A 60,948-nucleotide genomic window follows, 5' to 3' on the forward strand; every position below is an offset into this window, starting at 1 on the left:
AAATGAGTGGACTGTGAGGAATTGCAGGAATAGGAAAAAAGACAATTTTTCCTTAGGAACTTGGCAGTGAAAGGGAAGAGAAATATAGGACAATAGGAGATAAATTTAAGCAAAGGCATTTTTAAGGTGGGAGTAGAGACCTGAGCATGTCTCTAGGCAGCAGAGAAGAAGCCATTAAAAAAGAAAAAGTAAAGATAGGAGAAAGAGAGAGAATGATCACTCAGGTAAATGGGATCAAAGAGGAGATGGGATCAAGGTCATAAGTAGAAGAGGTAGCTTTGATGAGCTTTCAGAGAATGCAGGAGTTACATGTACTTTATAGAGAACACATGATAACTTTGACTTTCAATAAAATAGGAGGTAGGGTCATCTACTAAGTGGGATACGGGGAGATATAGGGTATATGAGGATAGAGGATATGGTTTGTAACAGACAATGAAAAGAGTATGACAGAATCAATGGTAGGGGAGGAGGTAGAGAGGAGAATTGCCATGCAGCAGTGAAAACCCAGTTGAGATTAGATATCATGAATGTAGTGGATTTAGCTGGCATAGTTGCATATATTCAGCAGTAGGGATATTATACAAATAACCCAGGCATGAGGATTGGCAGGTCATGAATGGTGTCAGGGCAATGGTCAGAACATTTAAAGATAGAGGGAAGTATATAATAAACATTTTTAATTGTCTTGGCCCTGGCAACCTCTCAGTGCTGCAGAAAGTGTTTCACACAATTCAACAAACATTTATTAGGCATCTACTGAGTGCAAGGCACTGGTAATGATGCACAAATGGATCTGTGATCACATTCCCTTAAGAATTCCCCCCAAGATCTAAATACAAGATGGTAGGATAACAGACACACCCAGGCAATATCCCATTTGTGGAGTAAGCACTTGGCATTCAATCTTTTGAGTTCTTAGGAGCACCAACCATTCTCACACCCTTAGTTTCCTGAAGCTTAGGATCTCTAATGCATTTGAATGTCTTTTAGCACCAACCCTCTCCTACCTCTGTGACTAAGCACTGATCTAAGTGAACAAATCAATGGGGAGACCTGGCTTCTTCTTCCTTTGTGTTGTGAATGTATGTATCCTTATTTCGTCCTTGATTCTATCATAGAAGAAATGATTTATGTCATCTGTGACTCAGGTGAATGACGGTTCTCTGCAGGGAGGGGTGTTCAAAAGGGAATGTGGGTCTCTGTGGAACTATGGATCTGGAAACAGTTCCTGAGTAGATCAAGTTATGGGAAGGCTAGAGGTAAGAAAGATGGAAATGGGATAGTAAAATGGGCCCAGGCTAGTCTATAAGTAGGATTTGACATAAATTTCATGGTTCTGAGAGAGAAAACGAGGCAGAGGAAGAGGGAATAGCTGGCTGTGGTGGAGAGGGTGAGGAATCTCCCCCATATATATATTTATTCATAAAATTACATGATCAAATTTGGAAGAAACCTCATAGGGCTAGTCTAATTCATATCAAACTGAGAATCCCCTCTATCACATTCCCTAGAAGTGGCTATCCAATCTCTGATTGAAGATCTTCACTAAAGAGAAACCATAGCAAAATATCTCTCTAATTGTCTTGAAAACCTTCTCAGGCAACCCATGCAAGTTTTAGATGACTGTCACTGTTAGGATGTCTTTCCTTACAAAGAACCTAAATTTGTCTGTCTGTAGCTTCTATGCATCATTCCTAGTTCTATCTTTGAGAGCCAAGAGGAACAAATCTCTTTTCCACATGACATACCTTTGAATCCTTGAAGACAAATTTATCTTTGCCTTCAATCCTTTCTTCTTCAAACTAAATATTTCAAGTTCCTTCACCGAACTCTTTTATAACATGGTCTTAAGATCTTCATTATCTTAGTTGCCCTTCTCCAGGTGCTATTCAACTTTCCAACATCTTTTTGAAAAAGAATTGAACTCCTGGTGGGGTCTGACCAGGGCAAGTAATAGCATGGCTATAAATTTCTTATTTTAGACAATTTATTGTTGTTGTTATTCAGTCCTGTACAACTCTTTGTGACCCCATTTTGGGTTTTCTTGGCAAAGATATTGGAGTGGTTTGTCACTTCCTTCTCCAGCTCATTTTACAGATGAGGAAACTGAGGCAAATAGGATTAAGTGACTTGCCCAGGGCCACACAGCTAGTAAGTATCTGAGGGTGGCTTTGAACTCAGAAAGACACACACTTCTCAGAGGACATCGACCTTGACAGCTGTCTATGAAGGTATTAAAAGATAGGTAGGACATGGAGAAGTATAGAGTAAGTATAACAGCATAAGTTAAGATTTGGAGATGGTGATGAGCAATGCCATGTTTGAAGAACAGTCAGGAGCCTGGATTAGATGGAATAAAGGATTTTGTTACAGCATGGTGAGAGGTAAAGTTGGAAATAGATGTTGGAAGGCCTTGGGTGCCTGGGTAAAGAGTTTGGGCTTGGTGGGGGGGGAGCCAAGATGGTGGCTGGAAAGCAGGGACTTGCTTAAGCTCTCCCCCAGGTCCCTCTAAACACCTGTAAAAAATGGCTCTGAACAAATTCTAGCGTTTCAGAACCCACGAAATAGCAGAGGAAGCAGGGCTTCAGCCCAGGAAAGCTTGGATGGTCACTGGGAAGGGTCTATCACACAGAGCTGGGAGCAGAGTACAGCCCTGCCTGGGCCACACCAGGACAGACCAGACTGGGAGTCCACCTGGAGCAGGCCTTAAGGCCATGAATCATTGAGCTGTGGCAGTTACCAGACTTCTCAACCCACAAACGCCAAAGACAACAGAGCAGGTAGTGGAAAACTTCTGGAACAGAAGGAGTGAAAGGAGTGCATGGTTGGCCACAGCCCCAGGGGCAGGGGAAGTGGTGCAGCTCTGGGGCTGCTTCCAGAGCTTCAGCTATGGTTGCTTCCAGCCCCAGGCCCAGCCAGTGAGAGGAATGAAGTAGCAGAGCAGAGCAGGAGTGCAGAGCCTGCCTGCATCTGGGTTGTGGTTCTGGTTGGTGGTTCTTGGGGGAGGAGGAGCACTGGTGTGGCAGAGCTTGCTCTGTAGAAGTACTTCTGAAAACAGCAGTGCTTGGACCCTAAAGCTTGGGACAAAGTACTCTCTACTCTACAAGCAGTCATACCCTGACAAAAAGCTCAAGGATCAAGTAGTTGGCTGGGAACATGAACAGGCAATGAAAATGGACTCAGATTCAGACTCAGACTTTAGAATCTTTTTTGGTGACAAAGAAGATCAAAACATACAGCCAGAAGTCAACAATGTCAAAGACCCTACATCAAAAGCCTCCAAGAAAAATATGAATTGGTCTCAGGCCATGGAAGAGCTCAAAAAGGATTTGGAAAAGCAAGTAAGAGAAGTAAAGGAAAAATGGGGAAGAGAAATGAGAATGATGCAAGAAAACCATGAAAAACAAGTGAATGACTTGCTAAAGGAGACCCAAAAATACTGAAGAAAATTACACCTTAAAAATAGACTAACTCAAATGGCAAAAGAGCTCCAAAAAGCCAATGAGAAGAAGAATGCCTTGAAAGGCAGAATTAGCCAAATAGAAAAGGAGGTTCAAAAGACCACTGAAGAAAATACCACCTTAGAAATTAGATTGGAGCAAGTGGAAGCTAGTGACTTTATGAGAAATCAAGATATTATAAAACAGAACCAAAGGAATGAAAAAATGGAAGACAATGTCAAATATCTCATTGGAAAAACCACTGACCTGGAGAATAGATCCAGGAGAGATAATTTAAAAATTATTGGACTACCTGAAAGCCATGATCAAATAAGAACCTAGACATCATCTTTCAAGAAATTATCAAGGAAAACTGCCCTGATATTCTAGAGCCAAAGGGTAAAATAGAAATTGAAAGAATCCACCGATCACCTCTCGAAAAAGATCTCAAAAAGAAAACTCCTAGGAATATTGTTGCCAAATTCCAGAGTTTCTAGGTCAAGGAGAAAATACTGCAAGCAGCCAGAAGGAAACAATTTGAGTATTGTGGAAACACAATCAGGATAACACAATATCTAGCAGCTTCTATATTAAGGGATCAAAGGGCTTGGAATATGATATTCTAGAGGTCAAAGGAGTTAGTTAACCAAGAATCACTTACCCAGCAAAACTGATTATAATGCTCCAAGGCAAAATATGGATTTTCAATAAAATAGAGGATTTTCAAACTTTCTCAGTGAAAAGACCAGAGCTGAATAGAAAATTTGACTTTCAAACACAAAAATCAAGAGAAGCATGAGAAGGTGAACAAGAAAGAGAGAGCATAAGGGACTTACTAAAGTGGAACTGTTTTGTTTACATTCCTACATGGAAAGATGATGTGTGTAACTCATGAGACCTCAGTATTAGGGTAGCTGAAGGGAATATACATACATATAGATATAGATATAGATATATGTAGACAGAGGTCACAGGGTGAGTTGAATATGAAGGGATGATATCTAAAAATATAAAATTAATGGATGAGAGAGGAACACATTGAGAGAGAGAGAAAGGGAGAGATAGAATGGGGTAAATTATCTCACATAAAAGTGGCAAGAAAGAGCAGTTCTGTTGGAAGGGAAGAGGGGGCAGGTGAGGGGGAATGAGTGAATCTTGTTCTCATCAGATTTGACTTGAGGAGGGAATAACATACATAATCAATTGGGTATCTTACTCCACATGAAAGGAAGGGGAAGGGGATAACAAAGGGGAGATGATAGAAGGGAGGGCAGATGAGGGAAGAAGTAATCAAAAGCAAACATTTTTGAAAAGGGACAGGGTCAAGGGAGAAAATTGAATAAAGGGGGACAGGATAGAATGGAAGGAAATATGGTTAGTCTTTCACAACATGACTATTTATGGGAGTGTTTTGCTTGATGATATGTGTGTGGCCTATGTTGAACTGCTTGCCTTCTTAGGGAGAGTGGGTGGGGAGGGAAGAGGGGAGAGAATTTGGAACTCAAAGTTTAAAAAGCAGATGCTCAAAAAAAATTGTTTTTGCATGCAACTGAGAAATAAGATATACAGGCAATGAGGCATAGAAATCTATCTTGCCCTACAAGAAAGTAAGGGCAAAAGGGATTGGGAGGAGTGGGGTGACAGAAGGGAGGGCTGACGGGGAATGGGGCAAACAGAATATATGCCATCTTGGAGTGGGGGAAGGGTAGAAATGGGGAGAAAATTTGTAACTCAAAATCTTGTGGAAATCAATACTTAAAACTAAAAAATATTAAATAATAAAGTATAGAATTCAAGAAAAAAAGAAAAAAAGAGTTTGGGTTATATCCTATAGGCAATTGTTTTGAGCAAGAGTGTGACATAGTGGAAATGGGATCTCAGGATGATTAATTTGTACCAGGTATGCAAGAAGTTGAGCCTGGAGACAGTCAAATATACCAGAAAATTTCTGCGATAATTGAGGCTGCTCCTCTTCCCTGATCCAAAACTGCCACTTGTCTGGGTCTGATTGAAATTATTCATAAAACACAGTGTATTAGAAATTTTTCTGTGGTCAGTGACAGAAGGTACCAAAGGCTGAAAGAAAATGTTTATTATTATCCCAGCCATTCTTCCCTCCCTCCCTATCCTTCTAGGATAGACTTCTCCCTCTACAGAGGACACTAATCTTATTTTAAGGTCAATGAAAGATGTGCTGGGGGAACACAAAATGTTTACCTCCTTTCTTTCTGTATAAGCAGAATCTAACCTTCCCTCTTCTGGAGACTGAAGGAATAATTCTGCTACATGGTACCCTACCTCTCAGGGTTGTTGTAAAGATCAAATGAGATAATATTTGTATAGTACTCATACAGTGCCTGCTATAGTAGGTCTTAATAGATCTTTCCTTCCTTCCTTCCTTCCTTCCTTCCTTCCTTCCTTCCTTCCTTCCTTCCTTCCTTCCTTTTCCCACTGTTGTTTGATCCTTTAACCAAAACTAGGGTGAGGGACAAACCTGGCTGGAAATAGGTAGATCCACCTTCAAACATCATTTCCTAGAAGCAAACAAATAACACCAATAATGATAAGAACTCAGCAGCAAATTTTCTTCACTGGATCCCTGGCCATATCTCTCTATTGGCTTTCAACACCCTGGATGTAAGATAATTAGAAAGGAGATATATATTTAAGGAGTACCCTGGAAGGCCCAAGAAATCTTATAAGGCAACTACTCCTCAAGACTCTGTGATTTCCAAAAAGATCTTTGATTTACATACACACATATACATATATGTATGTGTATGTATAAATGTATGTATTTATGTATGGTTGCATGTGTCTGTATACATACAGATACAGAGATAAGTAGAAGAGATTGGGAAGGCTCCCAATTCTCAGAGTTCAGTATAAACAAGAAGGGGCTTGTATTATCAGATGCCCTCAACTGCATTCGAGCCACATGGCTTGGTGTTCCCACTTCATCCACTCCTGTCTTTGGATCTGGAGCTTTGGGGAATGGCTCCAGGGAACTCCGATTTTGGACTGGAGCTCACACGGCCATTAGAAAAGGCGGCTCCCAGAGGCTCAACCCCCCCGGCCAGGTGGAGATGCTGATCCCAAAGACCAGCGAGCCACATCCTGCGGTAGATATGATGATTGTTAAGAAAGACTGCAAATCTTCCACCTTATCCAAGGGGAATGGGTCTCTTCTTTGTTCACTGGGCGTTCCCCCCACCTCTCCTTCTCCTTCTCCTTCTAAGGAGCTGTCAGTGGACAGATTGCGAACCAACTGGGCCCTTTCCTGACTATTTCTACCAAAGGATTGTCAAAGGTTTGCTACATCTGTACTAGAAAAGACAGAGGTTAACTGCAGGGACAGCGCTGGACCTGGAATATTTGTTGAAAATGTAACAGATAAATCACCCTCCCCCACCCTTGTTCCACCCCCACCCTATCCAAATGCCTTCAATCCCCCTTCTTTAGAAAACGAGTTAACCCCTTCTTTCCCCCCCAGCTGCAAACCAAAGATCCGACAGTATTCCTACCCCCGCCTCCAACACACACACCCTAATTTAATAGTAGGGGAGAATCAAAAGTTTCCTCTCTGCTGTTTTTTGCAGGCTGGGCAGGCCCCAGCGGTTTTCCTAGAGGTCAGCCAGACCATCCCCCTGCCTTTCAACAGGACTGTCAATTCTCCAGCCCAACTGTGGCGTCAGGGACCGAGTAGGGAGTGTCTTCAGGGAAGGATATTTCTAGCCAGGATTCCCCAAATTCTGTTCTAGTGCCTTGAGGATCTCGAGTCTGAAAAGCCAAGCTATACTCGGAAACTCTCCCAATCCCACAGGAAGAAGAGAGAGAAACTTTCTCCCGCCGCCAGCCTGCAAAGCTAGGCTCACTACTCTACCCTCCTGCTTCCCCTGCGGCCGTCTCTCTCCCCCTTCTCCGTTCCCTCCCCCGCAGCTCCCCCCTCCTCTCCTGCAGGAGGAGGGCAGGTCCAGGCGGATTAAACACACAGAGTCACAGTCCCGGCCACCTCTCTTCCGCCCAGCCTTGGTGGGCCATTCCCTCTTCCTCAGTCCCGCTGTCAGCCTCTGCCTGCCTGCTTCTTTCCCTTCCCTCCCTCCTCCTAAGCTGCTGCCACTCGACGGGAGCCAGCCAGCCCCTGGAAGAGGCGGCTGGCCGGCGGGACTGACAGCTGGCTCCTGGCGGAGCTTTGCAGGGCGGAGGGGAGTTTGGCTGGGTGTTCGGTGACTGCCCCGCGGAGGGCGCCCTGGGATCGCGCCAAAGGGGCATGAAGTTGTTCGCAGGGGAGATCCAGACAGCGGGAGGTGCGGGGGAGCCCAGAGACGCCCAGGTCTAGAGGCTCCTCAGCTCCGTGCGCCATGCGGCTCCAGGGGCCCCGAGAGTCGGCGCTGCTGCTGCTGCTGCTGCTGAGGGGACTGATGCTCCTGGGAGTTCTTCTACTGCCCGGTAAGTTTCGGGGCCCTTAGATGTGTCCCCATCCCAAGACAAGCTCCTGACCCTAAGAAATAGCCGATGGGGTCTAGACTCTGAGAGGAAAGCGAGATCACTGCGGTCCTGCAGTCTCATGTTCCATCCTACCTCGCCTAGTCTTCGAAAAATAAGAGAGGGAACCTTGGCACCCCTCCTCCCTCCACCATCAGTTTCTGGGTGGGGGAGAGAAGGAAATGCTGTTCGACCTTTGGTTTTGCACCTAGAGGAGGGAGAGGAAAAGGGGTTAATTCGCTTGCTAAAGTAGGGGGATTGAAAGCATTTGGAAGAGATTGGAGGGGGGGAGGTGGATGGAGACAGTGGGAGAGGGAGGGAGGGAGGGAGGAGGAAAATGTTTTTTCATACCAGCTCTGGCTTTGTTGGATATTGACATAAGCTCCTCCCAAGCCTCCTACGCCTGATCCCCAATCTGTTGCCCCACTGTGGAGTCCCTTTTCTCAATACTCTCCCCATTCTGCTCAGAAAGAAGGAATGACTGGCAATGACTCCTCAGACCCTTCTCTCCCTTTTCCACATCCTCTGCCACCATCTCGCCCTTGCTGTCACGGAGTTCCCCTCAGTTCCCCTCCTTTCTGTCTCCCTTCCCCGCCCCCCTCCAGTTTCCTTAGGCAGTGCCTGGAGTGTGGACTTTCTTCATTGCCCCAGGTCGACAACTCCCTTCCACCTATCCGTACTTTCTAGTTTCTGGTGCCTCCTTTCTTCCCTCTACCCATGTCTTGTATAGGCTCTGAACTCTAAGGAGAGGGGATCATTCAGCACTGCCAGGAGTATCTTTTTTTCTCATGTCCTATGAAATATGAATGGAATGTAGAGACTCTCCCATCTTCCTTCAAAGTGGAGGGGCTCTGTAAGTGCTAGATGGTGGTGGTGGTGATATAGTGGGGAAGATCAGCGCTGACGTGGATATGAAGGACTTGGAGGTTCTAGTCATAGCTCTATTACTGCTTTGGTGACCTTGAGCTAGGCACTTAATGTCTCTGTGAAATGGGAATAACAATATATGGTCTGGTTGGGGAGGGGTATTATGAAGAGAAAATGAAGTAAGCTATATGAAAGTACTTTACATAGACAAGGGATGGTGATGATGTTGGAAGCTAAGCAGGTTTCTTTTCCAATTTACACCTTTTGTCTTATCAGGGATCCTGAGCTTCCTCCTCTAGCTCTCATTGCCTTCCCCAGCTAGCCTAGAATGACCAAAACAAATCTCTCCGGATGCTTCTCTCTTCTAGGGGCAGAGGCCCTGAGGCTTCAATTAATTTCAATGAAATATACCTTCACTTTACTCCCACTAGCCATTCCTGTGCAATGGTGAGCCCACCAATTCATGTATACTCCTGTGTTCAGAAGATAGTCACTGGGCATTTGAGGGGCTAATAGTCTAGTTGAACTCACACACACACACACACACACACACACACACCCCACCTCTAGAGGGAAAAAAAGAACATAAAATAGAACACATGTTTAGTATTTCATAATTTACAAACACCACATAAAATAGGTTGTGCTAATATGGTCATCACTATTTTACATCATTAAAGTGACTTGCTCTTGATCACACAGCTTGTAAGGAAGTACTTGGCCCTTCTACCCATAGCAGAATAATTGTCTTTACCTGAAGTTCTCTTCCTTGGTGCCTGTTCACCCCACATTTGCTCTGTTTTACCTGTCTCTGCAGCATCTGGCCATGTGGAGACTCGAGCCCATGCTGAGGAAAGACTGCTGAAGAAACTCTTCTCTGGCTACAACAAGTGGTCCCGGCCTGTGGCCAACATCTCTGATGTGGTCATTGTCCGGTTTGGACTGTCTATTGCTCAGCTCATTGATGTGGTAGGTTCTGCTGCTTCTGAGAAAGATTGGGACCTGGACAGCAAGCATTTAGCAGTGTTGGGCTTATGGAACTGAAAAATCCTTTAATGGCTTTTCATGCTATAGGGCCATTTCACCCCTCACAGACAATTATCAGAATTAGAAGCTCTTCAAAATGCGGCCCCATTCACTGGAACTTTGTATTAGGAAAACACAGTGGAAATGTTTACTGAACTGTGATTTTAAATGTGAGGTTCTGTTCAGTTTTGTAGTGACTCAGCCCTAGAACTGGTCACTCACCATCTTTTCTCAGGATAGGAGTAGATGAAACCAGGGAACTATAATAGGTAATATCTATGAAGCTCTTGAGACATACACTCTCTCATTTGATCATCACAACAGCCCCATGGAATCCGTGCTGCAGGAAACTCTGATTTTTAAGTCATAGAAAAGGTGGTCCACCTGCCTTAGGAAATGCCTCATCTAGAAGCTATCCATGGTGCTGAAACCACAGGCCTCAGTCCCTACCCTTTAAGTAGGAGGAAATCCATCATCATATAGCTACTAAGTATCATGGGTAACATTCAAACCCAGATTTTGCATGACCCCAAGTGTAGTGCAGTTTGCACTGTACTATACTTCTCACAATGCGGGAGAAGGTTAATCTAAAAGTACCACTATTTGTAGTGACAGTTTAAAGCAATGACACACTGATGCCACCTATATCACCGTAAGTTCAATGCCTGCCTGGGCCAATTAGGTTTTTTTTTTTAAATCAGCCACAGACTGACCACTAACTCCCATCCATCTCAATAATCCATGCCATTGGTCACAGGGGGCATTGGGGAGAGCATGGTGCAACCCATCCCTACTCTTCTGTGGGGGTGGGGGAAGAGGAGGGACAAGATTCCAGAATATTTCCTTCTGATACTATGACTAGAAGCCTAGGTCTGTCATAAATGAGTGTAAGTCTGTGACAAGAATGTGTAACTGGCTTGTAGGCTGTTACTTTCAAGGCTTGCAGAGACTACATTTTGCTCAGCCATTGCTTTGAGAACACACAACCCTCAGCAAATTCTCTGCCAAACTGTGACTGAGTGGTGACCTAAGAGCTATAGATACTGTTGTTGGTTCTCAATTATCCATGCTAATGGAATGGACCAGAGACAAAGGAAAACTATTTGCAGGTCATGGAGAGATGACTAAGAGTTGTTACTGTCATGGGCAGCAGCTGTGTTCCTCACAGAACACCAAAGGGGTGAAATTGCAATGGCCAGATCACAGACACTAAGACGTTCCTATTCCTCTGTGTAGGTTTAATCAGCTCCCACTGTGAACCCACTTTTAGGGTTAGCAATCTGAGGGGATGGTGCATGTGTATGGCCTACAACATGGAAATCTCTGTACTGAGATTTCTGAAATGCATTGTGCCACTAGCACCTGCTTCCACCACTGGGCTGGGAGTCAGGGGACCTGGGTTCTGGCTTTGGCTCTCCTCACTGCCTGTAACGCTGAGCACACAACACCTAGAATAGTGCTTAACATGTTTATTGAATAGAAACCTTTGGGCCTCAGTTTTTTTAAATCTGTAAAGCTAGGGGGTTGTACCAGATGATCCCTAAAATCCTTTTCAATCCTATGGCCTTTATGACTAGACTATATCTAAACTTTTTTCTAGCTTTGACAGTCTAGGTTCTAAGGCCTCTTTCAGCTCCAACAGTTTATGTCTTAAGGCCCCTTTCAGCCCTGACTTTCTCTGAGTCCACAATCATATAAATTGGGGCCAGGCTCCTTGGCCTACCTGTAGCTAGCTTTCAAATTAGTGTCCATTGTGGTGAATCTGAATAATTCAGAATGTTGTCCCTAAGGGCAGCCCTGCTATTAAAGTTTAGTCTATTAGCAGTATGGAAAGATCAATATTAGTGTTTTGATGGATTTTGCTTTTCCAAAAAGATCCTCTTCTTGTGGAGGCTAGAGCTTTGCATTTCAGCCCAGCTCAGGCTAGGGTGGAACCTAGAAAAGGGATCTTGAAGGAAGCCTTTGAAAGGATGTCATTCATATCATGGGCTTATCATGGGGTTGAGGAGCAGTCTCAGATATTAGTCTCTGAGCCATAGGTTGTTAGGAGGTATTGCTACTCCCTTTTAGGCACCAATCAGTCACTGAGTATTTGCAGATGAAGAAGGTAGATCATGTTGGGGCAGTCTCCAGGGGCAGAGGTCACACTGCACTGTCTTTGAGAAATGAGAAAACAGATACTTTCAGGGCTTTCCTTGATTGTGTTTTGCTACAGCAGATAGGCATCTGTTTCCCCAACTGTTTCATCTGACAAAAGGATATAGCCTTGTTTTTCCTCCTTGACATCTAGAGGACAGCAATTAAGTTGAGTTAGTATTTATTGAGCACTTCCTGCATGTTGGGCTTTATAGGGGATTTAGGAAGAGAAGACATGACCTCTGCCCTCAAGGAATTTAATGTCTAGTTAAGAAGACACAATTTATACCCTGCCTAGAGAATAGATGGTAAGTCTTAGATAAATGGTAGAGACTCTTGAGTGGGATAAGAGCTAATTGGGGAGAGAGAGAGAGAGAGAGAGAGAGAGAGAGAGAGAGAGAGAGAGAGAGAGAAAGCACACTGTACGGACTGAAGTATAGTATTATAGGAATTAGAAATAGAAAATACCTTAGAGGTACTGACTTCTTAGTGTACAGATGAGGAAACTGAGGCATAAAGGAGGTGAAATGACTTACCCAAGGTCACACAGGTAGTACATGAACAAAGTAATGGAGGCAGGATTGAGGCTGGTGTGTGAATGTGTGTGCAAGTACATGAATGTGTGTGTGTGTGTGTGAGAGAGAGAGAGAGAGAGAGAGAGAGAGAGAGAAACCAGGCAGGCTTAAGCAGAAGGTATGTGATGTGCTCTCTCATTTTCTAGAGAAAAGTGCTACTGAGACATGTGACAGAAAAATGAATTCCTGCTCAGTGTCAGCATCACTCCCCTCCATTAGGCCAAGGTCGCTTAGCCCCTCTCTGTGCTGTCCTCCCAGGGGATGATCAGAGAAGCAGGATCATGCAGAATCTCTAGGCCAGCTAGCTGCCTCTAGTGGCCTGGCCAGCTTTGCATGAAGTCTTTGACTTTTCCAGTACCACTCTGCAAAACAGAGGATAGCACACTCCAGGGAGACTGGGCTGGTTGTTAGCAGTATTCTCCTTATCACATGTTATCTCAGGTTTCTACAGCCACTTCCTTTCTTTCTTGTTTACCTTCCCCTTTCTTCTCTCTCCCTTTCTTATCCCTTATCCTAGTCCATCCATCTCTTTCTCTTGTCCTTATCTCTGTTTCTTCTTCTTCTCCATCTCTTCCCATTCTCCTACCCACTGTGGTTGTCTGACCTCTCCTCTGGAATTTGTCATTGGAAGATGAACCCCCTCCCTCACCCCCTTCACTGTCTCCCCCTTCCCATTTCTCCATCTCAGATGACTTAAGAACATGGGAGCCAGATTCTTTAGTTTCCTCATCTGTAAAAACAAAAGGGTTGAACTAGATGATCTCTAAGATTCCTTCATAAAATTCTGTGTCAAGTATTTACGATGACAAGAGTGTTGTTTTAAATGGGCAAAATTGTCTATTTAATATTCAGGCAGCACAGATAGTGGCAATCCCTCTTGCCACAGCTTCCCATGTTTGTCAGTGTCTGCCAAAGTGGTCCAGCACTGGAAGCTGGGACAACTCAGGTTTAGCCTGTTAAAACAAATGGTGCACTATTGGTCTTTGGTGGAAAATGTGCAGCCAGGCTCCCTTTCCTTCCTGCTAAACCCTATTGCCCTTAGAAGATCCTTAGGGAAAGCAGTGGTGGGGGACCTGCTTTCTTATCTTTGCTTTCCTCCTACCCATGTACCTTTTGGCAAATCACTTCATTTCTCTAGGTCTCAGCTATTTTTCTCAAGTGGAAATATTACTATCTGCCCCGCCTACATCACTGGGCCATTTTATTGTTGGGGGAGGGGAAGTATGAGGGAAGTCAGACTTGAGATTTCATTGGTGTCAGAAACTCAGGGTACAGAGACTCACTTGACTAATCCGGATAGCAGCCTAGGGCCATTAAGGGGTTAAGTAAATTGCTTAGAAAGATCACATTGCTGGTACCCATCAGAGGTGGGTCTTTCTGTCTCAGTCCAGCTCTTTATTCCTTATACTATTAGACTGTCTTCCCCCGGGCTGTTGCCAGGGTCAAATAGGATAATGTATGTGAATATGCTTTGGGAAGTATAAAACAACATGCAAATATGAGATATTATATGGTCACTCTGCACTGACAAAAATGGAGAGCTTCCAGAGCACCGCGGAATTCAAAGTTTCCTTGAATTGTTTCTGTAAAATATTCCCCTGTCTCTATTGCTCTCCTAGGAGATGGACCATAGGATTGTAGATCTGGCCTAGAGCGGGGTTCAGAAGCCAACTAGTACAACCTCTTCATTTTACAGATGAGAAATCTGGGAGTTTACAGGCCCAACATTATGTGTTCAATGTTATACAATGTTAGAGACAACATTTGAACCCAAATCCTCCGAGTCCAGAATTTGGTCTCTTTCCACTGCACTATGTTGGTGCCTGTGGACTTGGTGTCCTATTCATAAAGGCTGTTTTGATATGCATAGACTCCATCATGAGCTAAAAAGTGACTTCTGGCAGAGGGCATCTGCCTCATTCTTGCCATCCAAGGATTCCAACATGCTAACACTTTATGCAGATACACTTTGCACTTTCCAAAGAACTTTCTCATTTAATTTTCACATCATTTCCAAGTTGGCATTTATTTCAGCACTTTTAGGATCTGTGATTTCCCTACTGTATATGTTCCCTCCACTGATGCAGATCACAGCCCCTTTAGTAGATTATCTTTGTGAACTGTCATGGCCCAGAAAATTTATCACTCAGTGACCGTCCTTCTAATGAGGAGCTCCCAAATTAGCCAAACTGGTCCTCAGATGACAATGTCATAGGCCTGATGCATCTTGGTAGGACCTTCCAGAGCTTAAGTTTCAGTGGCATAGATTTTCAGAACATTGGGTCACTTCCATGTCATGATGAGGCATCAGAGAAGGACTTTGGTGGAGCTCCAAGTAGGTAGCACAAGTGTTATAATATCCATGTGGAAATTGAGGCCGGGAGAGGTTGTGATTCACCCAATATCTCACCTCCACTTAGTCACAAAGCTAGAACTCAGGCTCTCCATTCTAAATCTAGGGCTCTTCATAATACCAGATGATTTGTTGTTTCAGAGAGCCTTTGAGGTTGGATTAACCGAGGTGTAAGAAGTGGCAGAGGCAGAAAGGGCACAAAGAGGGTTGAGGGAAGATCTCACTGTCAGTTATGAACGTTATAGCCACTGTAATTCAGCATAATTTGTGAAGGAGAAAAATAATGAGGATAAGCATTCTCCTCTAGTTGGAATCCCTGACATCGTGGCTCTCTGGGAGCTATGCACTACCCACCAGCCCTCAGGTCTGTTGCAGAATTTTCAGTTGGCAGAAACTACATTATGTTCCCAGCACTTTCTGTCAGTCACACCCCTGGCTGTTATGACAGAAAAGAGCCTGCAGGCAGTAAATAATTTAATTAAGTTGCATTAACAATGCCCCAGCCTGACTTCATTTTATTTATATATGCACAGCTATTTTACTGCAAATTTAAGCAGCCCTTGATGTAACACTGCGCACAAAACCTGGGTCCAAACAGTATATCTCAGAGGGCTCTGGTGCCTAATATTGTATAAATAAGCATGTATAGGAACATGGGTTAATATGGGAATGAACATGTGAGTGTTTATGAATGAGCACATGTGACTATTAGCATGGATTAACATGTGATTCCATGTATGGATTAGCATGTTAACATGAGTGAGCATTTAATTATGAATGAAAAGCCAAATAGTGTAGGAGATGAAATGTTGAACTTGAAGTCAGAAAGATCTAGTTTAAATCCCACTTTAGAGACTCACTGTGTGATCATGGGCAATTCACTAAACCTTTCTGTTCTTCAGTTTCCCTATTTGTAAAATGAGGGAGTGGGCCTATGGTTCCATGTGTGTATGTGGTAGCACGTGAATGTTATTATGAGTGTAAAGCCACCATAGTATATGCTAGCATATGAATGTTAATATAGGTGTATGTGAATAGGTACATGTTAGTATACATTAGCATATGAGTTTTAGTGACTGTATAAATGTGCATGGTGATGTGTGTGTGTTTGAGTCCATGAATGTCTTTCTGTGTGCTAAAGGACTCAGGTTTATGCTACAGGATTACCAATGTGTTTTCAGGCACTAGAATGAATCTGAGTTTTTGCCATCTGTGCCAGGGAATGCATTTTTACTAGAGCAAAGGAAATCTCCAGGAATGAACAGCTGGAGGGTGAGGTCCAGAATGTGAAGGATTTTGCATACAAGAAGTGGGCTCTGTACATTCCCCCAAGCAATGCACCATGGATATTTTATCCCTGTTTCTCATCCCTCGAGTGTGGCTTCCAGAGGAGCAGTGCCTTTCTAGTCCTCCATCAGTCTACCCTATCTCCATTTCCCTGAGTGATTTCAGAGGTGTTCAACTAGAAGGGTTGGTACTGGAATGGAAAGTCAAACTTAGAGGAATGACAGCAAACTGCACAAAGGAAGGGAGAGGAAACCATGATTTTTAAATGGAAAAGCATTGTTTACTGCAGATGAGACAAAGGGAAAAGCAAGTCAGATTTTCAACAAGATCCCAAATGTCCCAGTGAAGATGTGGGTGAAGATTTCTTTTACTGGTAGAAACTAAGTATATGTTGTTGTCATCCAAGCATGCCCCTAATGCCATAAGGGTACTAGGAATGTTTACTCATATGTGTCCTTTCTTGTACCTGAGCTTTCCCCTCTGAAAGGGAGAGGCCTTTTGGTTATAGGAAAATAAAATCTTTCACTGTTCTAGGGGAATGGAGATTTCTTCTGCCCTACTTTTAACCTAATGTAATTGTGAGGGTTATTGAGTACATCAATCCACACACTCCAACCTAGATAGACTGAGGCCTGGAAAAGACCTTAATTTAGAAAAGCCAAGGTCACTTACTGCATCCTGGGTCTTTGCCAATCATCTTGACTTTTGTCTTGCCACTGGACTTCAATGTCTCTGGAGGAGAGAGTCAGGCTGATGACTTTGTGCAGCTCTGCCTCAATTAAATCCATTTCAAAAGTCACCCTTGTGATGTCATTGGTCTTCTTTGAGAAGAAAGGACAAACAACCACGAGTATATGTAATGGCGCTGAATGAAGGCAAGGTTAGCTAATGGAAATTGTTATAGTTCTCAGCTTTGAGCTAAGTAAAGCCTTGGCTTTGTACAAACTAGGTTCAACCTTGTGATTCTAATGAATTGCTCTGGCTCATACCCCACCCAGGTTTGCCCTGGAAACCTAATAATTTGGTTGATCTCCTTTCCTTAGGGTTCCCCAAAAGATATCAAAATATGTCTAGGACTCTACAGTTGTGAGTACATAGAGTCCTCAAATCCTTTATAAGCACTCAAGTTAATTTTTGTCAGATACAGGACAAGCAATCAATTTTCTTCAATCTGTAGAAAATGTAAAATACTGAAGGGACTCAAGAAGCCCACAGACAACCAAGACAACTTTCATTCCCTCTAGCGACCTATATAGTCCTCCAAACTCAGCACCACCCTTTGGTTGACATGTTTGCAGAAAAGTAAAATGCTCAGGTGACCTCTCATCTTCTGCTGAGCCATCCCCCACTCCTGACACTTCCTCTAGGTAACTATGAGTCCTACCAGCCCTATAACATTGGGATTTTGTGCTTGGAGTTGCTAGAATCATTCACCCTTTGCCATCACCCCTGCACAGTCTTCATAATTGTAGGCTATGTAGGAGAAGAGATCAACCAAATGATTAGGTTTCCAGGAGCAACCCTGGGCAGGAGCATGAGCCAGAGTGATTCATCTGAATCACAAGGTTGAACCTAGGTGACTGTAGTAGTGGAGGGCAAGGTCCATATTTGATCCTCCTCATTGTGTCTCAGGCCTTTGCTGCTCCTCTTACCACATAATTGCTTATTCCTCTTTTCTTCTGGAGGCTCTGTCCGGAAACTCGGTTTTGTCCAGGAAATTCCTCTTTTTCTCTCCTGGAGGATATGTTCAGGAACACTTGACACCCTGCCACTACCCCTGGCTCCTGCTATTTCTCAGTCATTGTGGTTTACTCCTCTCATGGGGCGATATGGCTCCCCCTCTGGGAATTCTCTTAGCACTTGCCACTGCCTCTTCATGACTGAAATTTCTGGGACTGAGCATTCCTATCACCACTTCTTCATGGAAGGCAGCCATGGATGGCCAGTGACAAGAACTCTCAGTCCCAGATATTTCAGCCATGAAGAGGGTTTTCCTGGGCACTGTGTGGATTCCCAGGCTTCATCTCCTGACCCTCCTCAGTATCCAAGTTCATTCTGTGTGTCCATCTCTCAGTTCTGTTCTTGATATGGAAGGTCAAATAAGAAAATGTACTTCTCTCCTTTCTTTGTAGATGTGGGGTACTATGGGTATGGCGCATCGCATACAGTGTCAGACTTGATGTGTTGGTAGTTTTGTTCAATTGATTTTATTATCCCTCTAAGTTTTGCTATAAGGGATGGCTGGCTAGGTGGGATAATGGAAGGAATATATTCAGAAATGAAGGTGATATAAAAAGGGAAGATAGAATTTTTTTTGAAGGAATAATAGAGGCAAGGGGGAGAGGTGGAGGGAGGAGGACAGATGCTTATATGGGAGCATGAAGTGAGAAGTTACAGAGCAGCTGTGCAAGAAGTGTAGGACTGAACATGCATTTTATAAGCTGAGGAAGAGTAAGAACAATTTTACTTTTACTTCCTGGAGGTATCAAACCAAGAAATAGTAAAGACAGAACAGACTATGGTATGCAGGGTTGGAAAAAATCCTTTTTTCCTGCTGTCTGAATGAGAAGGTCCAGAAGGGTGGGTCTTGACAATAGGGAAGGCCTATACGTTTAACACAGAGATTTCTTCACCTGACTTCAGGTTTACAATACAATGTTGACCAAATAAAGGAACAAAATCCAAGTTTCCTGAAGGCTTGGTAAAGCCTTTCTCAGAGGTCTTTATTTGGAGGGTTTATTGAATTTCCCCAGGGCAATACACCTACGCTCACTCTTCTCTTCTCTGGGCCCCTGCTACCACCTAATGGATGTTTGCTCTTGGTGCCTGTTGTGTGGCCACAGGTAGTAATATAGTCTCTCTTTACATCTGTTCCTGGGTAGTCTTCTAGCCTTTTTGTTGCTGAGTTTGTAGGGGAAGAAGGAGTGGGAAATCAAATGATTTACAAGGGTCCCCACTGCTCCATTGAAAAATAATGAGTTTCTTTCTTGTGTCCCCTTGCTTTTAATAGGATGAAAAGAATCAAATGATGACCACTAATGTGTGGGTGAAGCAGGTGAGTGTGTCAAAAGGGCTGAACCTTGTTTCCTCCATGCATTGCCCTCTTTTCACCCTTTCCCTCTTCTCTGCTTCTAACCATCTTGTTCTTTTATTGTGTTTGATTCTGGGGCATATGGGTGCTTATAGGAATGGCAAGACTACAAGCTTCGCTGGGACCCAATGGACTATGAAAATGTGACCTCAATCCGCATCCCCTCAGAGCTCATTTGGAGGCCTGACATTGTTCTCTACAACAAGTGAGTTTCTATCCCACAATGCCTCCCCTCTACCTCTCCCCCACCCCGTGCCAGAGATGGTATTTTGGGGCCTTCTGTATTTGTCCTAGGGTGTTGCATGGTGCCCTGGGAAGAGCCCTGGACTTTGCAAGAGCCCTGGGTTCTTTTCCCTGCTAGGTCTCTGTGTGACCTTGGGCAAGCAATTTTCCCCTCTTGGGTCGCAATTTTCTCATTCATATATAAAGGGGATTGTCCTGGATGAGTTCTGTCATCTTTTCAGCTATGTCATTCTTTGAGTCTTTAGGGAATGGAGAATAGTCGTGTGATTCCATTGGTCTAGAGAAATCTCAGGTGAAAAAACTCCCTCAACAAATGAGGTTGGAACCTTCTCTGCAATTTATAGTTGTAGAGAGTTACTTAGAGCATTGAGAAGTTAAATAACATAGCCAATTTGTGTCAGGGCTAGGACTTGAACCCAAGACTTCCTAGTTTCAAGGCCATCTCTCTATCCATTAGGCCATATTGTCTCTTCATGTCTATGGTTCTAGCAATCAGTCTTTTGCAGCACATACACTTACTACCTGTGTGATTCTGAGCAAGTCATTTTTAACCTCTCTAGATCTGTTCCTTCACCCATAAAATGACGTTGGTGGTGTTGGTGTTGGTGTTGTTCAGTGGTGTCTGATTCTTTGTGATCCTGTGGACCAACTGTCCATGAGGTTTTCTTGGCAGATACTGGGGAGTGGTTTGCTATTTCCTTCCCCAGTTTTATGCAGGCAAGGGTTAAGTTACTTGCCCAGTGTCACCCAGCATCACACAGCTAGCAAGTGTCTGAGGTCAGATTTGAACTCTGGTCTTTCTGACTCCAACCCAGTGCTCTATCCACTGCCCCATCTCTCCACCCTATAAAATGATTAGACAACCTCTAAGGTTCCTTCAGGCTCTAAATCTATGCTCCTATGAAACTATCTAGGATGATCTTGAATCCAAAAGAATTTTGCAGGACTTTTCCTAGCAGACATAAAGACATCTTCAGAATTTGGTTGTGTGCAGCATTTTGTGCCATCATATATAGAGTGATTTGTATCTACTGGTCTATCCTACCCCAGTCAAGTTTATTGACTAATGGAAGTGGATCTTACCTTGTGTAAAGCAAATACTTGAAAACCTAAATTTATGTAAAAGATAAATTAACTGGTGTCATTAGCAGAGGTTTCCCTAGTGCATTTAAAATGGGATTTAATTTATATACAATTCTTCAAATATGAAAATATATGTAAATTGAGGCTAACTTGGAGTGCATATTTAGACATCTCAGTTCTCCACAGACAAATCCAAATGGCTTCAATCTGGTTTGAAGCCCTCTCTGACAAGTTGAGGATGAAAGACAGCTTTCAAACATGAACATATTTTAGAATCCTTAGCTCCCCCAAAGGATCCGCTCAACTGCCATCTCTTACACTAGGCCTTTCCTCATCCTCATGGTTTTTAGTGCCCTCTGCCATCAAATTATTTTGTATTTTCTGTGTATGTATGCTACATTGATCTAACTGTGTTCAAGACTACCTTGCCCACAGCAAAATGGCTATTGTATTTTGCCCTTCTTATCCCCAGCCCCTACTCTTCCCTTACATACAGTAGGCACTTAATAAATGCTTGTTGAATGACTGCCTGAATGAATAGAAAAGATCATTTCGGGCTAACTGGCAAATTGTACGACATCCTCATCTTTTTCCTCATTTGCTCTTTCTGGTTTTTAAAAAAATTTATATCGTTTCAATGATCAGCATGGGTACTATACTCTGAGCAGGCAGTGAGTCTCTTTTTCGTTTCATCACACCAATTATGTTGGTCTGTTGCTGGGAAAGGAGAAGGTAGCTCCAAAGCTATACAGAAATATGCATGGGGAAAGGTGATAAGGAGCCCCTGAGGTTGGGACTGAGCTATTGCTCTCCTCAGCAGCCCTCCCTGCCTCCTTCCCATTGGTTTTGAAGCCTCTCCTCCAGGACAGAGGAAAGATACAGCAGACCTCATCACAAACTCCTAGCTAACCAGGTTCCCAAAGGAAATAAAAAAGTTGCCTCTTTATGCCCAGTTTGTTCAGGGCTCCTGGGAAGTTGAGAAAAAAATCTGGTAATTTAGAGGGTTTTTTTTCTCTTTCAGTTGGAATCTGCCTAAATTCTCTAGAGATTGACTGTTCCAAGTCTCTCCTCTCTTCCCTCCCCTTCCCTCCAGGTAACTGGGGTTTGGCTTGTAAACATCAGCCAATTTCTCTCCATCTTCTGTTCCTCTCACCTTAACCCTCAGTGGTCATTTCTCAATAAGTGTGAGGATGGGGAATAGTTCTTGAGGGAGAATCTGCAATGGTTATTTTCATTTTTTCTTCTCCATATGGAAGGCACCGATTAGTCACTCCTTAGTGCCAGCTAAATCAAACGTAATGCATTTACCACCCAGATGTTAATACTCAGATTCTGGGACCCAGACCCAGCTGTCTGGGCCTAGCAGAAATTTTCCTGCAGTGCTTACAAATAAAATAAATGGGTTTATTCCTTTCCTCCTTGTTTCTAACCATCTGTCCACAAAGGACCCATCGTGTTTAGTCAAATACCCGGTCTAGTCTCTTAAAAGTATCCTAAGGAAATATGCTTTACCTAAAAATGTTTCTATTTGGTTAAGAAAGATTGGGTTTGTCTATAGATTTAATGGATTTTTATATTGCCACCTGAGGAAAAGAATCCTATTAATGTTGAATGTTATGTTGTTTTAATATTATTTTAGCTGAGATGTGTTAAGGAATAGCTCTGGTCATTAAAGAATGTGGAAGGTATTATTGCTGATGTTTTCACTCCATTATATATTGTGTGCAAACAGTGGGTTTTGGATTACCTAGATTTTTAACTTTCCAGACCTACCATTTCCTACCAGGGACAGGTCCATTCCAGAGGCATGGAAGGTTGGATCCAGAGAACATGTGTGATCGTCAATATTCAGTTGGAGATCAAGAGTAAATTAATATTCTCGGAGAGGAATTAGGATTCTACTGGGTTTGGCTGAGCTGGAGAGATAAGCAGCTTTGGGAATCTGTAAATAGTCTTTACCAGATCTGAGAGAACACGGAAGTATGTGAAGAGTCTGGGCTTTTCCCAAACCCCCTTTGTCACTAGGGGAACCAGAGGTGTTTAGCTGTGGACTGCTAGCCTCCTGGCTCCTCTGTAAAGCTATTCTCTATAGGGATTGGTATCTATGCCAAAGCGACCATTCTCCCAATCCTCATTCTGCAGCCTGGATGGAACACAGGCAGCTCTGCAGGCGTCTTGCCAGTTAGAATGAATCTTTCAGAATTGGCAACAAAGGCTGGAATCTAGCCAAATCTAGGCAAGCTGAGGTTTGAGGGGGAAACGGCAGCTTGTAGCCCTGGACACTAATTTCCAAAGAAAATGGCAGGTGATCTGTGAGGGCTTGTGTGCCGCCAGCCATAAAACTGAGTAGTCAATTCACAGTCATTTTTTTAAACAAAGGGAGAAAGATGTCATGGATAATCAAAAAGCCATCTCTATTTGGCTTTGAAATTCATTATACACATGCACATATTCATTAAATGATATGAAAATGAGAGAAAATTCATTCATTCAAGACAATAAGGGCTGAGGAAGATACAAAGGGAAGAAGGGAAAGGAACAAATATTTATAAGAGCCTTCTATGTACTAGGCACTGTGTTAGATACTTTACAATATTATCTCATTTGATCTTCATAACAGCCCTGGGAGACAGGTCCTATTATGATCTCCATTTCACAGTTGAGGAAACTGAGAGGGACACTGGTTAATCGATGTGACCAGAATCACACAGTTAATGAGTATCTGAAGCTTGATTTGAACTTAAATCTTTCTGACTCCAGGCTCAGTTCTCTAGCCTCTGTGATACCTACCATATTTCCCCATGTATAAGATGCACCTTAATTTGGGGGCCCAAAATTTGAAAAAAAAGTATTACATGAAGTTATCGAACTCAAGTTTTATTCATCATAAAATTCACACAATAATATGATGAAATTCAAGGACCTTCTGCTCATAGCTTTGAGGCATCTTTTGGGCAAGTCTGGTGCATGTACACATGATTACTCCATTCTGTTTCACGAACCTGAAGCACCAATTGTGTCCTCCTTTGAAATCAGTAATTTCTTTTTCATCAGCAATTCTTCTTCCCTCATGCTGAACCATCTTTGTGGACACAGGAATTCCAATTGCTCTTTGCTCTTCAATCCATATCTTCAATTCCCTATCTAAATCAGGCCGTTTTGCTGACTTGCCTCTCATGGCATTCCTCTGCCATGGTGTTTTCAGTAGGCTTTCTTCTTCCCGTAGCCAGTCTCAGATTGTTTTCTCAGGTGGAGGAGGAACAAACTTACGTTCAGCAGCACCATTTCCATTCACTTTTGCAAACTGGATCACTTTTAACTTGAATTCAGCACTGTACGAAAAGCTTTTCTGAGCCATTTCTGGGCAGAACGTGGCAAAAGTAACCTAATATACCAGTAACAAATGCGAAACAATGAGTGCGAAGACAAGCACAAGAAAGTGGGAAATGCAAGTAAAAAAAACTACAACCATTGTATAAGACGCACCCAGTTTTTAGACCCCAAATTTTTCAGAAGAGGGTGCGTCTTATACATGGGGAAATACTGTAGCTGCAAAAAAAAATGAATGAGACTCAGTTCTTTCCCTCAACAAGCTTTCAGTCTAGCAGGGAAGCCAAGATAGGCTAACATGCAACCATAATCAAAAGGTAATGTGTCCCTTTAGGAGTACAAAACATTATTTGGAATGTCAAGTATTAGTAAAGAGATATAATAAATGTGCCAGCAATTTAGAGAGGGGAGAGATTGCTATGACTGGGGCAAAAGAAAAAGCTTCATTCACCAAGACAAAGGGACCTGTAAAAGGCCAAAAAAGGAGGAAGATGTTCCTGGCAGGCAAACTATTAACAAAGGCTTAAAAGTAGGAATATGAAATACGTACTCAGGGGAAAAGTGAAGAAACCACTCTGTTAGAAGTATAGGGTATATATAGTGAAGAGGGGAAATGAGGCCAGAAAGAGAAGGTGGGGTCTGGTTTTGGAAGCTACATGGTCATAACATTTCAAATATGAAAAGAAACCCACACAAACGAACACACAAAGAAGCCCTAAAACTAAGCAGATTTGCTTTTTAAGGATTAAAATGAGTGGTTTTTTCTCCCCAATTTATCTTTAAATAAACAGGAATTGAACTTTCCATAGTACACTGTGACCTCCTTATGCTCTCGGAAGAGGATAAGACATGCACCCCAATACTATAATACAAAACAATATGCGACAAGTGTACAAAAGAGGTATTAACTTAGTGCTAGGTGAAGCCCGTTAGGATGAAGGTTGTTGCTAAAGGGTTGGGGTGAACTTTGAGCAGCTTTCATAGAGAAAGTGGCATTTAAACTGGGCTTTAAAGGGCTGGGAGAGGCTGTAAGGAAGAAATGAAATTCCAGGCACAGGGAATAAGAAAAGCATGGAGTTGGGAAAGTGAAAAGTATAAGTAATCTAGTTTGACTGAATCTCAGAGTATTGGAAGGAAAAATGATGAAATTCAATGAATATTTATTGAGTGCCTACTATGTATAGGATGTTGGAGATTGAAATGAAAAAGACTATGACTTTAAAGAGTTTTTATTCTACCTTGCATTACAAAAATATACACACATAAGCTGTTGTTTGTCCTTCATTCTCAAGCAGGACCATGACACCAGGGAGGTGATACCATGACATGCAAGTGAATTGAAGTGAGGGAGGGCTGTGCAAAGTCAATTGCCTCATTTTCATCTCCAGAGCCATCTGGCTTCAGTGGCAAGATATAAATGAGGACAATTAGAGGTGGTTCTGGATGCAGTGGGAGACTTCAGCCTTTTTAAGATAAGTTCTTTAACAGGGGAAAAGTGAAGAAACCACTCTGTTAGAAGTATAGGGTATATATAGTGAAGAGTTTGGCTGAGGCAATGAGGAGGTGGGGGGGCGGTAAGGGAGTGGGGAGTGTTTTCCTTAAGGACCTGCACCTTAAAGCCACATCACTCTGACTTTCATTGATTGGCCAATAGTAGGTCCCAGGCCAAGCCCCAGAGTGAGTGTAAAAAGCAATTGCTTCTGTTTTGGCCAGAAACCCTGAGGGTCTTTCCCTGCCAGATTGTTTAACTTTTTTTGACTAGGTAAAGAGGCTATTCTCTGCCACATTTCTTACTTAGCCTTAATCACTCATATAAATAAATACAGCATGATTTGAGGTAGGAAGAAAATACTGATAGGTAGGGAAAATCAAGAAAGTTTTCCATAGGAGGCAACATCTGAGCATAATCTTGAAGGAAGCTAGGTATTCTAGAGGACAGAGGAGATGGTAGACAGTGTGGAGTCTAAGGAACAGCTAATATAAGTCAAGGGAAGGTAGAGTGGTACCAGTTGTGAAAATAAGCCAGCCCAATTATTAGAGGTGGTGGTAGGAGGCATAGAAAAATGTTCCACATCTATGTAGTTCCTGTGGCTAAAATGACATATATGCCAATGGAAAGAACCTAGAGAAGGCAATGGGATGTGAGTTCCATGTTTGCCACCAACGGGCAGGTCAATGAACCTCTCTAGGCCTACTTTCCTCAACTATAAAATAAATAGATTACAGTAGAGTAGGGATTCTTTTTTTAAAGTAAGTTTTTAAAAATGTCTTAAAGAGAAGTTGCTCATTTACTATATACAGAAATAATTTTAGTAGATAATTCAGGACTTCCTTTGATAGTAAGTATTATATGATGGAAGTTAAATGCTAAATTCTGAAACACAAAATAAAAAATATGAATTTCTTTGAAAACTATAAAATTGGTTTATAGTAGTCCATCAAGCTCAACTAATGCTTTAAAAAAGTTTTCTATGAAATTTCATTATGAGATTGTTCTCTCAAACAAAACTAAAATAAATAAAATAAAAAAATAAAATAAAATAAATAAAAAATAATTAAAATTTATGCTTTAAAAATATTTTTATTGACATCTTCTCTGTCTTGTATCATCATAGTTATCCCAAGTTTCTCTCCCCCTACCCCTCCTAGAGAGGTATCCCAATTAATAAAAAATATTTTTAGACAGGGAAAAAATCAACACAACTGATTTATAATTGAAAAAATATTAAAACATATGTAACCTGTAACCTCCCTCTGCCATGAAGGGGTGGGTTGGAGGGTCCTCTTGTATTTCTTCAATTGAGACCTGCTTGATCTTTATAATTTTGTTATGTTTACTTTTAATTTTTCAGTGTGTAGTTCTTATCATTTACATTGTTGTTCTTATTATGCATATTGTTTTCTTGGCTTACTTGACTCTGCATTAGTTCATACAGATCTTTTCACACATCTCTGTATTTATCATACATCAATTCTTACAGCCTAGTAATATTCCATTATATTCATGTACCACAATTTCTTTAGCTATTCCCTGATGGATAAGAATCTACTTTATTTCCAATTTTTAACTATCACAAAAAGTGTTACCATCAATATTTCAGTGTACATAGGGGCTTTCTTCTTATTAGGGTTTACTTGTTTTATAAACTCAATAATAGAGTCTCAGGTTCAAAGAGCAGAATTTAATTCCAAATTGTTTTCCAAAATGGCTGTAACATTTCACAGCTCCACCAATAATGTGTTAATGTACCTATCTTTTCAAGAAAGGCTCTGTTTATTCCTATGCTTTCTAGTGTTTTTAAAGGCTTTTTCTGCATCTAGTGAGATGATCATATGGTTTCTGCTACTTTTGTTGTTGATATGATCAATTATGCTGATAGTTTTTCTAATATTGAACCAGCCTTGCATTCCTAGAGTAAATCCTACCTGGTCATAGTGTATTATTCTTGTGATAAGTTGCTGTAGTCTTTTTGCTAATATTTTATTTAAAATTTTTGCATCAATATTCATTAGGGAAGTTGGTCTATAATTTTCTTTCTCTGTTTTGACTCTTCCTGGTTTAGGTATTAGTACCATATTTGTGTCATAAAAAGAACTTGGTAGGACTCTTTCTTCACCTATTTTCCCAAATAGTCTACAAAGTACAGGAATTAATTGTTCCTTAAATATTTGATAAAATTCACATGTAAAACCATCTGCCCCTGGAGATTTTTTCCTAGTGAGTTCATTGACGGCTTGATCAATTTCTTTTTCTAAGATGGGGTTATTTAGGAATTTTACTTCCTCTTTTGTTAACCTGGGCAATTTATGTTTTTGTAGATATTCATCCATATCCCTAAGGTTGTCAAATTTATGGGCATACAATTGGGCAAAATAATTCCTAATTATTGTTTTAATTTCCTCTTCATTGGAGGTGAATTCACCCTTTTTCATTTTTGATACTGGTAATTTGATTTTCTTCTTTCTTTTTTTAAATCAAATTGGCCAAAGGTTTATCAATTTTATTGGTTTTTTTCATAAAATCAGCTCTTTGTTTTATTTATTAATTCAATAGTTTTCTTAATTTCAATTTTATTAATCTCTCCTTTGATTTTCAGCATTTCTAATTTGGTATTTAATTGGGGATATTCAATTTGTTCTTTTTCTAGCTTTTTCAGTTGCATGCCCAATTTGTTGATCTCCTTTTTCTCTATTTTATTCATGTAAGCATTTAGAGATATAACTTCCCCCTAAGAAATGCTTTTGCTGCATCTCATAAGTTTTGGTATGTTGTCTCATTATTGTCATTTTCTTGAATGAAGTTATTAATTGTTTCTATGATTTGTTCTTTGGCCCACTCATTCTTTAGAATTAAATTATTTAGTTTCCAATTAATTTTAGCTTATTTTCCAATGGTCCTTTATGACAAATAATTTTTATTGCATTGTGATCTGAAAAGGATGCTTTGACTACTTCTGCCTTTCTGCACTGGATTGTGAGTTTTTTTATGCCCTAGTACATGGTCAATTTTTGAGTATGTGCCATGTAGCACTGAGAAAAAAGTATATTCCTTTTTATCCCCATTCAGTTTTCTCCAGAGGTCTATCATATCTGCCTTTTCTAAAATTCTGTTCACCTCCTTAACTTCTTTCTTGTTTATTTTGAGGTTAGATTTATCTAGTTTGGAGAGGGGGAGGTAGAGGTCTCCCATTATTATAGTTTTGCTGTCTATTTCTTCCTGTAACTCCCTTAACCTCTCCTCTAAGAATTTACATGCCATACCACTTGGTGTGTATATGTTAAACAATGATATTGTTCCATGATATTTGAATTGTTTCTTTTTGGCTGCTTGCAGTATTTTCTCCTTGACTTTGTAATTCTGAAATTTCGCTATAATACTTCTTGGAGTTTTCAATTTGGGGTCTCTTTTAGGGGGTGATCGGTGGATTCCTTCAATGGCTATTTTACCCTCTGGTTCTAGGACCTCAGGGCAGTTATCTTTGATGATTCCCTCGAAGATACTGTCAAGGCTCTTTTTTTTCATCGTGGATTTCTGGTAGCCCAATAATTCTTAGATTGTCTCCCCTGGATCTATTTTCCGGGTCAGTTGTTTTTCCAATCAGGTATTTCACATTGTCTTCTATTTTTTTCATTCCTTACATTTTGTTTTACTACTTCTCGATGCCTCAGAGAGTCATTAGTTTCCACTTGCTCAATTCTAATTTTTAATGAGTTGCTGTCTTCATTTTGCTTTTGAGTCTCCTTTTCCAATTGGTTGATTTTACCTTTCAGGGTGTCATTTTCTCTGTTTAGATTCTGAATCTCCATTTTGCCAATCTTATTTCTTAAAGACTTGATTTCATCAGTGGTTTTTTCTCCATCTTTTCTTTTACCTCCCTAATTTGGTTTTTAAAATCCTCCTTTAGCTCTTCCAATAATGCTTTTTGGGCTTGAGACCAGTTCATACTCCCTTTTGAGGTATCAGGTGTGGGTATAGTGTCAATGCTATCCTCTTCCAAATTGCTATTTTGATCTTCCCTGTCTCTGTAAAATGAATCAATGGTCCTAGGTTTTTTGTGTTCTTCTTCATGTTGGTTAGCTTTTTCTGGGCTTTACAGGGGATTTCTGCTTTTGGGGCTCAGGGCTCTCTGTCCCAGGTTTCTCATTCTGGGGATTGTGAGTCTATTTACCGGCTTTATGTATTATAGTCTTCAGTTTTCTGAGGTATGGGGGAGGGGTCTGGCTGCCTGAATTCTCCTTTTCCCCTGGAGCTGCTCTCCAGCACTGTTGCTCTTCAGCAATGGTCTCAGATGTTTGTTGTCTATGTTGGTGTCTGCCACTTCCCCTCAGGGTGTAAGGGTATGTCTGGGCTCTTGGTGTTGACCCCTGCTGGCTCTGCCCCTCTGGGACTCAGGAACTCCCACTACTCAGCCACTGAAGCCCCATTTCTGTCTCCTCTATTCCAGTGATTTTCCAAGGAATTATCTGGGTCAGGTTGGGAGGGATTAGAGCTGTTTACCTGGCCATTATGTCTCCTGGAAGTTCAAGAAGGCTTGTTTCAATCCTTTGGGCTGCAAGCCTCAGGAGTAGACGTCTCATGGCAAGAAGCATTGCACTGCTGTCTCTCATCACTTTGACAGACTCTCGTCCTGTGTTGGGAGGCCTGGGGATCTCCTCTGGTTTCAGGCATCCAGCTTTTGCCTAGCCTGCCTGGCTGGTTAGTTTCCACAGCTGCTTCTGCTTTGGTGCTGTCTGGTGCAGCTCCACATGCTGAGCACTCTCCCAGCCTACTGATCCATCCCATCGACCTTTTGGACTCTCCTGGCTTGGAAATTTGCCCCACTCAGACTGCTAGCGGCTTCTAACTCTCTCAAATCTGCTCAGATTCACTTTTTTAGGGGAATCTGACAGAACTTGTGAGAGAGCTCCAGTAAGATGCTGTTTTCACGTGGCCATCTTGGCTCCACCCCCACCTTGATCTGCTTTTTTAAGGAAAGCAAGTTTAATGGATTTATGATCTCACTTTAATTAAACATACATATATTATTCACTTAGTTAAAGGGAAAAAAATCAGCACCCTGAACTTCAGAGAAAACACAAACAGAAATTACAAGCAGAAATTATATAAACAGAGCAAATAACACAAATCAACAGACAGGCTTCTGTCTGACCATAGCAGCACATACATAGTTACCAAAGAGAGAAGCACTAACATCTGGATTTTCAAAGCCAGGGGGCTCCTTAATGACTACCCAAAGTCTCCATATCACCACTCTTCCAATTAGTGAGCCTCAAACAAAATACTAACCTCAGAGTATATATATACTTCTTCATAGTCAGAGGGCTTCACACCTCTTGTGACCTAATTAGCAAAAGAGTAGGCTTTCCTACAAACAAAGGCAAGACTCAGTCAAAGGCATTTGATTTCCTTAGTGCTGAGAAGCACTCCAAAACAGAAGACAAGTCCCACTTTGCTTGCCACTACACCATATCTTGAGATCTATTTCTCTTCTAATTTTTATATTAAGGTCCTATATCCATCTAGAATGTATTGTGGAATGTTGTATCTTAGGTCTAAGTCTAATTTCTGCCAGCCTGCTTTCTAGTTGTTCCAGTAGTTTTTATCAAATAAGGATTTTTTTCCTAGGTAATTTATATTTTCCACTTATAAAACATTGGGTTATTGAGTTCTATTATTTCTGATTCTCCCTTGCATAGTCTGTTCTATTGACTTATCTTTCTATTTTTAAATGAATACCAGATTGTTTTGGTGACTCCTGCTTTATAATACAGTTTGAGGCCTGAAGTGCTATTCCTTCTTTGTCCTTCACTTCTTTTCATCTTTTCCCATGATATTCTAGATCTTTTATTTTTCCAAATGAATTTTGTTATTATTTGATCAAGTGCTACAAAATATCCTTTTGGTTATTTGGTATAGCATTAAAAGTTTGTGTTAATTTTGGTAATGTGGTCATTTTGATTATATTGGCTTAGCTTAACCATGAACACTGAATGTTCATCTAACTATTTAAATTGCTCTTTATTTGTTTAAGGAGCACTTTGTAATTAAATCTATACAAGTCTTTTATGTGCTTCAGTAGGTTGATCTTCAGAGATTTTATGCATTTTGTAGTTTTTGGAATGGGATTTTTTTGTTATTGCTTCTGGTGTTTGTTATTATCATATAGAAATGCTGTTGATCTTTATGGATTTATTTTTTAGCTTGCAACTTAGCTGAAACTTTTAATTGCCTCAATTAGCATTTTTGTTCATTCCCTAGGATTTTCCAGGTACACCTTCATATCAGCAAAGAAGGATAGTTTTATCTTCTCTTTTTCAATCTTTATGCCTTTGAGTGCTTTTTCGTTTCTTATTGCTTTTGCTAATATTTCCAGACTATGTCAAATAATAGTAGGGAGAGGATACGTCCTTCCTTCACTCTCATATTTATTGGAAAAAAGTTCTAGCTTATCCCCACTGCATAAGATATTTGCTTTTGGTTTTAGATAGATACTGTTTATGAGATTTTTAAAGGTCCCTCTTTACCTATACTTTGTAGGGTTCTTAGCATAAAGGAGTTTTGTACTTTGTCACAGGCTTTTTCTGCATTTATTGAGGTGATCTTGTTGTTTTAGATGTTTTGGTTTTTAATATGATTAATTATGTTGATTTGGGCAACTAGTTGGTGCAGTGGATAGAGTGCTGGGCCTGGAGTCCAGAGGACCTAAGTTCAAATCCAGCCTCAGTGGATAAAGTGCCGGGTCTGGAGTCAGGAAGACTCCTCTTTATGAATTCAAATTTAGCCTCAGACACTTACTAACTGTATGACCCTGGGCAAGTCACTTTACTCTCTTTACCTTAGTTTCCTCCTCTGTAAAATAAGCTGGAGAAGCAAATGGCAAACCACTGCAGTATCTTTCCCAAGAAAACCCCAAAAGGGGTCATGAAGAGTTAGACATGACTGAAAAAATACTAAACAAGAACAACCACCACAAATTATGTTGTTTTCCTAATGTTGAACCATTCTTGTATTCCTTGTATAAACCCTACTTTATCATAGTGAATGATTTCTTGGATAACTTGCTTTATTTTCCTCCAAGTGATGATTTTCCTCCTGTTCAGCTACAAACAAGTTTTATGTTCCTTCAGTTACTTTAATCTTTTTTTTCTAAGGTGGCCCTGTTCCCATTGGCTTTCTTCTTCCCATCCCTGATCCCCTCTTCTTGTTTGTTACCCTTTCCCTTTAGGTTTTTGTTTTAGTTCTTTTTTCTCTCCTGCTTTTATCTAGTGATATATTTCTTCCCTCTCTTTTATCATCTGTTAGACAAGTAGATCCCCCCTCCCCTTTCCTCTGCCCCAAGTGATTTTCTGATAGTCCAAACTGGCTAGCTGGATGCTATGCTCTTTCTTTCAGACTTAGTGGAGGACTACATAGACCTCCCCTGCCCAATATACATACACAGTCCTGTCCTGATGTCCTATTCTATTCCCTCTGTTCCTCAGTTCTGTGGCCCAGCACTAGCAGTTCAGAGCTTTACAGCACTGGTGATATAGAGTTGTGGCCTCCAGCAAACTTTTGCTCCTGAAGGGCTGCTGCCTGAGACACTGGTTATCTGTTACTGCTCAAGCCACTGGACAGAGGGAGGGGGGATTAGGGCGTGGGTCTGAATTTTGTTGTGAGCCTATGTGTTGGATCTTTGGATCTGCTAGTGCAGCCTCACTACTAGTAGCATGAGCAGTGGGGAAGGGGTGCTAGGTGGGCTTAGGATCAGTATCAATTCTTCATTTTTTTAAACCTTCTTTTGAATTCTAGGTGTCCTGGACCATAGAGATAATTGAAATTGCTTTATCTTTGGTGTATAATTTCTGTTTCAGAGAGATCTAAGAGGTTATGAGGATCAGAGAAAATGTCTAGTGTTCCATCTTGTTCTCCATGTGAACCAGAACAGTTGTTCTTAATTCTAAAAGTCTATGAACTTATTTTAAAAAATATAATTTTAATTTGATATAATTTGTTTCCTTTTCGATAGTTGTATTTTATTTTATACATTTAAAAGCATTATTCAGAATAGGGGTCCATAGGCTTCCCCAGATTGATGAAAGGGTCCATGACACAAAAAAGCTTAAGGATCCCTGGATCAGAGAGTCTATGAGATCTCTTTCAGCTCTAAGGACCTATAATTCTACTGTAACAACACCTACTCTTCTCAGAAGTACCTTGAGGTGAGAAAGCAGCTCAAGCCCTAGTTGAGGACAAAGTATATTTAGTCTCTTCATTAGCCACCCTCTTTTTCTTTCCTTTCTCAGCTGTAGGCCCTAAGTCTTCTAGAAATTCTCCCCAGCATCCAATGTGGATCTTGAGTCATCTGAGAAGAGATTCTTAAGCAAAATTAAGCCAAGGTCACTCCAAAGTGAGACTTCTATTCTGATTTTCCCTCTTCTTCAGTTGTAACTTTTTTCCTTACTCTCTTCTTAGTGGTTCCTCTAGGGGAACCCTGGCCTTGGAGTTTGGGGGCAACATTTGTTCTGGAGGTATCCAAGTAGTTTCACCCTCCTGTCCTTTGGAGAGGTGTAACAAGTCTTCAGTCTTTGTTGGAGCATCATGTTTGGCCACAGGTTAAAGAGAGCTGAAATCATTGCTTCTCCCACACTAAGCCCCTCATCAGTTTTCCTATTTGTGGCTATTTCCTTTACAGTCACTCTTCCAGTGTGAATCTCAAGTAGGGAAGTCACGAAGGATTGTTTGTTACTAAGAGTCATTGGTTGCTGAAGAATTAATAGCTCAGCTGTAGCCATAACATCTTCAGCCTCCTCATAGCATGCTTCCTTCTGACTAACTTTCTCTGTACGTTTGTGATCTCTAGTGGCCCTTATGAGTCTGTTGACTTGGCTTGGATAACAGTGGAGTGCTATGGGTCAGACCTTCTGGGAGAACCAGTTCAGAGCTACAGAGCAAGTTAGTCAGGAAGAAGCATGCCATGAAGAGGCTGAAGGTGGTAACCAATGGCAGTTATCAAAAAAATTTTAATAAGTTCAGGGACATAGGTAGAGTGATTATCCTTGGCAAGGATCCCTAGAGGAATCATTGCTATCTACGAGTCATTAACAGGTTTAAGTGTGTCCCTAGTATCTGTCTATGGTCCTGTATTCAGAAATTTATAATGTTCAATATTTTTAAGCAGTGACATGAAGGTAGATATGACATATTTCCTAATTATGAAAGAGACATAAAACTAAAATGGAGAGCTATCATGTTGAGTAACAAATTGGATTCAAAAAAAACCTTGAGAAAATGATAGACCAGATTAATAAAATGAAATATAATAAGCATGTGTATATTACAATCTATACTTGGATTTAAAACACACACACAACTCTTCAAGATATGCAAGGTTGTAGCCGGACAACAATTTTTACTAAAAAGAAATATGAGGTCTAATAAACTACAAGCTCAATACCAGTCAACAATGTTAAACAAGCAAAAAAATGAATGCTGTCCAAGGCGTCATTAAGGGAGCTGTAGCATCAGAGACAGTAAACATTTATTTGTTGTTGTTGTTCAGTTGTATCTACTCTTTATGACCCCATTTGCAGTTTTCTTGGCAAAAATACTGGAGTGGTTTGCCATTTCCTTCTGTAGCTCATTTTTCAGATGAGTACACTGAGGCAAATGGGGTTAAGTGACTTGCCTAGGATCACACAGCTACTAGGTGTCCGAGGTCAGATTTGTACTCAGGTCTTCCTGACTCCAGGTCCAGTGCTCTATCCACTGAGCCAGATAGCTGCCCCATAAACATTTATTATGCACCACTGTGCTAAGTGATGGAGAAAACAAAGAAAGGCAAAAGAAGGTCCATGCCCTCAAGGAGCTTAAGGTCTAATGGGAGAGGGAATGTACAAAAAGAAGTAAGGATATATGATAAAGTTCTGTAGCTGGGGTGTGGAATGATCTGAGGGGGTATGAGTTACAGAACTGTTTTTCTCTTGTAGGATGGTAAGTTTTTGGTGATAATGAAATCTGGAGAGCAGATGGGTAGGAAATAATGAGGTGAATAGCCTGAGTGTTCTTCTTAAATGGTGTCCAGAATGAGCAAGTAGTAATCAGATTGTGCTTTACCTTGGTCATATTATGCCTGGAATATGTGCTTGGTTCCAGGAGCTGCATTTTAAAACCAACATTGACACAATGGAGAAAATTCAGAGGAAGGTAGTGAGGGAACCACAGACTATGTCATATAAAGAGGAGTTGAAAGAACTGGGGATGCTTAGTCTAGAGAAAAGAATAACAACAATCATGTATTAAGGGCTAATTATATCCAAAAAAAGCACTGTGCTATTCTGAGACTACATGGTGGGGTAAGGGACAGGGGGCTCATGATAGTTGTATTCAAGTTATAATATAGTAAAAGAATATTAGATATGAAATCTGGGAGTTTGGATTTGACCCTGTATGACCTTTGACAATTGAGTTCACCTGTCTGGGCCTCAGTTTCCTCATCTGTAAAATGAAAGGGTTGAAGGAGATTATCACAAAGATTTCTATGCATTCTTTGTCTAGTGTTTCTGTGGAATCCACCATCCTGCATACAAGCTCTTTTCCGACCATTCCATCTTGCTTTACCGTTCACCTCTGACTAGGTCCTCCAGCTCTCACATGGGGGCTCTGCTCTCCTGACTGATGAGTTTATCATATTTAATTAATCTGAGATCTCTTTACCCCCCTACTTTCCACCTTTTCCTCTGGGAACAGTTATCTAATGTACATTGCCATTCCTGGAAATGTCAAACCAATCAATCTCCCTGCAACTCCACTGACCATCCCTGTGACTTTCCAAAACAAAGCCCTCCCCCCTGGCTACCACTCACCCATTTGTGCAGTATTCTCCTTTTAAAATGGAAGCTCTTTGAGGGCAGATGTTATCTTGTTTTTTGGTTTGGTATATCCCCAGTACTTAGCCCAGTGTCTGACATATAGTAAACTCTTCAAAATTCTTTTTTCAAATCATTCGTGAATGAATGCATTCATCCAAAATACTCAAATGTTCATCACAAGAAAGAGGTTCCATACTGCTGAGCCTTAGAAGGCAGAATTGGGAGCAAAGAGCAGAAGCTGCAGGAAAACAGATTTTGACTTTATGTAAGAAGATTCTTAGAGCTGTCTCAAAGTTTATTGGGTTGCTTGCAGAGATAGTGAGTTCCTAATCCTCACTCTGATTCCATCATCCCTGTCTATCTTCAAGAAGAGGCTGAATGATGATGCCTCATCAGTTTGTTTAGAGAGAATTCCTCTTTGTGTAGGGAGTAGATGATCTGTGAGGTCCTTTCCAACTTTGACAACTTAGTTAAGGCATCGTTCTTTGCTCTTAGACTGGAAGGAAGGAGAAGAAAACAAGTCATGCCACTGGAATATTTTGAGAAGTGGAAGAGAAGCAAGGGAATGTCTGTTGGAAGGCCTCAAACTTTGCGATGATGTAGGAGGCTGTCATCTCTACCAAGTGGTGCTTTTAGGAGTCAGAAGAGAGAAGAAAAAATTATCTTCAATAGGAGCAGCAGTGGACGTCTTGCTAAAGAGCTGTACTTTTAGTTTATAGTATATGAGATAACTCCATTCTGAGATTTTCTTCTCATGATGCCCAACAAACCAGAAGCAAGAGCAAAGAACTTGGAGGGTAAGTTGAGGATTAGGAGATAGGAAATTGTTGAATATTGGGGGTGGAATGAGCAAAGGTATCTAGGATTTAGGCTAGTGAATAATTACAGTGGCAGATGATAGAGTAAATCATGGCTGGGAATACAAGTAATTGAAGTGAATGTTGGGGAAGGTTGATTAGGAGAATTAGGAAGGGCAAAGGGACCAGACTTCAGCAGCATATTATTGATGAAAACTTAAGAGCCTTGCTTCCCTTAGAGACTTTGGCGGGGGTGGGGGGGATGTTTGAGCTTAGAGTCAAGGTCAGCCTGAACTGGCATCAGTCTCAGTTTTGTATCTGCCAAATAGGGATCATAATTACTGCCCTACCAACTTCAGAGATGTTTTATGCTGGTTAAGTGAGATAATCAGGCCAACAGAGTAAATCACCAAATATTGTAAGTACCTACTGTGTGCAAAGCACAGAATTAAGTGCTGAGGAAGATACAAAGTTTGGATAAGCTCTCTCATGGAGCCTACATTCTAGTGTGGGATAAGATTCTCACACAGATTGCTATAATACACAATATTACATGTTAAGTACATTAGAAAGCTACAAAACAAACAGTTATATGAGGTTTGAGGTAGAAAGTGGTTGTTATTGGGATGGGGGAGCATGGGGAGGGGTAGGATGGGAATCAGTAAAGGTTTCCTGAAAGAAATGTAATTTGATTTGGGCTTTTAAAAATCGTTTCAACAATGAAGATGGGGAAGAAGAGTATTACAGGAATTGAGAGTTGCCTGAACAGACAAGAAGATATAAGAGCTCAATGTATAATTAAGGGGCAGAGAGCTGTCTAGTTTGGCAAGAGTGTAGAGTGAATAGAAGGGATTAATATTAAATAAATTTGGAAATAGGGTCCTGCTAGTTTGTAAGGAGTCTTTGAAGAGTTTTGACTTTACTTGGGAGGTAATAGACAGTACTGAAGATTTCTAAACAGAAGATCGAGTAATATCACCATATCTACATTTAAGAAAGAGTAAAAAGTGTGATAGCAGGGGTCCAAAGGATGAACATAGTAGTGGTGTTCTGATAAATGTATAACAACTGGCTCTCCAATATATATATACATACCTATATCTGACACAATTAAGTTTAACTACATTATTAACATTTTCCCTATTATGTCAAGATGTCTAGACAATCAACAAAATAATAAATCAAGCCCTAATTTGTGAATTTGTAAAGTATAAATGCTCACTCTGGAAAATTAACAAAAAGCCCTCTCTGGCCTATTTGAGCTGGCTCCAGCACACCTCTGACCATAAGGAAGAGAGTGGAGGTGGGAAGACCTATTAGAAGATGACCACAACAGTTCAGCTGGCTAGTAATGAGGGCTAGTAACAGTGGCAGTGGTAATACAGAAGGGGTGATGAATACAAAAGCTGTGGAGATGAAATTGACAGAACTTAGTAGTTGATTGGATGTGAAAGGTGAGGGAGAGGGATGGGTCATTGATAAATCCAAGATCTTCATTGATAGAAATAGTGAAGACAGAAGTAGGGCAGGCTTAGAGAGAATCATGATGAGTTTAGTTTTAGAGACACTGAATTAGAGGTACCAAAAGGATATCTTGGTGGAGATTTCCTATAGGCTGTAGATAGTGGGAAGTGTGAGTCTGGAGCTCAGAACTGAAATCAGGACCAGGCATATAGATTTGAGAATCATCTGTATAGAAGTGGGAGGAAGTGAGATTACCAAGGAAGTATAGAAAGATAAGAAAGCTAAAAGTACATCCTAGGAGAATATCCTTCCTTAGGTACACGAAAGTGCTTTGTAAATGTCAAAAACACTATATAGATCTATATTATTTTATTATTAGCATTATTATTTTAGCCTTCACAATCACAGATGAGTATTATTGATAAATATTGTTAACTTCCTGGGAGCCCAAAGGGGCAAATAAACAAGAGCTTGGTTTAGAGCTGAGGACTGCAGAAGTGGATATCAAAGCCAAGGTCTGACACAGATTATTTACTGTGACAAAATCTTTGTTTCATGTACTCATTGCTGAAAATGATGTTGGAAATCATCTAGTTCTTCATTTAACAGATGAAAAAAGTGAAGTCATCAAACATTTATGAAGCACATACTAAGTGTTGGAGTTATAAAGAAAGGCAAAAAAACCCAGTCCTGGCCCCTGGGAATTCGCAGTCTTATGGGGATACAAAATTTGAACAACTGTGTACAAACAAGACAAATTGGGGATAATCTCAAAAGGAAGATACTAGCATTAAGGAGGATCAGGAAAAAGAGAGAGAGGAAATGACTTCCCTAAAGGCAAATGGGAAATGCACACCAGAGCAGGGACTAAAATTCTTGCCTCAACCTCCAATCCAATATTCATTATAACATACTTCAACTCTAGTCCATTTCAGAAGGACTTGGAAAATAAAGGTGCTGCAAATTTAAGCAAACCTCGAAGTGCTTCTCTGATAAAAGCAGACAGACTGGATGGACAGCCCCAGTATTTCTCATTTTTCGCATAGTTCATCAATGTATAACTTGGATGCTTTCTGTGTAGAATAGTTACTGGATAGAAACTTTTTTAATTTGTCACCAGAGAATATTTTAATTTTTGCATTACATTGGATGCTGGAGGTAGGGGAAGGAACAGCAAACTTGAGCCATCCAATTCTATACTAATATTTTGGGTCCTATATGGGTTTTGTACTAATACAATCCCAATAAATGCATATTAGGCATTCAGTCCACTAGAACATTTAGGTCCTAATATTTTTAAAAAATTAACAAGCATTTATTTTTCTTCCTTTTAATTCCCTTCCTACTGAGAAAGAAAAAAAATGGACAAATAAACCCTTGTAACAAAAAGGCTTAGCCACATGAAACAAATTCCTACTTTGGCCATGTCCGTGCATTGATCAGAGTTGTTAAGTCTTTCAAAGTTTTTTTTTTTTACGGTTTTTTTTAACATACAGTATAAGTTATTCTCCTGGTTCTATTCATTTCATTCTATATCACTTCATGCAAATCTCTCCAGACTTCTCTGAAACCATCCCTTTTGTCATTCCTTATAGAACAATAGTATTCCATTATATTCATATACCATAATGTACCCAGTTCAGAGGTAAACAAACTTTGGTTCTTTTCACAAATCTGCTTCTAACCATGTCACCCAATGTTCTCTATTTGTATAGTAGAGTTTTTTTTAACCCAAATTCAAGATATTACATTTGATCTTGTTAGCCTTAACCTTTCAAGAACTTTTTGAATCCCAATTCTTTTATCCAATGTATTCTCTATCCCACCCATCTTTGCATTATCCACCAATTTAAAATTGATACTATACCATCTATGCCTTCATCCAATTTAGCAAAATGTTTGACAGAATAAATCCGAATTCAGAGGCCCATAGCACTCCAATAGAAACTTCCCTTCTAGGTGACATGGATCCATTAATTACCATTCTTTTGATCCATTTGTTCATTCAGAATTCTGAATCTGCATACTTGTACTATTGGATATAGTTTACATCTCTTCATCTCATCCACAAAGACAATATGAGAAACTTCATCAAATGTCTTACAGAAACCCAGGCATACTATGTCTATGGAATTACCTTGATCAGATAGTAAGAGGAAAAAAGTCTGTAAAAAAGGAAAATGAAGTTAGTCTGGTGTGACTGTTTTATAGTGATTGCTCCTTTGCTAAATGGTTATAAACCATTCCTTTAACAATGTACTCTAGAGTTCTACTCTGTATATTTGTGTTTTCTCTTTTTATTTCTTTTCTCCTTCCTGTCTCCCTCCTTGCTTCTGCTTCATTATCCAATTCAATCCAATAAACATTTATTCATCATCCATTCTGTGCAAGGCACTGTGCTAGATACTGGGGATAGAAAGAAAAGTAAATAGTCCCTGTCCACAGTGTACATTCTACTCATCATGCTCATGATGCTTTCGGTTAAGAGATCTCAATCAGCTTTTCTGAGCTTCAGATGCACGATGTCCACGGCATTCCTTTGACCTATCATTTTGATCGTCCTGTCCAAGAAAGGAAATGCCATTTATCTGGCATGACAGGATAAAAAAAATATCTATTTAGTGCTAGAATGAACCTTGGGGGGGAGGGTATCAGCCACCTCATATTACAGAGGAGGAAACTGAGGCCCAGAGAGATTAAGTTCCACATAGCAATAGAGTTAAAATTTAATCTTGAATTCTCTGATTGTAAATCCTTTTCTCTAAACCATATTGATGAACCTATGCTGGCTCTTAGTGATTACCATTTTTCCTTCTCATAAGGAGGGTTCATAAACCATACCTTAAACAATCCATTCCAGAATTTTAACAAGTATTAAATTTGGGAGCCTATAATTTGAAGAATCTACCTTCTTCCCCTTCAGGGAACATAGTTGCCCTGTCTGTAGTTCTGTGGCACCACTCTCCTCCTCCAGAATTTTTCAGCAATGAGTGATAGCATGTCCATCCTCTTCCAATTCTTTCAGTATCTTTATATGGTTCATTAGGACTCCTTGGCTTTCAATCATTGAGAGAATTAAGTGCTTGTTCTCTTACCATCTTCTATTTTACCTTGTTATTTGGTTCTTTGTTAGCCATTTTTGTTCTTCCTTTCCTAGTCTAAAGATCACTCTTGGAAGAGAAAGAGAAAACAAAAAGAAAGGAGGAGTGGAGTAATTCTTTTTTCAGCATCTGTTACCATCTTCCCATTAAAGGGTCATAGATTTAGATCTGAAGGGGACATAAAGTGACCTTTTCAAATCCCCTTATTTTAGAGAAGAGAAAATTATGAATTAGAGAAGTAAAATGATTTGCTCAAGATCACACAGGTGGTTAAGTAGCAAAGCCAGGATTAGAACTCAGGTCCCTGCTTCCAGAGCCAGAATTTTTTCCACTGCATCTGACGTGGTCTCAGCCCTCAGAACCCTACCATGAAGGGATCTTTCCATGCCTCCTTCTTCATCAGTGAATCCAGAGCTAGAAATGGGTGAGTGGGTTACTAGAGAGGTACAAAAGGAGGAGATGGGAATAAGGCACATTTGCAGAGATTTTCAGTCTTCTGACTCTTTGTGAATATATTTGCCTTAGAGCTTCCAGCAGGATAGGAAAGATAAAAGTGCTGAATTTAGTTAAAAGACTGGGATTTGAATCTCAGCTCAGACTCTTTCAAACTGTGTGACCCTGGGCAAGTCTCTAGTATAGGCTAGTTCCCTATTCACCTCACAGACCGAGCTACCTGGTGCTTCATCCTATGCCCAGCTAAGAATCAATTAATCAGCCAACAAGCATTTATTAACTGCTTACTATGTGCAGGGTGGTGTTGTGGATAGAGACCTGGCCTTGTATCCAGAAAGACCTAGGTCAAAAAGTCCCACATATACTGGCTGTATGACCCTAGGCAAGTATTAATCTTTCAGAGCACTAGGCAAACCCTCTAGGACAATTTACAAATGGCAGATAAGGTGATCACTTGCAGTTGTTAAAGGAGTTTGCTCACGTGAGAGTTCCCTATACCAATGAAATAACAGGTGCAGTTGATATTCCTATGAACTAAGCTAAGTGCTGGCACTGAACTAATTGCTGGTGATAAAAAGAAAAAATTTTTAAAAAGTAAACCCTGCCTTCAAGGACTTTACATTCTAATAAGGTACAAGATGCATACAGAGTAGTTCAAAGTTTCCATCCAGGCCATGCTAATTAGGTAAAATTAGTAAAATTAGACAAAAATTTGGAGTCCACTCCAGAGGACTATTAATTTCCAAAGCTCCTTTTTGGTTTCTCTGATGGCCTTCCTCAGAGCCCCGAAAGCCTCTCTTGTTCACATTTAGTACTTTATAAGCAGTTAATTGATTTAATACATCACTTACTTGATGCTGAGCATTTTATTAAATACTGGGAGAGACACTAAACTTAACTGTTGTAAGATGAAGTCTTTACCCTTATGGAGTTTACAATCTGGTAGGTAGATAAGAGCCACACACACACGTACAGACATACATACACACATACACACATATGCATATGGGCATGTATGTGTATGTATATATTTCTATATATTTATAGACACATGTATATCATATATTTGTGTGGTATACATATGTATGTATATTATATATTATTGTGTATTATATATAGATATTTACATTAGAAATACAATATAGATGGGTACAAGCAAAGCGTGATGTGAAATTTTAGGAGGAAGGGATTCATCACTGATTGGGAGAATTATAAAATAATATTGTCTACCAGGCCCACTCACTGGGTAATATGCAGAAGGCTACTGATTCTGAATCATATGCAATGCTAAATGCAGTTGTGAGCATATTATTACACGAATGAATAATTTCATTAGGTCTCTGATAGTTCATAAAATAAAGTTTTTCAGTTTATCTTTTAAAGAAATAGAAATCACTATAAAGTGAGAAGTTTGGACTAGATTTTCTCCAGTATCCCTTCCAGTTCCATGGCTCTCAGAAGTCCTGGACTACTGCTGGGGAGTTGACTAAGAGGTCAATAAACTACAGTGAAGGAATGGTACGCTAATGAATTTGGACAAGGATCTTTACATCCAGAATCCTTCCAACCTCCAGCCACTAAGCATCACCTGTGGACTCAAGCAAAAATGACATTGTGCCATCCAGAGTGAAGAGCTGGTACCCCTGATCCAGGGTTCTCTCTTAATTTTGCTGAAAGCAGAGCTGTAACTAAATTGTGTCTACTGTATTGCTGATGGTTGCATAACAAAAGCTGAATGCTAACTAAACAGTGGATGCTGGTGAAGAAAAGGCAGCGCACATGCTGACAAGACCACATTTATGATGCCAAAGGAGATCACCTGCCAGGCATCACTCCCTGCTAGCCTTGCAGAGTTGCTGGCAGCCTCTGCTCAGCTACTCTAGGGGTCATTGTTGGTTGGCACCAGACATCCTCTGCTGTCCATGAGATTGTGACGCTCCCCTCTGCATCTAAATTCTGTTACCTGTGGTCCACCGAAATGATTTCTGCCATGGCTCTTTTAGTTTAAAATCCTGAGACTTTTTCTGTTATGGTTTTGTTTTGGTTTTTGTTTAGCATATAGAAGCTTGTTATATACCTGGTCTGTGGATGGGGGGGGGGGGTGCAGTGTGCAGATTCCAACAATCTTCAATGATTTCTCTCTTCCTGTAGGAAAGTCTGTGAGAATGGGCATTTCCCCTCCAAAAGGAAAGTCCTTATGGCAGGCCAAGCTCCTTAATCAATCAATCAAGTATTTATTTGGCACAGAGAATGTGCCAGGCACTGTCTTAGCTAGGCATTAGGGATATAAGTACAAGGAACTTAATGGGGCAGACAAGTACATATATAAACATATTCAGCATAAATATAAAGTTGTTGTCCAGTCATGTCTGACCCTTTGTGACCCTATTTGGGGTTTCCTTGGCAAAGATACTAGAGTGATTTGCCATTTCCTTCCCCAGCTTATTTTACAGCTAAGGAAACTGAAGCAAACAGGGTTAAGCAATTTGCTTAGGGTCACATAGCTACTCAGTGTCTGAGGCCAGATTTGAACTCAGGAAGAGGAGTCTTCCTGACTCCAGGCCTGGCACTCTATCCATTGTGCCACCGAATTGGCCTAAATATAAAGGGATTAAAGACAAAGTAGTTAAATACAAGGTAATTTGAGAGGGAGGGCAATATCAGTTGGGGAGATCAGGAAAGGCTTCTTATAGAAGGTGATATTAAAATTGGATCTTAAAGACAGAGAAGAACTCCGTGAGTTACGTAAGGAGAGAGTGCATTCCAGGCTTGTAAGATGGCCAGTGCAAAGAAAAAGGCAGTGAATGGAATGTCTCGTGTGAGGAATAGAGAGAATGTCATTTTGGCTGGATAGCGGAGGTCAGGCTAGGATGTAATGTCCAGTTAGGCTGCCAAGATAGGTAGGGCTCAGGTTGTATAGGGTTTAAAAGCTAAGAGTTTATATTTTATATTATAAGAGTTCATATTTTATCCTAGAGGCAATAGGAAGCTAAAGGATTTGGTTCGTTGGGGGAGTCACATGGCTACCTCTGCACTTTCGGAAAATTACTTTGGCAGCAGTGTGTAGGATGCAATGAAGTTGGTAGAGACAAGGAAAGGAGGCTAATTAGGAGAATGTTGCAGTGATCTAGGTGCCAGGTGATGAGGACTTCTTTGACAGAACCAGGGTGATTCTAGCTAACTACTGCTCCCCACCCCAATACTTACATCTATCTTTTCATTAGCACTGGCCAATAGAAAGTTCAAATCCCTACTCTGCTCTTTACTGTGTGGTGTTAAGTAAGTCACTTGACCTCTCTAGGTTTCTAGGGAATTAGTCCAAGATAATCTCTAAGACCCTATTCAAGCTTGAAATCTATGGGCCTTTCACCTGTACCACTTGTGGACCAAGGGCTGCCTCTTTGTCATAGGCCTCATTCTAACTTAGTGTCAGAAAGTCTATGTAACACAGCTTAGTTTCCACATAGTAAATGGTTTTCAGTCTGCACTAGAGGCTTTTTCTCCCCTGCAAACTTCCATGGGCTCTCAGAGCCTCAGTTTTTCTATTCCAAAACTCTTTTGCTTTTATATTCAAGCGGGTAGTAGGAGGAAAAGAGACAAAACTAGACCCAGGAGGCAAGGTCTTTTTCTTTCCCAGACCAATTGCATTCCTGGCCTTTCTTATGCCTGTGTGGCCTGTGAAGCTTTCCAGGCTTTCAGCCCACTCTATATCTCAACATGAAAAACCCATCTGTTACACTTTGGCAGCTCAGACAACTGGGACATAGATGGTCTGTTTGCCAAAAGAAGGCACTTTCTTATATGTAAGGCAGAGACCGAGAGCTTGCTATATTCAAATGCACTAGATCCTCAGAGAACAGGTTGGTTTAAATCCTGAGCAAATATTGATTGAGCACTATGGTAAGTCCTCTGGGAGAACATGGAAAAATAATATGGTCTCGTCCACTTTCCACAAGTAGTTCACAGTCTTCCTAAGGAGAGAAGGCACACTTGAAATAATTAAAGAATAACACAACATGCTGTGTGATCCATTATCAGGCTCTGTGACTCAGAGCGTGAGTATCTGGCTGCAGGATGTTGTCTAGATAACCTCTATGTCAGCATTTAGTAGCTATGCCTCTTTCCATTACATCATAACCAGTAGCTCATCTTTCTGAGAAGCACAAAGTTTAAAAGACAGGTACAAAGCAGGTGTCAGTGGAAAGGGGGCAATCTATTGTCATATCAGGATTTTATCAAGCATGGTGATGTTGATGGGTACAATTTGAGCTTTCCAGAAGTCCACCCATAAACTTGGTTTTTTAAAAAAATTTTGAGAACTCTATTTTGATATAATTGGTTTCCTTTGCAACCCTGTGTGTTTTGTGCACTTTTACGCACTTAAAAACAGTATTCTTAGGAGTGGCTGTGAGTTACATAGACTTTCTGACACTAAGTCAGAATGAGGCCTATGACAAAGAGGCAGCCCTTGGTCCACAAGTGGTACAGGTGAAAGGCCCATAGATTTCAAGCTTGAATAGGGTCTTAGAGATTATCTTAGACTAATTCCCTAGAGATCTAGAGAGGTCAAGTGACTTACCTAACACCACACAGTAAAGAGCAGAGTAGGGATTTGAACTCAGGTTCTTTGATTCCAAATCTAACATTCTTTCTATTGCCCATGTACACAAAATGTCTATGTATAAATGGGTCCATTAATAAGACACAAGAACTTCAAATGGCCTCTATTCTCTAGCAAGGTTGATCCTACTTCATTAGATTTATGATACACTGGATTACCCCAGTCTGGATTAGGCTATGCTAGAGCATAAGACATTGGATTTTCCTACAAAAGATGAACTATCCCAATTCTTTTATTCAACTACAAAAAAGCAGTTATTTTATCATTCTGTGCAGCTGTCTATAGAACATTAAATATGAAAGAATAATAACAGGCTACTGACTTTCCCCAGGACTATTTTTATTTGAACTCCATTGAACAAGGTGAGAATAATTTTTCTATAATAATAATAAACCAATATTTATGAAGTATTTAAGGTTTGAAAAGTGCTTTGTGTACATGATGCCATTTGAGCCTCAAAATCCTGTGAGGCAGGCGGAGCCAAGATGGCGGCTGGTAAGCAGGGACTAGAGTGAGCTCCGTTACCGAGTCCCTCCAAAAACCTATAAAAAATGGCTCTGAACCAATTCTAGAATGGCAGAACCCACAGAACAGCAGAGGGAAGCAGGGCTCCAGCCCAGGACAGCCTGGATGGTCTCTGGGTGAGGTCTATCCCACATGGAGCTGGGAGCTGGGAACGGAGTGGAGCAGAGCCCAGCCTGAGCTGCGTGGACCATTCAGACCAGAAGCTGGGCAGAGGGGGCCCTAGCGCCCTGAATATGTGAGCTGCGGCAGTTACCAGACCCCTCGACCCACAAACACCAAAGACTGCGGAGAAGGTTAATGGGAAAAGCTGCGGGGGTGGAAGGAGTTCGCGGTTCAGCTTCCAGCCCCGGGGGCAACGGAGGTGGGGCAGCTACAGCTGTTGTTACTTCCGGCTCCAGGCCCACCTGGTGGGAGGAACTAAGTGGCGGATCAGAGCAGGGGTGCACAGCCTGCCGAAGATCTAAGCCCAGTTCAGGTTGGGGGTTCTTGGGGAAGGAGCAGTGCGGGTCTGACAGAGCTGGTACCTCCCCCCCAAACGTGGAACATAGAACTCGTTAGTCCACAAGCAGTCATACCCCACTGAAAAACTCAAGGGTCAAGTTAGTTGGTTGGGAATATGGCCAGGCAGCGAAAACGCGCCCAGATTCAGTCTCAGACTTTGGATTCTTTCTTTGGTGACAAAGAAGACCAAAACATACAGCCTAAAGAAGACAACAAAGTCATAGAACCTACAACAAAAGCCTCCAAGAGAAACATGAACTGGCCCCAGGCCATAGAAGAACTCAAAAAGGATTTGGAAAAGCAAGTTAAAGAAGTAGAGGAAAAATTGGGAAGAGAAATGAGAAGGATGCGAGAAAACCATGAAAAACAAGTCAATGACTTGCTAAAGGAGACCCAAAAAAATACTGAAAAATACACTGAAGAAAACAACACCTTAAAAAACAGACTAACTCAAATGGCAAAAGAGCTCCAAAGAGCCAATGAGGAGAAGAATGCCTTGAAAGGCAGAATTAGCCAAATGGAAAAGGAGGTCCAAAAGACCACTGAAGAAAATACTACTTTAAAAATTAGATTGGAGCAAGTGGAAGCTAGTGACTTTATGAGAAATCAGGATATTATAAAACAGAACCAAAGGAATGAAAAAATGGAAGACAATGTGAAATATCTCCTTGGAAAAACCACTGACCTGGAAAATAGATCCAGGAGAGATAATTTTAAAATTATTGGACTACCTGAAAGCCATGATCAGAAAAAGAGCCTAGATATCATCTTTCAAGAAATTATCAAGGAGAATTGCCCTGATATTCTAGAGCCACAGGGCAAAATAGAAATTGAAAGAATCCGTTGATCGCCTCCTCAAATAGATCCCAAAAAGAAATCTCCTAGGAATATTGTCACCAAATTCCAGAGCTCCCAGATCAAGGAGAAAATACTGCAAGCAGCCAGAAAGAAACAATTTGAGTATTGTGGAAACCCAATCAGAATAACCCAAGATCTGGCAGCTTCTATATTAAGAGATCGAAGGGCTTGAAATGCGATATTCCGAAGGTCAATGGAGCTAGGATTAAAACCTAGAATCACCTACCCAGCAAAACTGAGTATCATGTTCCAAGGCAAAATATGGATTTTCAATAAAATTGAGGACTTTCAAGCTTTCTCAGTGAAAAGACCAGAACTGAATAGAAAATTTGACTTTCAAACACAAGAATCAAGAGAAGCATGAAAAGGTAATCAAGAAACGGAAATTGCAAGGAACTTACTAAAGTTGAACTGTTTTGTTTACATTCCTACATGGAAAGATGATGTGTATGATTCATGAGACCTCAGTATTAGGGTAGTTGAAGGGAATATGCATATATATATATATATATATATGTATATGTTTATGTATATATATATAAGTGAATGTGTATGTATGTATATATCTATGTGTATATGTATGTATGTGTATGTATGTGTATATATGTATATATATGTGTGTGTTTTTATATATGTGTATATGTGTGTGTATATATATATATATATGTAAAAGAGAGAGAGCAGACACAGGGTGAGTTGAAGATGAAGGGAAGATATCTAAAAGAAATAAAATGAAATTAAGGGATGAGAGAGCAACATACTGAGAGAGGGAGATAGGGAGAGATAGAATGGGGTGGATTATCTCGCATAAAGGTGGAGAGGAAGCAGTTCTGTGGGAGGAGGGGAGAGGGCAGGTGAGGGGGGAATGAGTGAACCTTGCTCTCATCAGATTTGGCCTGAGGGGGAATACCATACATACTCAGTTGGGTATCTTACCCCACAGGAAAGAAGAGGGAGGAAGATAAAGAAAAAAATAAAAGGGGGGGGATGATGGAGGGGAGGGCAGATGGGGGTGGAGGTAATCAAAACAAACACCTTGGAAAGGGAACAGGGTCAAGGGAGAAAATTCAATAAAGTGGGATGGGTTGAAAAGGAGCAAAATGTAGTTAGTCTTTCACAACATATATGTGTGGCCTAGGTTGAATTGCTCGACTTCTTAGGGAGGGTGGGTGGGAAGGGAAGAGGGGAGAGAATTTGGAACTCAAAGTTTTAAAATCAGATGTTCAAAAAAAAAAAAGTTATTGCATGCAACTAAAAAATAAGATACACAGGCAATGGGGCGTAGAAACTTATCTTGCCCTACAAGAAAAGAAGGGAAGAGGGGATGAGAGGGGAGAGGGGTGATAGAGGGGAGGGCTGACTGGGGAACAGGGCAACCAGAATATAAGCCATCTTGGAGTGGGGGGGAGGGTAGAAATGGGGAGAAAATTTGTAATTCAAACTGTTGTGAAAATCAATGCTGAAAACCAAATATGTTAAATAAATAAATTTAAATTTAAAAAAAAATCCTGTGAGGCACATACTGTTGGTATTATTATTATTATTATTGCAAAGGACTACACTTGTGTAATTATGCCTATATTTACACTCACGTACATGTGTGTTTTCTCACTGACCCAGAATTGAGGAAGGAATTACAATGTGGCTGGTCAGAGAGTGCTAGCGCTCACTGTGACACCAACAGTCCTCATGCTCTTATTGGCTTCTCATCTTTCCTACCCTAGTGCAGATGGTGATTTTGCCGTGACCCACCTGACCAAAGCTCACCTCTTCTATGATGGGAGGATCAAATGGACACCCCCTGCCATCTATAAGAGCTCCTGCAGCATTGACGTCACCTTCTTCCCCTTTGACCAGCAAAATTGTACCATGAAGTTTGGTTCCTGGACCTATGACAAAGCAAAGATTGACTTGGTGAGCATGCACAGCCATGTGGACCAGCTGGACTATTGGGAGAGTGGCGAGTGGGTAATCATCAATGCTGTTGGAAACTATAACATTAAGAAGTACGAGTGCTGTACCGAAATTTACCCAGACATCACCTACTCCTTCATCATCCGCAGGCTTCCCTTGTTTTACACCATCAACCTCATCATCCCCTGCCTTCTTATTTCCTGCTTGACTGTCTTGGTTTTCTACCTGCCATCAGACTGTGGGGAGAAGATCACATTGTGTATTTCTGTACTATTATCCTTGACTGTGTTCCTACTTCTCATCACAGAGATCATCCCATCCACATCGCTGGTCATTCCTCTAATTGGGGAGTACCTGCTCTTCACCATGATCTTTGTGACATTGTCCATTATCATCACTGTTTTTGTGCTCAATGTCCACCATCGCTCACCTCGCACACACACTATGCCTGCATGGGTCCGAAGGGTGTTCTTGGATATCATCCCTCGCTTGCTCTTCATGAAACGTCCTGGTGTGGTAAAAGACAACTGCAGGAAGCTGGTTGAGTCCATGCACAAACTTGCTGGAGGTCCAAGGTTCTGGCCGCAGCCAGAGCCCAATTTTGTTACTTCACCTTCCACCAGCCCTCAGAGCCCAGACCAGTCACCTTCAGCTTCATTCTGTGTCCACCTGGAAGATCCAGTCAAACCCCAGCCTGTCTGCAAGTCTCCCTCAGGTCACTATACTGTGCTGCAGCATCCTGAACCTGGGAAGCCCAGTCCCTGCTCTTCACCCACTCCCCAACCTCCTCCAAATAATACCCATCCCTCTGGCTTCTCCAAAGTCAGATCTCTAAGCGTGCAACAAATGTATAGTTCCAACAAAGTGGAGGAAGGAGGCATCCGCTGCAGGTCAAGGAGCATTCAGTACTGCTCTCTCCAAGAGGACTCTTCCCAGGCAAACAATGGACAGTCTGCCAGCTCCCCAGCCTCTTTGAGGAGCCCCAAAGATGAAGTCCAACCCCAGGAGAAACCCTCTCAGTGCAAGTGTCAGTGCAAGAAGGTCAAGTCTGCACCTGGCTCAGATCCAGTGACCAAACCACGCAGCACCAAAGAACAGCATGCCCTGCCCATGTCACCAGCCTTGAAACTTGCAGTAGAGGGAGTCCAGTACATTGCAGACCATTTGAAGGCAGAAGACACAGATTTTTCGGTAAGTCAGTTATCCAACAAGGGTTTATTAAGTCCAACTCATAGCAGCTGTCAGAAATCACGGGGCACATTGGGACAGGTTTCTAGATAAATGTGATATGTAGCCTGCTTTTTATTTTCCTCTCTAATGACAGGGAAGGGTAGCATGGATGAGGTAAAAAAAAAAAAACAGTGGCTAGTCCCTAAATCGTGTATTGAAATGTATTGAATGGCTTGTGTGTCTATTTGCTGCAGATTTAATTTCCTTTCCCCACTCCTCTCCATGCCCAGTTAATTTTAAGTAAGTCTTGTGTGGGGAAGGGGAACACTGCAAGGAGAGAGTGATCCTGAAGAGTAGGACTCTTTAGGGTAGGACTTTTGCACTTGCATCGAGGGTCAGGGGAAAGCCAGGTTAGGATTTAATGTGTGTGGCAGCTAACCCATTCCCATACAACCGAGAACCAATTGCATATAATTTCTCTTCATTTTTATGGATGATATCAATCCCAGAACAATATTCAGAATGTGAAAGGGGAATGACTGAAGGCCAAAGAATGGGGATGAATCCGGGTCTGTCACATGTTACCTTACGTAACACTGGGCAAGAAAAAAAGGAAAATTGTCACTCATTTATTCAGTCTGGGCTTGCAAATCCCTAAGAAGAATCTCCTAGACAGAAAACTTTTTCCCAGATCAAAGGCAGGAAAGAAAGAAAGAAACTAGCATTTATAAAGGGCCTACTATGTGTTAGGCACTATGCTCAATACTTTGTAAATATTATCTCATTTGAATCTCACAGTAACACTGGGAGGTAGGTGCTATTCTGAACTCCATTTTACAGCTGAAGGAACTGAAGCAGACAAAGGGGTGACCTGCCTAAGGTCCTACAGTTAGTAAGTATCTGAGATCCTATATGAACTTAGGGATTCTTGATTCTAACCACTGCACCACCTAACTGTATCAAGATCAAAGTCTTGTGCTGTGTTGATGAAGGCCACAGAGTGGAAGGAATTTATAAAGGACTTAGGAAAGGGAGTGGAACCTGACTCTCCTGTTTATCTTGTATATAGCTTCTTGTTGTTACTCAGTCATTTTCAGTCATGTCCGACTCTTCACGAACCTCATTTGGGATTTTCCTGGCAAAGATATTGGAGTGGTTTGCCATTTCCTTCTCCAGCTCATTTTACAGATAAGGAAACTGAGGCAAACAGGGTGAAGTGACTTGCTCAGGGTCACACAGCTAGTAAACATCTGAGGCTGGATTTGAACTCAGAGAGAAGGGTCTTCCTGACCCCAGACCCAGAGCTCTCTCCATTGCACCACTTAGCCTACTTTGTGTATATTTGTTTGCATGTTGTCTCCCCTATTAGGTTGTAAACTCCTTGAGGGCAAGGATTGTTTTTTGGCTCTTTTTGTATCTCCAGCACTCAATACAATGCCTGGCACATAGTAGGCACTTAACAAACGTTGATTGATTAATTGATTGCAATAATAGAGAGAGTCAAAGTGACTGGAGCTGTGTGAATTTTGAGAGTCATGAAGGATGGCAATAATAAAGATGGCATGGGGGAGAAAAGCATCAGTTAAGGTACTTTTAGATTTACAAAGCCCTTTTGTTACAACCCTCTGTGAGGTAGATAATGTAAGTTGTATTTTCACTCCTATTTTACAGATGGAGAAACTGGGGTTCTTAGAGGTCTTTCCCAAGACTTTCCCAAGTTTACATCACAGCTCAGGCTGAGCCAATATTGATATTCTGCTCTTCTGACAGTAAGCCCAGCATTCTTTCCACTCAGGCCTTCCTATGGCCTTTGGAGTCAGGACAAACATAGAATTTGATCTGTGAGGATTGTTTCAAGAGCCATCAATGGTGCTGCTCTCAAGAGCAGGATATAGCTGATAATGGAGAAACCAGGGGAAATCAGTTCCTCTGGGCTTTTAACCTTGGATTCCAAGGATCCTGATGGAACAAATCAAGTTAGGACAATTACAGAGTCAGCCCTAAGCATGTTACTGGGTATACAGATGACCCTGGGTGATCTGTAGTGCAATATGTAAAATTGTCCTCTTGAGGCAAGGTACTTGTCTTCTTATGAAAGTCCTCAAAATAGCCCTATGTGGTTGGAGATGGGGAAATATGGAAGAGTTTCTGGAAGAGATTCCTTCCTCATTAAGCTCACACAGAAGTTGTTGCTAATACTCAGTCTACAAAGCTGGTGAGAAACAGCGTGGTTAGTGCAGAGGTGTCAAATACTCCATCCGTGGGCTGCATTTGTCCCCCAACATTCCTGAGTGTGCCCCAAACCCAATTAAAATGTAACTGGTAAATATTTAACAAAGTAAAAAACAATACAATAAAACAGAGATAATATTACATTTAAAAACAAGGGCAGTATGTAGCCTGTGAGGATCCTTATGTGTAGTTGAACATTTCTATTTGAGTTTGACACAACTGGTATAGTGGATAGAGAGATGGCCTTGAAGCCAGGAAAACACAGGTTCCAATCCTGCCTCTGACACATGCTGGTTGTTTGACCCTAGGCAAGTCACTTATCTCCCTAGCATACTAGGCAATACTCTAAGACTCTAAGTTGCAAAGCAGCTGCTGACCAATATTGGTATCAGGAGTTCCCTCAACATGGAATTCCATATATCAGTGAAATCAAAGATCTAGGTCCTATCCCTTGATAGCTGCAAGTGGTGAATGGAACTGGAAGAGAGGGAACAGGCATTCTTAACAGCAACAGGAATTAATCATGACAAACATTTATTAAGCACCTATCATGTGCCAGGTAGTCAGGCACTGTGCGACATTCTGGGAATATATAGAAAGGCAGAAACATAGCCTTTGCCCTCAAAGAACTCACATTTTTACTGGGGAGAAAACATGGAGATAATTATGTATATACAAGATATATAGAGTGTAAATGGAAAGGTGGGTAGAAGACAAGAAAGGATGCCATAAGTTGAGATCTGAGCTGAGACTTGAAGGAAACAAGGGAAGTCAGGAGGCAGAGATGAAAGGAAAGAACATTTCAGATCAGCCAGTGAAAAATCATGGAGTCAGAAGATGGAATGTCTTATTTGAGGAACAATAAGTAAGTGAGCGAGGATCTCTGGAGCAGAGAATGCATGGAGGGGAGTAAAGTTTAAAACTGGAAAGGTAAGAAGAGACTAGGTTGTATAAGGTTTTAAAAGTCAAAGTATTTTATATTTAATCCTGGAGGTAGCAGGGAACTATTGAATAGAGAGATGACATGGTCAGACCTGAACTTGAGGAAGAATCATTTTGGCAGCTGAGTGAGAGATGAACTGGAGTGGGAAGACACGTTAAGGAGATGAGTCAGCAGGCTGCTGCAATGGTTTAGGCGTGAGATGATGGTTTGTGGCAGTGTCAAAGAGAAGCAGGCATATATAGAGATGCTGTGAATGTAGAAATGATAAGAAATGGCCACAGATGGAATGTGTAGAGTGAGTCTGAGAGAGGAGTTGAGGTTACAAGCCTAAGAGGATGGTGATACTCTTGACAGTAACAGGGAAGTTTAGAAGACTAGTGAGCTTTGTAATGGGAAGGAAATACAATAAGTTCTGTTTTTTGATATGTTGAGTTTGAGTTGAGTAGGATACATCCAGTTTGAGATGTCCAAGAGAAGGGTTGGTGATACAAGACCAGAACTTAGGAGAGAGTTTAGGGCTGGATATATAGATCTGAGAATTTTCTGCAAAGAGATGATAATTGAACCCAGGGGAGCTGGTCGGATCTCCAGAGGAGATAGATAGTATGGAATGAAGAGAGAAGTCCCAGCACAGCATCTAGGGGTACATCCACAGTTGGTGGTATGACTTAGGTTACACCTGTTTGTCCTTGACTCCAAGGGCCATAGGTCAGCAAAGAAGACTGAGAAGGAATTAGGGTTAGGGTTAGAGAAGACATGATCAGATAGGTATGAGAAAAACTAGGAGATCTCAGTGTTGTAAAATTCCAGAGTAGAGAGAATATTTTGGAGAAGAAAGTGACTGTGTCAAAGTCTGCCAAGTAATCAAGAAGGCTGAAGATTGAGAAAAGGCCATTATTGGCAATTAAGAGATTGTTGGTGACTTTGGAGAGAGAAGTTTCATTCAAAGCACAAGGTCAGAAGCCATATTGCAAAGGAGTTAGAATCAAGTGAGAGTAAAAGAAATAGATGCACCAAGGAGAGACTGCTTTCCCCAGGGGTTTAGCTATGGAGAGGAGAGATATAGGATGATGACTAGTGAAGATGAATGGATCATGTGAGGGTTTTTTAAAGGGTGGGGGAGACATGGAAGTGTTTGTTGATATTAGAGAAGGAACTAATAGATGGGGAGAGATTGAAGATTAAGTTGGGATGAGGGGGAACAATCTGCTGGAGAAGATGGGAAGGGAAATGATTAAGGATGCATGTAAGAGGGGTTTAACTTGGCAAGGAGAAGCTCCACCTTTTCATGTGAGAAGGGGGTGAAGGAAGAGATCTTGAGAAGTATATGGGTGATATGAGATGAGAGAAGTAGAAAGAACGCACATTGAATGGCCTCAGATGTGTTTAGTATGAATTGAGGTCCCCACTTTAGATAACAGAAGGAGGGTGCTATGGAATGTTTCAGGAGGGATGAAAAGTTTTGGGATAGCTGTAAGTAGGAGAGAGAAGCTATTAGGAAGATGAGAGGATTGCCTTGCTGCGGTGAGGATCCAGTTAAGATTGTGTAACATAGATAGGTAGTGGACCCTATCAGCTCAGTTTTTTGACTTCCTGCATTTTCATTCAGCAGCACCTGAATAGGATAGAAGGCTGTGGATGGTAGGAATGATAAAAAGGAGTTTGGTAAGGGGTTTGTCACACATGGGACACTAGCAGACAATATAATGATGTGTTAGATTGAGGGCTGGAGCAGACAAAAAAAGACTTCCTGGATTAGGTGAGATTTGTGCTAGACCTTAAAGGATGGATAGGATTGGAATAGATGGAGGAATATGGAAAGCACATTTTGGGTAGGGTAGGTCAATATGCCCAAAGGCAGGGACAGAGGAACAAGAAGGACATTTCCAGAAGATGAGACCAGCTTGCTCTGAGTAGAGGTTGCACATTGGGAAGGAGTAAGACCTGAGGGAAGATGGTTGAGGCAGTGCAGTCTGAAGAGGGTTTTGAATGCCAAGCTGAGGAATTACGGTAGGTACACTGGGAGCTTTTATCCACCATTAGCTGGAAATTGATCCTAAAACAAACCCTTTAAATGAAGGGTGGGAAAATGAACAACTAAACCCTAGGAAAACCAGATCGATGCAACCGTAGGATAATGAAGTAGAGAATAATGGGGAGGGAAGACTGAGGAAGAAAGCTTGCCTTGAGGACTCCTAGAATATGTCTCATGTCAGTAAATGTCAAGGGTGGAAGCCCAAAGATGCCTTATGCAGTCAGTGAGAGAGATTTCTCTGTGAGTTCTTAAAACAGAAGAAAGATTTCCTATCTCCTGGCATAACACACATCTGAGAAAATGTGCCCCTTGGGGGATAACACATTCCTTTAGTAGTTTAATCAAAATCTTAATGAAAACCAAGAGATAAATGTGGCATTTATCAGTACATAAAGTACTGTCAGAACAAGTTCTCTGGAATCAGACTGGAAACAAATAAACACACACACAAAACCACACAAAAACCCCATTTTTTTCTCCTTTGGCTCACTGTGTCACTGCCATCCAAACAGCCCTTTATCTCCAGATCCTCTTCACAGGGCTGAGGTGACCTGCTTTTCATCTTTGATGAGTTACAAGTCCCTGGGGAGTACAGCAGACTTCACACAGATCAACATTGAGGGATGAGACACAGGAACACTTTGGTCGGCTCCCGTGTTTCATCTTCAGGAGAGAAGTGGGGTGTTGGGAGGACAAAAGGAAAAGGCAATTAGGAGAAAATTGGAAAAATAATACCCTGGGGAACCAGGCTTTTCTAGCTTTCCCTGGGAATAGAAGGATTATAAACAGCATCTTTACTAATAAATTACCTTGTTGCTTCTCTGGCCCTGATTAAATAAACACATTTGTTTCGATTTGGTTTAGCACCGTTGGGACTCCAGCAATTACATAAGAAAGTGGAGCAGAAAAGCCTATTGGAGGACTATTTGATACCTCAATACACTTACAAAGCCCCCAAACAGAAGTTTGGTTCTACTTCTTTCTCTTTTTCCCATCAATTTTAAAAGGGCTCTGTGTACACCATGAAATATTTTTATCGAAGCAGGGATTAAACATTGGAGTGGACTATTTTGAAAGTAGCTAAGACCATTATCTTCTATTCAGTCTCTGGATTTGAAAACACACAGGTAGGGACAGGTGACAACTTATTCATTTGTAGATTAGCTGCCCTCCTAAAATGGGCCCTACTTCAATTTGGAGAATCACTCGTGACCATCTAAAGCCAATTGAACTGTCAAAGCTCTGAAAGAGAGAAGCTGGTGATGGAAGGGGAAAGTTACCAAAAAGAGACAGCAAAACAGTAAACCTCGAAAAGGTGCTTGTGAGACATTCAGTTTCTTTTCTCCTCTTGATAGGAGCTTATTTACTCAATTTAGGTCAAATCAGAGCTAATAGACCTGATAGTTTTGAACAGCCTTCAAAAATTTTATGAATTTTTGTAGGTTCCCACATACAAGATAGGCAGACAGACACATATGCCCTCAGGATCTATGTAAGAATGTCAGCAAACTTGCAGCCCATTCATACAAACAGTCACTCATCTTTACACAGGGTTTTAGACACAGATTAACAAGATCCTGTTAGCTTTCTATGAGATCTCCTGAAGTGTTACTAACCCTTCTCCCCATCTGTGAAAAAAATTGCTATTGTATAGACCTATACTTTTTATAACTAAATCCCCAAATAACAGTTTTGGAGTTAGAAGGATAGGAAAATTTGTCCATGTCTTGTCTCAGGTAGAACCATAGCCTATCCTCTCCTTTAAATGGTGAGGTGAAGGCCAGAGTGAAAACTTTTTGACACAGTAGGATTCAGAGCAGTATCACTTCTGTGTCTCTCTCCCTCTCCAGAAATGCCTTCAGGTTGTCTCATGTACTACCTGTATGGCATCTCAAGAATTAATCATGGCCACTTAAAACCCAGATTAGGAGGCAGCTGGGTGGTACGGTGGTTAGAGCACTGGAACTAGAGTCAGGAAGACCTGAGTTCAAATATGGCTTCAGAAACTAGCTGTGTGACCTTGAGCAAGTCACTTAACCTCTATGCCTCAGTTTCCTCAACTGTAAAATGTAGATCATAATGGTAGCTATACCTTATGGTTGTTGTAAGGATCAAATGAGATAATATTTATAAAATGCTTATCACAATGCCTGGCACGTAGAAGGCATTTAGTAAATTATTAAATTTAACAGTCTCTCCTTCCCTCCCAGATGTTTCCTCAGTCAGGGCAAGATGCAAACAGGAGAGAGGGAATTGGCTGAGGAATTTGAACTCATCACATCTCTCTGTCTCCCCACCCCCAGTCCTTTATGGCTTTGGTACAACTCTCTGTTAACCAGAAATCTCTCTGCCTGTTCTGATCACAGTGAATTTAAATCAAGGAGTGGGAGTCCCTGTAGCGCAGTGGAAAGTACTGAGTCTGAACTGGGAGTCAGGAGACTTGGTTTCCAGTCTCAGTTCTTCCAGGAGCTAACTGTTCATCCTTGAACCCATGATCAAAGATTTGAAGCTGGAAGAGACCTTAAAGGTCATCTAATTCAATCCCTCACTTTATAGATAAGGTGACCAAGGCCCACAGATACTGTGATTTTGCAGAGATCGTAGCCCCTTTTTGTATCTAGATTTCCTCTTCTGTAAGATAAAGGGATTGGGTGAGATGCTCTTTTAGGTTCCTTTCTGCTCTAATAGTCTGTGAAAAAAAATGCCAGACTTTTTCAGGGAGACCATTTTGCGAACTGCACAGAAAGTCAAGGGTGGAAGTTGATGACATAGGTCTTGGATGCTTCCTCAAAGTCAAAGCCACATAAGGCTTAACAAAGCAATTGATCAGTGTGCATTGCATGGCCGTGGAACTCAAAGAATGTGTATCTGTGTGTGTACGTATACATGTGTCTTTGTAGGAGTTTCAGGTTCAAAGGATTCCTGTAGCCTGACAAACTGAATATATTCATGGTTGGTTGGCTTGCATAGACTTTATTTTAAGGATACACAAAGTTAGTGTGAAACTAATTGTCTCAAGATGACCCTGAGTAGTCATGGCTATTCTCCTTGTTTCTCCTGGTTCTGAAATGCCCTAAATGCTGGAGAGTTCCCTCCAAAAAAGCCAGGGCTCCCATTAGAGACAGAAAATCTCCCCTTTTAGTTAATGGTTGGGGTATTTGTAACTTAAATGGGTACTCTAGACCGAGCTTTATGTACAAAAGGATTTTGACTCAAGGTCCACCCCACAATATTTCTCCACTCATTGTTCAAGTACTGGGCATGTTCCCAGGATTTAGTGATATGTGCAGAAGCTACCCTGGCTCCCAGTCTGCACATTTCCCTACAATAATGGGTTTGTGTTTATCTAGAGTTAACATGACTCAAGAATATCTATTGCTTCTTATACATTCCTTCCATCTCTCATTAAGTCCTAAAATAACTTCTCTCTGCACAAGCAGAATCTTACAGGAAATGCCTCTGAATGTTGGATGGAATGGTTAGTAACTCACTGTTTTGTTCCACTTCTAGGTGAAAGAAGACTGGAAGTACGTTGCCATGGTCATAGACAGGATCTTTCTGTGGATGTTTGTCATTGTCTGCTTGCTGGGGACTGTGGGACTCTTCCTCCCACCTTGGCTGGCTGGAATGATCTAATAGAATGAGAAGACATTTAGAATATATGTGGACTTTTCATCTACCTGGAGGGAGAGAGTGAGATGGAAACTATCTCTATGAATAATTCATTACATATCTGCGCATGACTCATTGTTGAGAGCTCTGGGAATCTTCAGAGATCACATCATCTCCCAAGTTATCCCCTTTTTCTGTATCCATTTTGAAGCAGTCTTGGAAATAGTCAGTCATTAGGCTATTTATCTGGAGGAGAAGATTTTGGTTCCATTTATACCCCAACCAGTCTTACCTCCTTGGCTAGTGAAAAAGCATGTGGGAGGGTGGATGCTTTTATCTTTATTTGCAAGACTATTTTAAGGGTACAAAATCTTATAAAAGATCATCTTCAGCATGATGATCATCATCAATATCCCAGTATAAGAATAGATGTTGTTGCAACCTGTGGGCAA

General features: G+C 41.1%; 1 protein-coding gene across 1 annotated transcript; it reads left to right on the forward strand.

The window, feature by feature from the left end:
* The first annotated feature begins 7,804 nt into the window (after positions 1-7,804).
* Positions 7,805-60,520, forward strand: CHRNA4 (cholinergic receptor nicotinic alpha 4 subunit). The gene is made up of 6 exons (XM_036749890.1): positions 7,805-7,892; positions 9,613-9,764; positions 19,183-19,227; positions 19,359-19,468; positions 50,315-51,695; positions 60,395-60,520. The coding sequence occupies exons 1-6, from the start codon at positions 7,805-7,807 to the stop codon at positions 60,518-60,520; spliced, it is 1,902 nt and encodes a 633-aa protein (XP_036605785.1).
* Positions 60,521-60,948: the final 428 nt, after the last annotated feature.

This window comes from Trichosurus vulpecula, chromosome 3 (genome assembly GCF_011100635.1).
Source record: "Trichosurus vulpecula isolate mTriVul1 chromosome 3, mTriVul1.pri, whole genome shotgun sequence".
Taxonomy (NCBI): domain Eukaryota; kingdom Metazoa; phylum Chordata; class Mammalia; order Diprotodontia; family Phalangeridae; genus Trichosurus; species Trichosurus vulpecula.

Coding starts and splice junctions, on each gene's coding strand:
- CHRNA4 (XM_036749890.1), top strand. CDS start 7,805: ATGCGGCTCCAGGGGCCCCGAGAGTCGGCGCTGCTGCTGCTGCTGCTG. Junction 7,893..9,612: donor GGGAGTTCTTCTACTGCCCG/GTAAGTTTCGGG, acceptor CTGTCTCTGCAG/CATCTGGCCATGTGGAGACT. Junction 19,228..19,358: donor CTAATGTGTGGGTGAAGCAG/GTGAGTGTGTCA, acceptor GGGTGCTTATAG/GAATGGCAAGACTACAAGCT.